The sequence below is a fragment of the Ammodytes marinus genome (genome assembly GCF_949987685.1).
Source record: "Ammodytes marinus genome assembly, chromosome: 19".
NCBI lineage: Eukaryota > Metazoa > Chordata > Actinopteri > Uranoscopiformes > Ammodytidae > Ammodytes > Ammodytes marinus.
In genome coordinates, this window is record NC_137223.1 from 6,140,705 (window position 1) to 6,212,793 (window position 72,089).

Sequence of the window (72,089 nt, forward strand, 5' to 3'; positions counted from 1 at the left end):
TTCCTGTATAAATCAAACTGTGAGGCTACCGTTTTCACTGATTTTGAGGGGTATTTTTAGCCGTTAGCGCACATGTAGCTTCGGATTTAGCATCCAACGTTTGCGCCTATTACACTAACTTAGCTTTCACATTGCAGTTTAATAATGCCTCGTTTTTAACACCACAAAGGGTGGGAAGTTATTACTGTATAAATCAAACTGTGAGGCTACTGTTTTCACTGATTGTGAGGGGTATTTTTAGCCGTTAGCGCGCATGTAGCTTCGGATTTAGCATCCAACGTTTGCGCCTATTGCACTAACTTAGATTTCCCATTGGAGTGTAATAATGACTCGTTTTTAACACCACAAAGGATGGGAAGTTATTCCTGTATAAATCAAACTGTGAGGCTACTGTTTTCATTGGTTTTAATCATGTCAAACTGTTATGTCAAAGTATGGCTTCGCTTCGGCCGGGTGTTTACCGGCCGAAGTCACGCAGTGTCTCTCTAGTATCGCGAGAGCACGGCAGAGACGGTGGGAGAGCCCGTATAAAGAAAGCCCGGCAGAGACGGTGGGAGGGGCTAGCCAGATCGCACCAATATAGGTCATCCGGAGACCAGAGGAACATCAGGGTATAGAGGCTTGCTACAATAAATGATCTGAACGGGTTTTTCAGCAAACATTTAAAAAAATAAGTATTAGGGACTACTTAGACCATATAAAATTGACAGCAATGTGCATAATATGTGAGCTTTAATCTTCTTGCTGACTAGTTTTGAGCAAGCTTGGCTCTAACCCAGTTGGTTTCTAAGCAATAATTCTCTAAAACAAGCACAACAAAACTCGTCAAGAACACTAAATATAAGTATTTCCATGCTTATATTAAGATTTTTAGTTTTCTTGTTTCTAGATATTTTTTTCTTATTTCAAGAAAACTTAACAAGTGGAAAAATCATGATCCACTGGCAGATAATTTGGCTTGAAACAAGTAAATTTCCTCTAAACGTGGCTATATTTTCTTGTTTTTTTAGAGCCAGTTTTTTTTTTGCAGTGCACTTTGCTTTTGACATTTCCACCCCCTCCCCTCCCCTCCTGCAAACCCCACTCCGTTGTGATTGGTTACCTTCCTTCCGGAACACTTTTCAGTGGCGGGAAGCGCGAGCATGGACCTATAAGGGCGCGAGGCAGACGTGAGCAAGGAAGTGACAGCATTACTATCAGGCCCCCAGGATGCTGCCTTCTCCGAGCAGCCAGCATGGACATGTGGCCAACCCATTGGTATTGCATGGTAAGGGGTGGAGCTTATTTTCATGCGGCCCGTAGGCAGATGTCCCTGTCCACACAGCACAAGCAGCGAACAAGATTGTGTCTCTGCACATTTTTTCTGGATATCAATCATAGGCTCATACTTATCTTTAGACCATATACTATTAAAATGTAAGTTTTCTCATTTCAAAACGCCACCTCAAGCGTTTTATTAGCCCAACGGCTTTTAACGGCTTTCAGTTTGTTTTCGCCAGGCTAGATGCTACAGAACGAGACACCCGCCTCCAGTCCGCTACGCTTGCCGCCCTCTTTCTTGATAGGTCCATAATGCCGCTACGTCCATGCTACGTAATGCTTTGGGCCGCATGGAATTTCCGGATTATACTTCCTTGTTGCTTCTCTGCGCCTATGAGCAGCTTTCATAGGAATGAATGGGCGCCATGTTTCAATACGGTGTCCATTTCTTTATATGTCCATGATTACTATACATGGAAACATCCGCGTAGTGACGACACAAAGTTACATGCGATAAGCCGCTTTGAACACGTGACTTCTCGACTGGCTAGAATAGTGTCTAGTGCTCTGCACAGACACCCCAGACGGTCAGCAGGGAATACGTCGAAATGCATGTACGTCATTATTTGATAATCTAGTATGGTTAAACATGACTATAAATCATCACAAAAACGTTTATAGGTCATAAAAGTCAAAAAGCATCATAGGCCCTCTTTAACTTTTTGGTCAACAACCACTTCATCAACAGTGTTGCCACAGTTACTTTGAAAAAGTAATCCGATTACTGATTACAAGTTACTCCTTAAAATAGTAACTTAGTTACTTTACTGATTACTTGATGTTAAACGTAACTAAATTAGATTACAAGTTACTTTAAAAGTTACTGTACAGGTTTTGAAACCCATATATCTCAATTTAAAACATACACATATTAAGAATCATTGAAAATATATAAAATAAAGCTTGTAGGCTAGTAGCCTATAGGCATACTGTTTTCAAAATAATAAAAATTATGGTTTGAAAAATGTAATAAAAAAAAAACCTTTTTCCCCCCCATGAAAATAAATGCATTCCTCCAAAGTGCAAAGACAGTAGCAGTGTCTTTAAATGACAGAAAAAGTAACGCACAGTGACTTTGATGAGTAACTTTAATCTGATTACTGGTTTGGAGATAGTAACGCGTTAGATTACTCGTTACTGAAAAAAGAGGTCCGATGTAACGCGTTACCGGCATCACTGTTCATCAATGACAGAGGGCCACTTCTGTCTGGTGAGAGTCCAGGCTACACACAGGGATGCTATCATGGCTTACTCTTGTTCCGTGCAAAACTGACCGAAAGCCATTTGACTCCGTTCAAATAATGCTTGCAGCCCCTGTACTTTTTTTCTCCGTTCCTCCGAGGCCACACGAAAACTGGCAGCAAATGAGTCGTGGTAGTGCCTCTTCACGTTATATTCCTTAATAACTGAAACACATACATTGCACACTAAACACACTGCTTGTTGCAGATGGCAAAGTTAATAAATATGTTTCAGTCCATTCACATTTGAATTGGCGATTTTCTGCATCAATCTTTCGTTTATTTGGCTGGAAAGAGACATCTTGAAGCTGTTGCTAGCTAAAGAGATTCTCCGTGGCCGCAAGCTTAAAATACAACGTGAGCTTGACTGAGCCAATGGCAGGTGCAGACAGTGCAGGTGTAATCCTGTTGCCGGAACATTCTCTGCGTTTATTGGCTGGCCGTAAACCAGCCTTATGGCATGTTTAAAACAGATTTAATGCATTATTTTTATTTATCATATTACACCGTGTATTACACACTCAAAGCTGATTTGCAGGCAACATTTTCCCTTAAAAAAAACATATACGTATATATATATATATATATATATATATATATATATATATATTAGGGCTGTCAAATTAACGCATTAATTTCGATTAATTAATCACAGAAAAATTAACGCGATTAAAAAGATTAACGCAGATTAATCACACTTCTATATTGCCCTTTGACCCGGTGCAAAAGAGGTGAGGCGATAGCGGAGCTGCACCTGTAGCTTGCTGACACGGCCCGCACGGGATTAAAGAGTAAATAAAGAAGCATAGAGAGGGATGTTTTATGGGAAGCTCCGGGCAAATAAGCATGAAGGTAGGAATACGTCTTATGTTATTTTCCGTAGTGTCTGTGCATTATTGATTAAGTGGGTGCCTAATTAACAATAGGTTCAAAACAGTATCTCTCAATCTTTCTCTGTCTCACTTTTGTTTGCTAGCTGCGATCGTCTCCTTCAAACGGTGACCCGCCCCCTCTCACTCTTCCAAGCATATGCCTGTCTTTTTTCCTCCTGTGTGTGTGTGTGTCAATATTTTTGGCTATGAGAAGGACGGTGAATGAGTCTGGATAGGCTATGCGCACCGCACCTGTGGCAGTGCAGTGCTGTCTGTTGTGGGAGATAGACAGTCATTTAGCCTGCTTGTTATTTTGTGTTTTTTTTCAGCGCTAGTAGTTCATAAATGTATTTAATGTAGTAACCTGGCTGAGAGGAGGAGACAGAAGTTACAAGAGAGAGAGAGAGAGAGACGAACGAACGGTAGCCTATACAGTTGTTTATAAATAGGCATAAAAGTGCCATATAAGTATGTGATTAATTAGATTAATTTTTTTAATCGCTTGACAGCCCTAATTCGGTTTGGAGGCAACCTCTTGCGGGCCAGAAAAAAATTAAGGCGAGCCGGATTCGGCCGCTAGTTGAATAGGCCTGTTGTAAAGGATCTTGACATTGTGTCTGTCAGTCAAATTTTAACTCATTTACCTCTGATCGTTTTCTTTTTGTGCTGTTTTGGACATCAATTTTGCATTATAGTCAATGGCACGATCCTTTTTTTTTTGGTCGTCGGAATGTCGATTGCCGACCTGATTGAATCACTATCTATGGCTTGAATTAATTAATGAAGAAACATGTGAACATATCTATGGAACATATTCATTTCCTGCAGCGCTGTAGGCTATAGTTCAGACAGCCACCCAGACAACGCACACTTCCCACTTTGACTACAGCTATAGAAAAAAAATCAATACAAAAATAGTAATAAAGCAACCCCCGCTCCTACAGTTCCCCCGTCAGCAGCGTATTTCTCTTCTTTGTGACTGAAGTAGCCCATGTTAATATAACGTAGGCCGAGAGGTAGGCCTATAGGCTATACCGGTTATCGGTAGGCCTATTTAACATAGGCTATTGAGGATGCGATTCAATTAAATGTAATCCACGAGGTTAATAAATAACAAAACATATGTTGAGAACGAATTTGCAATATGTTCAATAAAACGTCGGAAACACTTTAAATGAAACGTTCTCCGAAAGGGAAATACATGCCTTAATGACAATAATGTGTTATGACATGTAACATATCTGGGACATGTTTCAACCAAACATAATCCTAGAGGTAAATAAATGGCAAAAAATAGGCTGAGAACAAACGTATGCAATATGTTTATTAAAACGTAATCAATAAGTTTTTCAGCCAAACGTAATTGAGAATCCCGAACAGTTCTGGCTGAGAACGAACGTGTTTGTGATATGTTCATTAAAACGTAATCACGGACAAGATACGTTTGTCATCCAAACGTAATTGAGAATGCCGAATAGTTCTCTGTGAACGTACTTTTGATGAGACAGGGTTGAGATGACACCAGCCTACAAGCCCGGAGCCGCAGAGTAGATGACCCATGCCTATGACCCAGGCCTAGTGATGAGGACCGGAACCACTGACCAACACAAACACACGAACACACACTTCTACTGCACACTTCCACACACAAATCTTTGCCGCATACATACCCGTCGCTATGGGCGGGCCATAGGGGGCCGGGCCCGCCCCCAGATATGATTGTGCCCCCCCACTTGGAGCACAGATCTCTCAAAAAAAATTACTTTCATTTTTATTTTATACTATCATAGTAGCTCATTTTGGGTTGATAAATACTAATGTTGCATTCTTTATCATCAAAACATTTAAAATATAAATAAACAATGGTGTGGTTTTGTTTGATTGATGGGAGTCTATCTACACTGCAACAGCGTATCACGCAGTGCTGTAGTCTACGTGATACGCAGGTATACGCAGTATACCCACTAAGAAAGTTCCAGTATTTCCGTATGCCCACTAAGAAATGCGAAATGACACGTAACAATTTCGATAGTGACAGAACTCAACTGTCATACTTTAATTCATAAATTCAGCCTGTGCGCTGTGTTCCTGTGGAAGTCGCAACGGACTTATAATAGATATGCGGGACCAGGCATTACCCCACAGCCCGTTTCATTGCGGACTGTTGGGTAAAAGAAAGGGCGATGTCCAACCCGAAAATACTGGCAGCACGACGCAACATTCAGCTCAGTACCCCACAGCCCGTTTCATTGCGGACTGTTGGGTAAAAGAAAGGGCGATGTCCAACCCGAAAATACTGGCAGCACGACGCAACATTCAGCTCAGTAGTCCCCTCGGGAGACGCGCACGGTGCTGTCGGAGCACACCAGCGCGCAGGGACTTCTTTTCTCCCAATGAGGAAAAAGTAATATTCTCAGTTTGCCCTAGACGGTCCGGGATCTAGAACAGACTTACTGATTTCTGTGTTTTTCTATTGTAGAGTCACCAGAAAGCGGGAAACAATGTATTTTAATAAAAAAGAAAACCCATACCCCCCCCAATTTAAGTTGGGAATAGAAATCCTAAACTCTTTTTTTTTGTAAAGGCAGGCTAAGGTGTAAAATGTTTTTGCTTTTGCTGCACCTAATGCAGAAACAACAAAATTGTAAACCAACCACGGTGTAAAGGTGAGAACACACCGGGCGCGTTGGGTGTGGTGGGCGCGTTGAAAAATCCTATTTTTGCATAGGGAACCATTGGTTGGGGCGCGAGGATCCGTTGGCCGCGGCAAAGCGTTGCTTTGGGCGCGTTGCCAAAGCGTCACCGCGCCGGCAAAGCGTCAAAAAAAAGATGAAAATATTGAACTTTCAACGCTCCGGCGCGTGACGTTTAGCCGCGTTGGCCAATCAGCGGTGAGCTTGACCCTACGTCACTGGCAGAGAGCCGGAGGACAGAAAAATCTGAGACATAATGGAGGCGCAAATAATCACCGCTGTGTGTGCGAGACCGTGACAACACAGAGGCAAACACCGAGTAGGAAATGTATTTACGGCTGGCTGCCTGGTGCTGTATGAAGCCGCTCGGGGTTACAAGACGTGGGGAAAGTGAACCAGGAGCAAATAATCACCGCTGTGTGTGCGAGACTGTATAAACACCGTGGAGGAAATGCGGCTGGCTGGTGATATGAAGCCGCTCGGGTGGGGAAAGTGAGCCAGGAGAATGGGCTTCCTGGTTAATTCAGTGAATATGTGTGGCTGTGCTTAAGCCGATAAACCAAGTTAGCACCGGTCGGATAGCGTTAGCTAACTCACCCGGCTGTGTGCGGCCACCACCTCCATATAATGAACCCAAACATAACGGCTAAATCCGGGGAACTTTCACAACGAGTACAGCGAAGCACCGGTGTTTATGCCTGCCCTATAGGCTATCTACGCCAGCCACGGTCCCGTCACAGCCAGGTAATGTAGGCTACTTTATTATTATTTATTGCCTTTATTTTCTACTGCCCTGTGCACAATGCTGCTGTAAATGTGTTTGGTATGGTGCTGCCTTGCTGTTTGTGTTCATTTCCGAGTGGCGTGAATCTGCAATGCTGTTTTAAGGCTATTCGTTCCGTTCACTTGCTGTTTATTTGTTTTTTGCCACAATTGTTGGCCGTGTAGAAGTTGTTTTTGTGTGGACATGAACGCTGTTGTGTCGGGTCGGATCTGATCGCAGCCATGGTTGATTAGGGGAATAAATATATCGGGGGAGACTAGCTGCGTAGCTCCGTTCCTCGGACTCCCACAAAACATAGAGCGCAGCGATGGGGATTATCTCAGCCATGGTTGATCAGCAATAGAAAAAGCAGGGGAAAATAAGTTTCGGGCGGGCTCATCTACGTAGGCCATGACGTAGGCGCGTTGCTTTTGGGCGCGTTGGACAATTTTTTGACACAAAATGACCACGCGCCAGATCGGGCGCGTTGGTCGCTTTGGCCCAAAGCGCTAACGCGCCCGGTGTGTTCTCAGCTTAAGCCATATGTTTAATGTACAAATGCTATGCTGCATATTCAAGAAGAGGCTAAGAGGGAATTATCACAGTATACCCACTACAAAAAACTAGACTACACCACTGGTATCACGGCCTTACTGAAAAGAAAGTAAGGCTACGTAATATGTCAATGCAGCCGCTCAACAGTTACTGCGCATTTTTGAAAGTGAAGCTGGATGAGTTTTCGCCGGCTTACTATTTCATTTCTAGTTCATCATAATCGATATTCAGTAATGGTTGAAAAGCCCACCAACAGTCTTCTCTGCCAAATCGGATCGTCAAACTGTTGTCACTTTTCGAGCCGCATAACAGACTACTACAAGCCGAAATTATGGACTTGTTCAGCGCGGTGACACTTTTGATTGCGTGAAGCCACAGTTTTGCACTGTGGGAACACTGCGCTCCTCCAGCCACGACCATCGAGGCTGTGCCGGAGACCGACCCCGGTCCAAGCAAGAGAAGACGCACAATTTACAAGAACCTCCGCGGATTTGCAGTTGAGGAAACAGTTGGTCCGTCACAAAGTGACATAGACGAAAAGACTGAGTTCAAGAGAGTATTTTACAGTGTTATTGATGCTGTGCAAGGAGAGATGGATACGCGTTTTGGAGAGCGCAGTAGCAAGCTCATTGGCGCACTGGCTGCTTTGAACCCGGAGGCCGAAAGATATGTTGATGAGGAGGTTGAGCTCGGAGAAACGCCGCCTCCCGCTGTACTGATAGAAGGGACTGGAGAGAGGAGTGACCCTGTGTCAACATTAAGATGCCTGCCTCCACTCAAAGTAGGCTACCGTTTATTTGTGTGTGTGTGTGTGTGTGTGTGTGTGTGTGTGTGTGTGTGTGTGTGTGTGTGTGTGTGTGTGTGTGTGTGTGTGTGTGTGTGTGTGTGTGTGTAATGGCAATGCATATCCCTCTGTTGACTGCTTTAAAATGTAATGTTTGAGATATGCGTCTGGTGTTAGGCTACACCTAATATGTTGAATAGTCAAGTGTTTTATGGATATTCATAACATTGCTTCTATGTTATGTAGGCCTATTGCTTTAAATTATGAGGACTGATGTTGTAGGCTATAGGCTACCGCTGTTGGTTAGTTTAATTTCAGTTCACATTATTTTGGTCCCATTTTCTAAACCTGTGATTTTTAATTAGTTAATACATTTTCTCAGAGTGCCTGTTTAGGCATACAAAAAAAAGTGTGGAGTGTAATGGCAATAATTGCTGATATATCTCCGGACACAAATGTTAGAATGCTTATATCTGCAATAAGAAACATTGTATTTATCTTGTATACTCCTGTATCCTAGCACCTCCTCTATTGTCTTACATTCAGACACCCCCCCTGCAGCTGTCTCTGAGCCTTCCCCCACCTGTGACTGCCAATTAAAACACACAGTATTCTTCTCATGCTGAACTGACTTGTATAAAGGATGTGACTTGCCATCTTATCTGTGCCATTCTGTTCAGAAAGCCACTGGTGCTTCCTGGATTGGATGGACCTCCATGTTCTCAAGGATCCAAGAACATGAAGCCTCTATTGTTTGAATAAAACTATTTGCTTTAAACACAGTATATCTTCTTTTTCTCACAACAAAGACAAACTGTAATTTGATGTTTTAGCCCCTTTTTCTGGTGTGGAAAAATAGGACTATGGATCAATGAGCAGGACAAAACAACTAAAAAACATGATTCGACGATAAGTGGACTACAGGCAAGATTTGACCAATCAGATCAGAACTATGTAAATTATAAGTCGGTGACACCCCTGGAATGGATTACTTTCATTTGCAGTTACATTGGTATTCCGATCCACTTTCAGCAACTTTTTTTGCCATTCTACCCTCTGGGTCTCACCATGATGATCTCATTTGTTTTCATTAATAGCATTATTTTTTATTATTTGGTTTGTTTAATTATCAGTCCCCATATAATGGAACTGCTGTGGTCATAGAGGAAAAACACAGACATCACATGGCTGTCTCAGGAGAATTTTAGTTTTTTTTTTTATCTTAGTAGCAAAAACAACAAATATGACCAACACAAACATCGTTTACAGCTCCAGGTTAAGACATGTGCACAGTTCACTGCTCCACACCTCATCTCCTACAGTTCAGCTGCCACACATATTCAAACAGGGGTATGGTTAAAAAAAAATCCAATTAACAGAGACACTGTACACACACAGTCGTATCAGAAATATCACCAAGAAAAGGTAATTCAGACAACACGTGAGAAATGATAGCATAGACACTGGACCAAACTTTCCCATGGGTCAGTTCAGCAGAGACATGCAACACCTGACAGTAAAAACAAACTTCATAATTGAATAGAACTTTCTGCACAATGATTTTTCATTTGAATATGTTCATTGATTTATGTATTAAACCACTTTGACCCATATGTTCCCAAGATGGTTTATTACAACCTGCGGGAATCCCTTTGAACACTGGCCAACATATGAAGAGTAAAAGGAAGAATTTAGTTTCCAAAATGTGTCGTCCATTTGGAAAAAAAATATTCGTACAAAAGGAAAGAAGTTCTGTGACTTTTTCAAAAATGTACTGTAAGTAACTTACATGCTTGGTAGAGAATCTTTACTGAACAATTAACTTAAGCTACTTCCCCCATGAGGGAAGGGAAATTCAGGTTTCATACAGCTTGAGTCCTTATGTTGAGGTCGTTGATGCAGTGGTTCTACTATTTTTACGTTTACAATAATCCACAAGGATGCCTCAATTTGATCTGTGCTAAATAGTACACTGCCCACCTCAAAATCACACACTCAAATATCTTGTTGGACCATCTTTAGCTTTGATTACAGGGAAGGAATGTCAGCTAGACAGCAGGCTGACGCCAGCAAAAGAGATAATTCTATTGACAGTGGCTGTGTTCGGAAAGCCATAATAACGTCCTACTCATACTCATTTTGACTTCAATTTGAGTATGTAACGGTTGGGTATGCGAGTTTGGGTATGTGAGAAACTCCCGGATGAGTACTAACTTCCGGGAAGATTTTGGGTATGAATCGATTGCATACTTTTCCTACTCAACCGCCCCACAATGCACTGGGTCAATTCTACCCACGCAGGAAAATTAAATATTTTCGAGCAAGTTGCTAGGCAACGACATTGTTTGGGGTCCGCGATCTGACAACTGTACGTGCAGTCATTCATAAACTCTTACAATAGATAAGAGATGACAATAAATACCTAACAACTTAGAGTTACTAAGTGAAATGAGTGATGTGAGTCTGATATTGGAGAGAGATCAGAACAGATCGCTGTTCCACACACCGCGGCTCGTCCAGCTCAACTCACAGACAGCTGAGTGCTGTCTGATGAGCCGGACAGAGATCGTCGGAGGGATCCTCCGCCTCAAAACATAATTATAAAACAAGAGGTCTAAAACACAGATGATGAACACAGGACTGTAAAAATCTAGTTCAATATCTAACCTGTAGAGGGTGGTTATGCGCTAAACAGCCTCTTAACTGCCTGAATCTTATAAGAAGAAGAAGAAATTCTTCATTGCTCGAGTATACTTCAACTGAAAACGTTTCGACGCACCTCACATACACAATCAATCTTTGAGTAGACAGTATGTAGTATATAGATGGTGAGTATGTAGGATGTAGGACGCTAGTATGGCTTTCCGAACACAGCCAGTATATAAAATGTAATTCACTGTTTGACACTTCTTCTTCGTATTTAAGTAACTTTTTACTCTGAGCGGCGCTGCTGCCCACAAGTGGTTGTTTTGCTTAATGTCCATTCCAACATAAAGGACGCATGTAAGTATGAGGGCAGTGACGGATATAACGTTGTAAACGTACGTCTCTATTTACGCACAGAATTGGAGCATAACTGAGCCTTAACCCAGAACTAGGCCTGGGGGGAATTTTAATTAACATGAATAAACTATTGGTGTATGACGATCTGTTTGTGTTTCTTGCCCTGTTGAGCTTTGCTACACAGATGTGGCAATTTGTAAAGACTTCATCAATGACTTTGGGGAATAAAGTATTAATATTATTGATATATAATGATGGCTACAACAACAAAATAAGACTCAAGTTGTAATAAAACCCAATTGTCCATTAAAAATTTACATTGAGATTTTGTTATAGCATCCGATATCACAATGAACTGGTTTTTGGGGGTTATTGGGTAGTGTCACAAAAAGGGAGTTTGTTCTCAAGAGAATTACTTTGGGATGAATAGCAGTTTAACCAATTAGATTTATTTTTATTATTATAATTGTTTTGCTACTGGACCTTACAAATTTAATGTAAAAAATTCCCTAATCAGGCTTAATTCCCTTTGAGCATCCCACCCATTGCTCCAGTGTCTTCCGCAATAGTTTGGCATCTCTTAAACAATTAATATGTTCACATACAGTATAGCCATAGTTTAGAAGAAGATTGGGTTTTACTATCAATGCAGTCACATACAATTGTATGTAATTAGCATACAGAATTATTCCCCCCCCCCCCCCCCAAATATATACTCTGTATAGAAAGTAAATATATTCACACATAACTTTGTTGGTTCATCTTTTTTTCTGAAAACGTAATAAATCAAAGCATCACATCTAAATAATATACTGCAACATTCAGTCGAACTGCATCAGTAGGTAACTGACATAAGAATGAATTCAGTGTAACCTCTTGTCACGCCTTGCTCTTATGTCAAGGCAGAGAGACCAGTAATGGATCATTAGTGCTTGACCAGCAAAATAAAAAATATAAATGTTTTAATTTCAATACATACTTTAAATGTATACAATATAAATTATTGAGTAAAGAGTCCATGGGCACAACAATACATATTTGTTACGGACAGCACTGTATTGTCATTCTCGAGTCAGCTGATCGGCCACTTCAATTCATCTCTGTACAACGTGTGAGGCAAAAAAAGTCTTATCCTTTTTAAAGTTTGGTATCTTGTCTGTGACTGAAAACCCCTCATCCGGTCCCACTTGAGTCTAAGCGGCGGAGTGAGGGAAGTGGTGAGTGTGCTTCATGCAAAAGGACAAAGGCTCTTTAGACCAAAAACAGGTCTTTTTCTTGGCATAGCTGCAGTGCTAGGCGGTCTATTTGGGCAGTGTTTGACGATCCCTCCATCTTTCCTAGACGGTGCTCTCCATCACCCAGTCGGAGCTGTCTATTGTCCCCTTGCTCCCTCCCATGTCCCCCCCCTCCTCCTCCTCCCACTGCAGCAGCATGCCGTTCACAGACAGGCTCCTCTTAGTCCAGATATTGCTGATCCTGCGCGGCCTGTTGCACGGCTGAGCATTACCTCCCCCTCCTGCCGTTACATCTCCCATGTCGAAGGACTGACTTCTTTTGAGCCTGGACTCCAGAGGCAGCATGAGGATCCGGCTGAGGGTGGAGTCTAGCGTTTGACGGCCCAACAGCGGCTCCCTGTCCGTGCGGGGTTTTCTTGCCCCAGCTGTAGCTCTACCGGAGGCTCTCGCATCGAAGCCCTGCCCAGCTCCCCTTAGATCCAGCGAGTTGAAGGCCCCGAGCAGGTGGTCCAGGTTGGCCCGGGGCTTGGAGCTTATTGGAGCAGACCTCCAGATGTTGGCGAGCGTGCTGTTGGGGCTGTCCGAGCTGCCGCCCACTCCCCCTGCCACCATGGAGCTGCCAGACGAAGAGGAAGAAGAAGAGGTGAGGCTGCTCTGGAGGGAGCTGCACTTAAACTTCACCACCTCGTCCTGCAGAGTCACCTTGGCCTTGACTGTTGTCGTGGATTCGGCCTTAGGTTGAGATTGAGTCAGCGGGGGCATAATAAGAACTCCATTTTGCCCAATGCGACCCCCGTTGGTTTGAGAGTGCGTGTCGCTAACGCTGGTTAGCTTACCCACGGGGGGGTTCACGGCGTCCGTAGCTTTGTAGCGTAGCATGAGGATGACGATGAAGACGAGCAGAGTGGCCACGATGATGCCCCCCACCACCAGGATCATGGTGCCCCCCAGCAGCTGGTTGGGCAGAGAGCGGCACTGGGGGAAGTCCTCCTCTGTGAAGAAGTGGGAGCAGCCCACCACGTTGGTGGCGGTGAGCGTGGTGGCGGTGTCGTCCCAGGCGGCCAGCACACACAGGTCATAGCGCGTCCCGGACACTAGGTTCGTCACCAGGAAAGCTTTGCTGGAGGCCGGGATCATCCTTAACAATAGGAGAGAAGAAACAGTAACGATTAAGAAAACAAATGTTTTAAGTTTAAATCTCCTAATTATGGAGCGACTCAGGTTGGGCTGCACTCTCTGTCCAGGCTCCCTCATTGATAAGCCATGATCTATAACATGGTCCACTATAGTGTCCCTGTTGTATGTGTCTCCGTCTGTTGCCTTCTTTGTCCTCGTCCTCCTGTCGCTCTCTCTCCTCCTCTTCCCCTGACTCTTACTGTCTCAGAAAGGAGCTGAGCTCACCTGGGGTCTATTTGTAGTGCTAAGGTTTAGACTGATTGGTTTTCAATTAGTAACATTTTTTTTCAAGAAGTATGTTGGAGAATTTCAAACAGTGCAAAGCATATATCGTGTTTGTAGGGTTGGTGCTTTGGTTTAGGCATAGTTACAAAAGTTAGAGGTTGTGATGCTGTGGTCATAGCAGTCACTTTTAGTGTTTACAGTATTCGGCAAAAACTGTATTTGTACCAAAATGTGCAGTCTACTGTAAATCACAGCAAACAGGAGCTCATCTCTGACCCTTCTATAGCTAACTGCACAAAAGCCTTTTGAGTTTAGAAATTTGATTGGCAGTGTGTTCTGTGTGATCTCCAAGAGAGAGAATTCCGGAAGAGTGTGCAAGGTATAGAGAATTGTGTGTAATGTTGTGAAAAATGTGTGTTCTGGAATGGGAATATGAGTTTAAGGCAGGAAATGTGTTTGGAGTTCAGCAGAATTGGTTAAGCAGTTGGTAAATTAGTTACAGATTGTGCACATTGTGTCTGATGTTCCAAAAAATGTGTTTAAACAATTGTGAAAAACTGTAAAATCAACTGAAAGTATCCACAAACAAGCTCTTAAAATATTTGACAGAAAATCCCAACAATATCACCACTGTCAAATACTCTCCCATTACAACATACTAAACTTTGAGAATTTCGTCAGGTACTCGAATATCCGTATGGTTCAAAAAATATTAAACAATAGTGCTCCCCTCCCTTGAAAATGTTTGTCAAGCTCTGCTCTGAAACTACCTGTAGAACTACAAGGTCCACCACTAGGGGGGAGTGTAGAGTCCCTCAAAAAAAATCAACATTTGGTCAGTCCTCTTTCTCCTACAGAGCAATAAAATAATGGAACATCATTCCAAATGAGCTAAAAGTGACTGCTATGACCACAGCATCACAACCTCTAACTTTTGTAACCATGCCCTAAACCAAAGCACCAACCCTACCAACACGATTTATGCTTTGCAGTGTGTTTGAAATTCTCCAACACACTTTAACAAAATTTAACTAATTGAATACCAATCAGTCTAAACCTTAGCACTAAAAATAGACCCCAGGTGAGCTCAGCTCCTTTGTGAGACAGTGACCCCGGAATTCCACTGGCTGCGGGTGCGGTGTCCAACGGTTTTGCTCCGTGCGCTCACGTCCGGCAATACCCACCGGCTCCGTTTTCAAAGCAGGCACGGCCAGCTCCGCTGAACAGCTGGAGTCGCGAGAACGAGGAGTTCCCGCGGTAATAAAAGTGACGGGCGATCGCTCTTGATAATATGATTCTCCTATATGGTATTTACACAACAACGAACGCACGGAAGGTTATTATTCCCATCCGAACGAGTAAAAGAACAGTGGACATGCTTGTATGTGTCTCTGTTTTGAGAATGTCACCTGCAGTGAACACCGAGTGTCTTATTTTGAAAATTAACCGGAGGTTTTATTGTTTTGTCGGCGCTTGTGTTCCTGTCTATCTCGATGTGTTCTGTGCTAAATTGATGCGGTGAGCTCAGGCATCCGGCAGAAATAGAAGCACTGCGTATTTCACCGGAGAGCTGGAGCAGCAGCGGAGCAGAGAGACGGCGCAGCGGCCGTGGTGGAAACTCACCCACTGACTGCTCTTAATTCTATTTTTGTTTCTGCCGTGCTGGAGCGGAGAAGGACCGGAGATGCAGCCGGTGGAATTCGGCCTTGAGAGTCAGGGGAAGAGGAGGAGAGAGAGTAACAGGAGTATGAGGACAAAGAAGGCGAAAGACGGAGACACATACAACAGGGACACAATAGTGGACCATGTTATAGATCATGGCCTATCAATGAGGGAGCCTGGACAGAGAGTGCAGCCCAACCTGAGTCGCTCCATAATTTGGAGATTTAGACTGGATATCAAGTGATCATTTCCCTGTTGCTTCTCAAAGGATGACATTGAGTGTGATGTTGATGAGGCGATGTGGCCAGACACAGGAGGCGGTATCTATAAAATTATTCATAATCCAACCACCCATTTCCTTACAACGCTGTTTTTGTTTTACCAGTTCCCTAATTTTACTGTAATTGTTTCTTAGTTTATACTGACACACTGAATTGCTTGAACTGCAGTCCTACCTATTCATTGTGTTAGTTTGAAATGGCAAAATAAACTATTCTGCAACATGTGTGTTAGCATTTGGCAAAAACTATAAAGTATTTGTTGTTACTGTAGGTGAAAGTGTATGAACATGCAAAGGCATAATTCTACTGATAAAGCATTCATATAGTGGTTTGCATTCATATCATAGTGTTTTCTATTCTGCACACCAGTGTTCAATGAGTGCTAGAAATGTCTAGTCATATGATGTATGCGTTTGTCATTTGAAAAGAAAACACCATTTAGTGAAGAGTTAACACTGTTTTGAGGGTAAAGTGTGCTTTTGCAAGAGAAGTGAAGGATTTTGCATTTTGTGTTTGAGTTTTGAGATTTGTGTTTAGGGTTTTGAAAACGTGAGGTAGTCTATCAGGAAATGTGTTTAAGCAATTGTGAAAAACTGTAAAGCCAAGCGACTTCTCCAGAACACTACATTCTGTATATTCAGCGTTGTGCTTAGCCTCTCATTCAGATCCATCTAAGGCATTCCCTACTTTTCTTTCAATAATGAAGATGAACTCGATGGTTGCTGTGAAACTCTTAAAGACAGCTTCCAAAACATTTGGTCAAAGAGAAAATGTATCATCATTAAAGCTTAATACTTTTTTGGCCATTTGGAGGTGAGTTGAACAAGTTGAAAACACATCTTATTTATTGACACAACCAGCAGACACAATATTAGCTTTCACTGAGTTCTTTTTTGGCCACCTGTTAAATAGCACAATAATCACTCTTCCTTTTTCTTTTCTTTCTTTTTTTTACTCTTTAGAACAGTTTAGAGATGTTCTGCCATGTTCACCAGCCTCTTGCTAACTTTTTTTGTGGATTGGTTCTTGGCATGTAGTGTACAGCCGGTTTTAGGGTGGCAGCTTGTTCAAAGGGTTATTTTGTTGACCTATTATCCAGGACAGTCGTTTTATAGTCTTACTACTTTTTAGGGCATGTCAATAACTCCCATAAAAACTGTGGCTACTCTTCAAAATTCCTCAATATGCATGTGTTTACCTGTAGATCAGAACCTCATCATCAGAGCAGTTGTACTGGAGCTGGTACATCTTCACCTTAGGAGCTGACTGACTCACTATCCACTTGACAAGCGCTGACACAGCTGTCACCTCTGAAATAGAAACAGTTCTCTCCGGTAGGCCGTTGGGAACCCCCTTACTGATCCTGGTGGTCCCTGTGATGTCAGATAGGCGTGACTTTGGCGGTGCTGGCTGCCCAGTGCCATTGCTGAGATGGGGAAGCTGGACAATGGACACCTCAACAGAGGCAGTGGACTCACCAGCCACGTTAGCAGCAATGCAGGTGAAGGTGCCATAGTCCTTGGATGTGGTAATATTGATGCATAGGGTTCCGTTGTTGAACACTGTAGTTCGAGAGGAGTTGCCAAGTAACCGATCATCAGGGGAGATCCAGTGGATGGTAGGAGAAGGATCTCCTGTTGCTTCGCACCTAAGACTGGCCGTCTGTCCCTCCAACACCAGCAATCTGTGGGTGTGCTGGGTGATGAGAGGTGGCTGACATACAAACTCCTCGTCCTTCACGTTCCAAAAGTAACGACCCTTCAGGGCAGATGGGGATCCACAAGTCTCCAGGTCGTCATCTCTCTCAAGCCTCCGCAGCCACAGCATTTCACAGTTGCAGTGTAGTGGATTCCCACCTATGCTTAAAGACAGCTGGGGAGCATAGGGTGTAGTGAGGAGCATTGAGTCCTGGGCGCGGGCAAAGATGGGGTCTGGTGGTAGCTTCTGCAACCGATTCGAGGTCAAGTCTAATCTCGCGAGCCTTTCCAAGTCGGTGAAGGTACCCTCTGGAATAAAGTCCAACAGATTGTGGTCCAAACTAAGCTGGTGCAGGTTAACCATCTGTCGGACTGAGTTCCAGGGCAGAGACCTGAGGTTGTTGTAAGAGAGATCCAGATCCTCCAAGGCAGGTGCCAGGTCCTCAAAAGCCTTTTCATGGATGCGTCCCAGTTGGTTGTTGTTAACGATGAAGTGCTGCAGGTTGACCAAGCCTCTCAAATCATCCGGGCCTAGCTCCGTCATGCGGTTGTTGTCTATATGAAGTGAGCGCAGCGTTTCCAAGTCACCAAATGAAAATGGCTGAATGTAGCTGATGGTATTCCTGGAGAGGGTCAGGTCCACCAGGTCAGTCATATTGGCAAAGTCCAGCTGCGTGATGCGGAGAATGTAGTTCCCCCCCAGCCGAAGCTCCACTGTGCCACGGTCAATGTCTGGAGGCACAAAAAGAAGGCCTTTGGAGGGACACAATGTCCCAAGGGACTCGGACAGATTCTGGCATACACAGTACTTGGGACACGCATGAGTGTTCGTCACTATGGATCCCAGGACCAGAAGGCAGCAGATGATATGGTCCATGGTTGAGTCATACAAAGAAAGCTGTGTGAGAAACAAAGAAAAAAAAGACAAATGAAGTTAAGATAATATTCATAAACATTATAATTTTTTTTTTAACTTTTTCATCAATTTAACATATTCCCTCTAAAAAAGTGGAAAGCATGGAAATGCAGAACGCATCAGGCAGAAAAGGCTTTAAAAAAATCAGAGTTGGAGCCAGTCTATGTTGTACCACAAATGATCAAAACTACAACAGACTTATAACATCTGTTAAATGGTATCTATGTTAACGTATGTCTGCCTCATTTGAAATCCCTTTATCTGATTTCAACAGAAAACAAACTTTTTTTAAATCTTTACATGTCTTGTGGCAGACTCACAGGGGGATGTGCCCTGAGAGTTTGAAAAGCCCAAAAGTTAAGCCTGACCACTGTACCTGAGAGTTTAGTACAATGGACAGTTTTGGTAGTGCTTTGGTGGTTAACACAATAAATACAATTTGATTTGGCGAAAAAAGAATATGCTCTTTGTGAGAGCACCACAAGAATTTTAGTAGCATTAAGGATTTTAATTATCTTTAATTATTCACTCTGTTGTATCACAAAAACTTTCAACAAAGGGAGACGGTTTGGGTGGAGTTATGTTATGTTCTTGATCAACATTTCATTCTCCACTTATTTGGACATTATTTGTCACCTGGCAGTCAAGCAATATAATATTGAAGTATAACTGAAGTGGCCGATTCCAATCAGCTAAAATGTGACTTAGGTGCCCTGCTTAAATTAATGGTATGCCCTAATGAGTATAATCTTAGTTTTGCAATGTGGATGCAATAAAATCCAAGTTGTAACAGTAATTTCTGTATAAGAAACCACATATTCAAGGGCAGAAATAATAGATAAGGGAAACATGGGATGTATGATTCATCTGGACATTGACCTCTGTCAAGTAATCTGAATCCCTAACTGCTCCTCACCACCTCTGGAACAAAGCCATAATAATGCTTTGTACCAGTGTGGCTCTTGAAGGCCCAGGAAAAGGCTCTGAGAATATACCAAGCAACTTAAAGGTACTATATAATCATGCTATGTAAACACAGAGATTATAACCATATGTAACCGCATGCAAGCTAAAGCGATGAAGTACAAATGTAATGAATTATGTTGTTACCATGAAATGGTTGATTGATGTATTAATAAATAATATGATTTAAAGTACGTACGATTTAGAGGTACTATGATGTGTTATTATGTTAGAAATATATGTAGAGAGTGCTGTCAGAAGTTGAAGTGATAAAGGAAGCTGCACAGGAAGCTGCCGGGGCGGGGGTGAAAGCAGGTGTTAAGATAGAAGCGAAGTGGAAAGTTAAGAGTGTTGTTGCCATGAGAGAAGGCCAAATATGGCATCTCAGCAAAAGCAGGCGGGGAGAGAGAGAGGGAAAGTAGTAAACTAGTAAAAGTTATTCATCCATAAAATTGTGAGAGATATAAGACAAGGTTTTGCGGAGAAAAAGGGTTAAGCCTCGTCGGACCTCGCGGACGGAAGCAAGCAGACCTCGGATCGACCACCCAGGAGAAGCAAGCTACGGACAAAATAACTTAGTCTCTGAAAATAACTTAGTTCGGGAAGAGACAGAGAAACAGAGCAGCAAAGACATCGCACGACTTAGAGAACTCAACACCCTTCTTCAGCTGAATCACAGAGGACCGACAACAAGAGCGCTTAACCACTTCCACCCAGCTGAAAAGGACAATTCTAGAGAACTATTTGTTTCAACGCTCACACTGTTGGACTGAGTGAATCAAGACCGGACGGCTATGAGGTTTGGAAGGCTGATCCTGACTAGGCTCCCCTCTCCTCGCCTCTTAGGTGAACTTTCTGAGACTTTGGACTAAATTCGGGAGGATCTCCCTGCAGTTCCCAGACAACAGTGAAGGAGAAGTTGCTAGGTACCAAGTGACTCTCCCTCTATCTCTCCACAACCCATCCGGACACCAACATTCCCCGCTTCAGCTCTGTGCATTGAAGGTTAGATATTAGACGATACAGTAGGGACCGTTGTGAGAGTAGCCAGTCAATGTAGGTAATCATTTTTGAATCTGAATTGAGCTGTATGCCTGCCTTTAATAGCAATAAAGCATTTAATCTTCATTTAACACGTCGTTGTGGATCTTGGATCATTATCTTTTCTAAGGTTGTAATGTACTAGGTTAAGTGTGTTCTTACATCTACAAAAGGTTCTTATAGGTTACTTCTAGCCCTTTAAACTAAACATACCCTTATGGCCTGCTGTCCTGGCCATTAAAACCCTAACCTAGCAACCATACCAAGAGCCTGGATCATTTAGAGGAGAGCTGCTGTTAACTGATGCGACTTGTGTGGTAGTAAGACCCGAGGGCTATTCGGTCCTACTGCTGGGCCAGTGTAAGCAGGGTAGACATCAGGACGAAGGCAGTTAGAAAGCTAGGCGTGTCTCCTCGCCACCAGCTTAATTATTCCTAGTTTATCCTTGAACGAGTAATACTCTCAGATGATAGAAATCGGACCCTTTAAACGGAGAGCTGGTACCAGAACCTCCTGTACAGGGGTAACTAAAACTCCGGGATCTATCAACTCTTACACAAAACAGTATACAATGTATTGTCAATGGCATACATCTTGAGTATATTACAGTATGTTCAATAAAGGAGTTCGGCCCGCAGGGACAATGTAACGGCCTCATTTGGCCCAGGTCCTTTCCTCTGGGTGGTTAAGGCTGTGTAATAACTCAAGAACAGAGCATTTAGACCGTAGGCTGTCAGAGTCACGGTTGTAGTTGGAACAGAGGGCCACAGGGTGGGCCAAGGTCAGGGCTGTACAGTGCGACAGTTTTGATCGCATTTGCTACTGAAATTGATGACGTGCGATGATGAATACAAGTCCACTAGCACTAGTGCGACAGCTTGCTAATGAGCAGATGCTGTCTCTTTGAGACACAGAGGAGAGATGCACAACACTGCCTAGGGGGCTCTACATTAACACTCTCCAAATGCGGTCTTAGGCAAGTAAGTTATTGAGTCTACCCTCCACTTTGGCTGGTGAAAGATGTGTGCTCGGGACCTGTGCTTGTGAGGCGACTCCAGCTACACTTCACCAACGGTAATAACCGAAAGGAGACCGCACGCAATTAAGTTATCGCGTGTGCAAACAGAACATTTCCTGTGCGCCTTCACATTAAAAGCCTGTTACTAGCCAAACGTGAGTTGACTTTTATTTTGAAGCCGGTAAGAACAGGAAGTTCGCGCTTCACAGCCCTGCAGAGAGCAGTCAACAGTAGTCTATTTAAACGAAGTTTGGGATAAGCCACTGAAGAACTACTCCCAACACATTCACAACAACCTATTTAATATATCCTAAATTGTACCAATATGTATACTTATTTATTTAATAGGCTATATGTTTTAAAGTTTGGTTTTAATTAACAGAAGGACATTTACCAAAAAAAAATATTATTATTAATATAACAATTATATGTATATACAAAAAATATATAGATATTAATTTCATGGGGAGAAATTATTCTGAATCAGCAAAAAATTGCAATTGGCAGGTTAGATTATTTTGTCTAAATTGCAATCAGTGCACCCCTATTCATTTTTCTACAATTATTACTGCACACACTAGGATATGATATTAATTGAGAATTTCAAATGAGACCAAGATGACAGGTAATTAGAGCGAAATGCAAGGGTTAAGGTTATGCAAGTTTTCGATCATACTTTGTGTGCTACTGAATTTATTTTTGTGCTACTGATTTTTTTTGCTTGCTAGCACTAGTGCTACCACCTAACAAAATAAGCGTACAGCCCTGGCCAAGGTGATATTTTGTACAAGTTAGGATATTTTGTACAAGTTAGGAAGAGAAAGGTAAAGGTAGAGTCAACAAATTTGTAGAATGCTCGTCGTCAAATCACTTTTTGTCAAAATCAGTTAATATCTCCTCACGATCCGCTACCTGTCCGTACTGAGTGTTCGATGGAAAAAAAATCCAATGTTAATACACAGCCTAGGATCTGTGAACGGGCATATTGTTAGCTACAGTTGGACCCCTTTGTTTACCTACCCTTTGTTCACATACCAGTTTACAGAGCCTAGGCTGTGTATTATGTAACACCAGAATTGTTTTCAGTGCACACACAGTATAGGAAGCTGATCATGAGGAGATATTCACTGATTTTGACAAAAAGTGATTTTGACAACAAGCATTCTCCAGAATCGCTGATTCCACCTTTAATCAAATAATTCCAGCCAACTATGCACAATGCAGCACCCCCTTGTTATCCTTGCATTACTGTACAGACACAACTGCAATTTTATATAAATAAATGTTTTCATTGTTATAGCTTATATCAGAGAGTCAATAGCCTAAAATAAAAATTATTCCAAATGAATTCAGCATAGCACTGTGCACATTTGCACATACAGTAAATGCATGCACAGTGGCATTATACAGTTTTATTATTAAGAAGAGAGAAAACATGCAGATAAACAGCATGGAATGTAAACTGATTTTCAATATAAATTACAATGTTTTTTTTTCCTTTCAGGCTCACACCCACACATTCATGTATCAACTTCTATCCAGTGGACATACAGTTTACAATCTCAGATTGCTGCGCACAACAACACTCACATGTCCAAACCCCCAAACAAACACAAATTGAATTTAAGACTTTTTAAGGATCCGCGGACACCCTGCTGTAATCCCTGCCTTTTGTTTACGTAATCTTCTCGACAATAATTTGGCATCTTTAGGGCCTGATTCATAGTAATTTTGTTTTAAATACCTAGCCTTTATCTCTATTTCCTGTTGTAGTATTCTATTAATTTGGGTTCTCACCTCTTTGTCGTTCTATTTTTTTGTCTGTTTTTGTTCCAATTGTTTCAGGTCAGCTAACAGAGAATTGTACTAATTTTTTGTCGCTTGAGCTTGAGTTCCCTCCACAGATCTATTGGATTAAGGTCCGGAGACTGGCTAGGCCACTCCATGACCTTAATGTGCTTCTTCTTGAGCCACTCCTTTGTTGCCTTTGCTGTATTTTTAGGGTCAGTGATGTGCTGGAAGACCCATCCACGACCCATTTTTACGGACCTGGCTGAGAGAAAGAGGTTGTCACCCAGTATTTCATGGTACATGGCCCCATCCATAGTTCCCTCGATGCAGTGAAGTCCACCGATCCCCTTAGAAGAGAAACACCCCCAAAGCATAATGCTTCAACCTCCATGCTTGACTGTGGGGATGGTGTTCTTGGGGTCATAGTCTGAATTCCTCTTCCTCCAAGCATGGCGAGTCACTATGATACCAAATAACTTGATTTTGTTCTAATCTGACCACATCACCTTCTCCCAAGCATTCTCTGAGTCGTTCAGGTGCTCATTGGCAAACTTCAGACGGGCCTGTACATGTGCCTTTTTGAGCAGGGGTACCTTACGGGCACTACAGGATTTCAATCCATTATGGCATAGTGTGTTACCAATGGTTTTCTTGGCGACTGTGGTCCCAGCTGCCTTGGGATCATAAACAAGCTCCTCCCGTGTAGTTCTGGGCTGATCCCTCACCTTTCTCATGATCATTGATACCCCACAAGGTGAGATCTTACATTGAGCCTGAGACCGAGGGAGACTGATGGTCATTTTGTGTTTCTTTAATTTTCAGATAATCGCACCAACAGTTGTTTCCTTCTCACCCAGTTTCTCGCCAATGGTCTTGTAGTCTATCCACAATCTTGTCCCTGATGTCCTGAGACAGTTCTTTGGTCTTGCCGATGATGGAGATGTTGGAGTTTGATTTATTGACTCTGTGGACAGGTGTCTTTTATACAGGTAACCAGTGTTAATTTCGTAGACTAAGACTATGACGAAAAATATTCGTCAACAAACCTTTTTCACTCACGAAAACTAAATAAAAACTAAATAAAAAGGCAGATATGATGACGAAGACTGAGACGAATATAACTGACACTATAGTCTACGAATAGGAACGAGACGAAACTGTTAGGGCGGGACGTGTCATGACTCACGGCTCGGCAGTCTCTCCTTCTCCTATGTGTGTTTTCCCTCGTCTGTCTCCCCTTTTCTTTGTTCCATGTGTCGGCTTCCCTGTTGGCATGTGGGCGTGGTGGCACTCCAGGGCAGGCTGTTCCAGGTGTGGATCGTTGGGCTAATCAGGGCAGGCTGTTTCCAGGTGTGGATCGTTGGGGTAATCAGGGCTCCCTATTTAAACCTGTGGACTCCAGTCATTCAGCGCCAGAGTCTACTACGTACCAGAGCGTTGCCGCTGCTGTTCACTTTTCCTGCTCGCCTGCCTGCGGGTTTCCGGATATCCACTTGCCTCTGATCGCCACGCCATTCAGCCGTCCAGTGTCCTGCCTGCCTGCCTAATACACATTGTTCTAAACTGACTACCTGAGGGGTATACTACGAAGCGAGATTAAGGGCTGAGCGAGGTCTGTTGAGTCTAAAGCCAGAGTTTTCAGTATCACAAAAGGTGGCTCTCTTTCTAACTGGCTAGATCACCGTGGTAACAGAGGCTGCACGGCTAACCTGCTCAGACCAGTTTTTGTTTCAGAGTTTGAGCTTAAATTCGGCTCTTAGAGCGCTGCCCTTTAAGGAAACTACACATTTTGAAATCCCACAGACCTGACTATATTGTCTGAGCGATATATTCTCATAGAGGAAACTCGTTAAATAAGTAAACTTATTGATCAGTAAGTTAATGAATGAAACGAAGCCGTGACATAAGGCTTACAGCAGAGTGAACAGTAACATCGCGCTGTGGCTTTTTGCCACATGCAGTTATTGATGCAGAAAATTTTAAATAGCCTAGACTGTATGCAGCGCTACTCTATGCACCTCAAATGGTTTTACCTGGCGATCTACACACACTGGCTCTTAATAAAGCGTTCTATAAAATCACAGTTTGCAACATTATTTCACTGTGGGCTTCTTTTTCATAGCGATTACAGTTGGAACGTGACAGCTGTCACAGTTCGGACATCGCTGCAGACTCGCAGGTTAAGCTTCTCACAGTAGATTCATATTTGTCCGAAAAATCCAGACTACAGGTTTTTTAATGTAGGCCTATTGGTATTTGTAAGATTCAAATAAAAGGCTAATAGTCTAAATCAAAATTGTATTCATTATGATGTGGCCCAAAACTAAAGTGATTTTCCATAGGCTATTCATTTGGGGACAGTGTCAGACTTAAATTACATTCTTAAGTGTGGGACTATAGGCGTAGTGCTATAAATATAGCAAAGTAGCCTATATATTAGGCTAAATGGTATAGTGTTTAAATCCGAGTTCAACGTTTCATTGTTTTATAATGTCACGTTACGCACTGCGAGAACGATCGGCAAGATAAATAAATAATTTCCATGCTGGCAGCATTCCACTCTCCTTAGCCTATTTGCAGTAAGAGTTTTTTTCGGCTCTCTGATTTCCTCTTGAATGAAGTTGGCGACACACTTTTGTTTTACTCAGCTGCTCACAATCAGTCCGTTTGTGTAAAGTTAGCGGCACAAGATCAGTCCATTTTGTGCGGATGCAGAGTCAAATGACGGCCAAACGCCCCCTCTCATGGGGACGCACACAGAGCCTGAAGCTGAAACCCTCGTTCAACAGAAGAGGTTGATAACTGCCTTCGTGATACCGGTTAGCTCTGAGCGAGGGTATGTGTTATGTTGAACCAGATAAAAAAAAGAGAACCGGGCTCTGTTGAGTTTGCTTTGTAGTATACCCCTCTGGTATCTGTTCTGCTTTTGGGTCCAACCTCGAGCTTTCACAACAGGACGAATGGAGAACAGATCCAATCAGAACTGTGGGACAAGTTGGGAAGAAATCCAATCAGTGCAAAGCAGTGAATGCAACCCTGTGTCGGTGAAGATCGACGGGAGAACTTGCCAGTGTGAGCGGGTGGAGAGAGCCGACGTGCAGAAAAACTCTGCGATTTGATGGACAAAATGATAGTCGGGGATATCCTGCCCGTTAACATTGTCTAGGGGAACGGCTAAGTTCCGCGATCTGTTTGTAGTAGGCTGTGTCTCGAGCTTGAATACACAGAGCCATGTCCCCAAACTGACTGCGCAACTATATAGGAAATGAACTGTGAAACTGCCGCCTCCCTCCGTTAGTTTCTGTTTTCACCCAAGTAAAGGCTGTTACATACTCCGCGAGAAGAAAGAACAAAGTTCTCGGTGACAGAGCTGCGAGAAGAAAATTACGTCATTTTCTTCTCTCAGCTCTTGTTTAGCTGTTCTCGCAGCTTGTTCTCGACACATCACCCGGGCCGAACTTTCTTCTCGCAGCTTGTCCGAGAACTATTGTGTGATTGGTCAGTCTGAAGTCAATGATGAAAGCGAAGTGAAATCAGCTGGCGCTACTGAGTAAATTACCATGGTAACAATGCGCCGCGGTGAGGAATTCGGCAGTTGAGTTCTCGTGAAGTATGTAATGTCAGACCAGAAAGAACTTCTCGCAGCTCTGTCACCGAGAACTTTGTTCTTTCTTCTCGCGGAGTATGTAACAGCCTTAAGTTACAATCAACTCCGACGCATGGACAGCGTTCAATTAAAACCTCTCATTTTATTATCAAAAAGGCTTTGATGCAAAAGAAGTCCGAACACACATAGCGGCAGCAGTGTTGCTTAAATGAAAGCGCAGTTGCTCAATTTTATCAGCACGTAACTGCATGCTGCTGCCCAGGGGTGGCCTTAACGATCTCGGGGCCCGTTTCAAGACCTAGTGTGGGGCCCCCCACTTATTTTTTTTATTTTCTATTTTTTATAAATAATGCTTGTGCATGCTCCCCGCAAAAAGAAAAAAGATTGTGGAATCCAGTTGGTTCATAGACGGATCATGAGATAATGGGCCCCCGGGCAAAGGCTCTTAAAGCCCCCCCTCCGCCCTATCCAGTCAGGTACACTGATTTTATGTGAGATTATTACGAATTAAACAGAATACATGTTTTGTATTACAACCATTAAATCTGTGTCTGTATTGCATATTCAAACCTTAATACTAGTCAATGCAGAAAAACGCTTAGTCGACAAAGTCCGCTGTAGATTTAGTCAACCAAAATCTGCTTATATTTAGTAGACTAAGACTAGACTAAGACTAAATGGTGTGATATTCAAAAGACTAAGACTAAATCTGAATTTGCTGCCAAAATTAACACTGCAGGTAACAAGTTGAGACAGGTGTGTTTTATACAGGAAACTAGTTGAGGTTAGGAGTACTTTTTTAAAGCAGGAGGAGCCAGAATTCTTTATGGTTTTTAGGGAATCAAATAATTTATATATTTTTTTTAATGTGATTTTCTGGATTTTCTTTTTGATATTCTGTCTATCACTGTTAAAATAAACCTAGCTTTAAAATTATTTCTTTGTAAGTGGGCAAACTTACGAAATCGGTGAGGGATCAAATACTTATTTCCTCTACTGTATATCTGTGTAAATATTCTAAATTGCAATACAGAAATCAATTCCTGTTATGTTATAATTTACTGTAAGGATGCAACTCTCACCTGTTTGTTTGGTGAAAAATGTGCATTGCAGATGCAACTTTAGCTCTTTGCAGATTGGGTTGCACCCTCAACCCTGCCTCTCTCAATGAGAGACCATGATTCACAACATGGTTTATCAGTGTAGCCCTGTATTTCATCAGACATTACAGCTATTTGTCTTCTAGGTCTTCCTCCAAGCATTCACACTCTACCTGCTTCTCTTCTTCCCTCCACCAACCTGTCTTCCTTGGTCCATTTCCCCTATACAGTATACTGTATGTATGTTCACTACCAAGTCTAAAACAAGACACCTTCTTACTGTTTCAGTTGAAATTGCAATCTGCAGTTTTTGAAATTCACTAGGCTAAAATCCATTCAGTTTTGAATGTGTGTTTTACAGTTGGGACAGCAGTGTGTCAGAATTTTAACAAAGTGCTGAAAATCCCCAGTGTTGTGCAGGTTGTGCTATGGGGATAAGTGTATAGAGTTTTGAAAACTGTGCTCAAGCAATGAAAAACTAGCTAAAGTTTGGTCCACATGAACTTCTGCCGTGCAGACTGAGGTTAGAGTGTTGTAGCTCCAGATGTGCCCACTAGCAATCGAAAAAACTGTAATGCTTAGACAACAAATGACAATACAGTTTAAATGCTGTGTCACCACCATGGCTGTGCTCCAGCATATTGTCCAGTATCTCTTGTGTTTCCCCCTCCCCTCTGCTTCCACCACTCCCTTCTGTCTCTCCATGTCTGTGTCTGGGGCTGAATCAAAATGTACATCCTCTGGACTATCAGAATGACCCCTTGCAGTTTTCAGTCTTACATACTGTGATGTGTTCACTGTCATTACATAAAGTCTGTGAATGCACAAGACTGCAGAGCTATATAAGCAGTTGATGGACAGGCTACACTGACAAAGGCATTTTTGATGACCTGTATAGGCTATTGTACTTGTTTTACACATTCAAAATAAGATATTAATGAGTATATATATTTATTTGTATGTAATTGAAAAAAACTACAATATCACATCAATCTTGCAATGGCTTGTGGGTAATAAAATCAGTGAAATCTTGTGGAAACTGCAAGCCAGACATGCAGACTCTCTGGAAGTCTCTCTGGAAATGCATGGCTTCCTCTGCACATAGCAAATTTCTTGAGAAAGTTAGTCCAGACTCTTTTGTATTTCAACGACAAATACATACTTTCAGCATCTGATCCTTTCTCTTGAAACCAATATTTGATCAACTTAGTGGTACAGTATAGTGTCCCAAAGTGTTATTAATGTACTTCATATGTTGTTGATTAGTCATTTTGACCCCAACTCCAGCCTATTCGTTAAATTGCATATTACCTGCAGAGTCCTTTTAGAATGTATGTTTAAGACCTAGGGAACAAAAAATAGAGCAGAGCAGCGAATAGAGGAGTGTTAAGTCAATTATTCTGTAAAAGTCAAGGGCGCATTCTGGAGGATAGATGGTGCGGAGGTCAGGGAGTTAGCAAAGTTAAATTTCTCCTGAGAAGTCAAGCAGGACGAGCCAGCCAAGTGCAGGCGCTCTCATACTGTATGTTGAGCAGAGCCAGTGCAGCAGTAATCAGTGAGGGGCCTTCATACCAACACTCATCACAGCTTCTGACAAGCGCTGCCATGACCCCCAAGGCTTTGGCTTTCATGCCCTGACCAAGCCCCAACCTCAGCGATTTTTACCAGCATCCAATAAGGAAGTGACACACATTGTGGTACCTTCCGGTGGCCACTGGGGGTGGTACCAGGACTGAGCCATTTTTCTTTGACTCACTTGTTAAACAGGTCGTTTTCACAGTCTTATTAAACTTATTTACAGCCTGGTCCAAAAAAACATTCTAGTCTGTATGTTTAGGTCATATCTCCATGACAACACTAAGGGGGATGAATTTATTTCTAGCGGGCTAGTTTTTATTCTTTTGGAGGTTAAAATGTATTGGCGCGATCTCTTGAGTGACAGCTCTCTGCCCGTTGTCCCTCACTTTGCCTCGGAGGTATACGTCAGCTCAATGGCCGTATCTCCCTCCCCCCGACGTGACGTCGATTCCCTTTTTCGGGCAAGAGGAGTGAGGCGGAGTAAAAATCTCACAAGATGGCGACGCGCATAAACCAGGATTATTGGATGCGGTGTGAATAACTGAGGTCAGCCCGGATGCTACATCCATTTTAATGTACTATCTATGGCCCTGACAGGCCCAGAGGAGGACAGGGAGAGACCGGCTGCACCATCATTTCACAGCAACACAGGTAGTCCCACACAGATACATAAATATACTGCCCTACAAAGGCAAAAGACCTTAACTCACCAGAGTGTAGAACTGAGAAAAATGAGTTCAAAGTTATTTTGTTGTCCTGCCAAATCAGTTGTAGGTAGATACTTGAAAATTTGGCACGTTATTGTATGAAAAGGAAGTTATTTATCCCCCCAAAATCTAAAATTTTAACTTGACCTTTGACCCTTATTCGGAAGTTACTGTACTCTGTCTTTGTATTATCTGCAAAACAATAATGGGTCATACAAAGGCAAAAGACCTTAACTTCTATTCTATTGACAATTTGGATTTGTATCACACTATATTAACATTTCCTGTGATAACAATGATAGCATTAACTGAGTGTTGTCTTGTTAGGCATAATAGGGGAGAACGGGGTAAGTAGGCACACTTTTTACTCTAGTGAGAATTGCTCATCACCTAAACATCTTTCAATAGTCATTCCTACATTAAATTGAAGCTTAAGGTGTTGGCTTGAAATGTGTACCCCTCACTTTTTCTATCTTATTGTAATAAAGAAGAAATTAATCATCAAAGACACCCTTACACATTGTGACAACCAACCCCATCAAGGGGTCGGTTGTCAAACACTATGGGGTTGTTTGTCACAATGTTATCTTAATGGAAATAATCTTAAAAAGAAGGCAAGAAAGTAGAACTAAATTTGAAAGTTTAATTGCATTGTCAAGTTGACAAATAGGCCTACATATCTTACTGTAGCCTTGGCAGCTGGTCTAGCTTGGGATGCACTGGGTTGTTTTGATTTTGTTGCCCTTTTTTCTTTTGCATGCTAGCTGCCTTTTCCTGCTCTATTCTTTCCTTCTCTGGGGTGTCAGTGAGGATACAGCTTGACAATTTATTTTGTTATTGGGTTCCTTTTCTGGCTGCAGCCTTGAGATAACATGTGACAACCAACCCCCCAAAAAATGTGACGACCAACCCCAACTTGAATTTCTTGCTAGCATCAAGGCCAACAACCATCTGACAACTAATTAACTTGCTAACCACAATCTAAACTATAGTTTACCCTTCACACGTTGTATGGGTAACAAGTGTTTTGTTATAAACCCATTGTGTAAAAGCCTATAAGAAAAATACTGAGGAGCTAAATATTTTCAATTTGACATGAAAAACACAAACAGTCGTCTCACCTCAAATTCAGCAGTCTAACTCCAAGGAAGACTATGTAGGTGACCTCTGATCCCAATTCTGGATATTTACATACCACAATTTCACAGACAGCGCCTTCTGGTTCCGAGATATAACGATTGTGACAACCAACCCGTGTGACAAATTACCCCGTTCTCCCCTACTACACAAATTGAATATTAAAAAAAAAAAAAAAAAAAAAGAATATTATGGCTAAAATTATTCATTTTTGGAGAAAAAAAAATGTATGGTTGTACTTATTTGAGATAAAATAATAAAAGTATCCACCTACATTTCTTACATTTGAAAGGTTGGATGTCAGTAAAATGTATTCTCTTATGCCATTTATAATTTTCTGATAAACGTATAGGAATATGGTTGTGTTTGATGCCATTATGTGCAAGTTTTCTAGAGTCAGTGAAAAAACACTGCGTTTTTGATGGAATAGAAAATGTATGTATATTTTTATTAGAGAGAGAGAGAGAGAGAGTCCGGATTTCAGGGACTTAATTCTTCCCACAACTATTCTAATAGGCTACTCTTTATAATTATGAAAAAACATTTTGTAATACACACTTTCACAAACATATTGGTGTTTGGTTAGGCCCCACTTCATACCCTGAAAATCCAGAGATAGCATGAGCAAATTTGCGTTCTTGTATGAAGACATACTTTTAGACTAGGCTACATAGATGTTTAAAAGTGGTATTCAGCAAGTGCCGTGAGACCAAAATCACTTTATGACAGCTGATCACTTTATGGCACCGCACTGGAAAATATACAAGCCAGCGAATGGACTAATAATACTGATAACTCTTTATGGATTTAGACAATGGATTTTTCTCCTCTGTGGATATTTTTTGCCATGGATTTTGACCAGATTTCAAGAAAAGGTAAGATGCGATCTAGGATCTGCTGGATTGGTTTATCGTTCAGGCTATGTTTTCTCCGAGCCAGGGAGGTGTGTCTTGAGGCATCGCCATCTCGCTCGCGTGGTTTTCAGTCAGTGAGTGGACTGGACTGTCATTGGCAGGCAGATTACTTACTTTATTGAAGTTAATGTGTGTGACAGAAGTAGGTTGACCAGATGTCCCGCTTTGTGCGGGGCAGTCACGCATTTCAATTACTTTTGAGACGTTGTCCCACATTGTTAATTACAGTGAGCCCGCATTTTTAAATGCGTGTTTTATAATCTGGCATTTATCCGATAGCTGTGTGGAGACAGCAGTCTTGCTAGTTGCTACTGGAGCGATGCCGAGCTCAGTGGGCTCTGTGAAGGTGCTGCCCACCTTCCTGTTACTTCAAAATAAAAGCCAACTCACGTTTGTCCATGCTAATGTGATGGCAGTGAAATGCTTTTAATGTGGAAGCGCAGAAGTGCTTCAATTACATGCAATACACAGGCAAATCACCGTAACTCCAGCGCTGTAAACAGTAACTCCACTGTGGTGCTTTGTAAAACCATGGACATATAAAGAAGTAAAACAAAGGCAGAGCGCCGTAACTCAGCCGTAACTTAATCCGAACGTTCCATAGCGACGCGAAAACAAAGCCAAAGGACCGCAACTGATGTTATGGTCTTCTGCCTTGGCTTTCCCTCTGCTTTTGGAAGTTACGGCAAAAACAGCATCTTATTTTGATATGAAAACAATGATAAACACATGATAAAACTGATGGCCAGTGTTCCAAAAATGACAAAAACTCATTTTTGAAAAAAATGAAGTTACGGTCTTTTGCCTTTGCACGGCAGTATAGGTCTCGGTGACCACAATTTTAAAATACCAGTGTGAAAGATTGAAGTAAGAGTTTGAATACCCTGAACACAGCTTTTTACAAAAAATGTTGTACAAACTGAGATTTAATTTCAGTATGAGCAGCATGAGGCGGTATAGAGTCTGAACAGACAGCAGCTGAGTTTGAATAATAAAAGTAAGAGAAGAAGAAAGAGGGCACAACTAAAATATAGAGTCAGACAGCACAGTGCAGCTGCATTCGATGCAAAACAAGTTGGAAACAAATCTGAAAAAGTGGGATCAGCATCAGTGTACCTTGTAAAACTGGATGTCACTACACCTACACAGTAACTAACAGTTACAAGCAGATTTACATGGACACTTAAACTACATACGAAAACCCTCTGTAACGGGAGTTGTATCATATGTTTTTGTCTTTAAATGTTTGATTGTCTGCTGTAGTATTCTAGAGAAAAGAATGTTTAGAAAATAAACTTTGTATTGCTGTCAAAGACTTAATTTATGAAATTGTGAGAACAGTACAGGGGGTCTAACGAAGCATTTAAATCAAAACCTTTATAGATTCAAAAGGCTTCAGATCAAATAAGTGGATCCAAGAACATACTGTAGATAAAGATTTGATACTAGATTAAAATGGAATAAAATAAGGTCTTGTTCAAGATTGATCATCAGTGAAGTTATCATAAGCAATTAAGCTGATTAAATCAAACTAAAGTGAGCCCATTATTGATCCAGTAAAGCTATGCATAGTGATTAACATATGTTTACGATTTCTTCTTTTAACAGCTAAAGTTTATGTTCAAATGCATCAGAACCAACTGTTTCGAATGAATATGCTTGGCATTTTGAATTAATAGCTCAACATGCCTTGGGGAATGGTTGTTTCTGTTACCCAGCCACTATTTTACCCTGTTCTACCATAATGATCAAATGTACCCTCTAGTTTTTTCCACATCCACATCCACTGAACGGGGCAGTTTAAGTTTCACTTGATTAGTGGTATTTCAGGAGCTTTTATCCACACTAATGATGATCGACACACTGCACCTTATGGCATTGTAACAGTCATTAAGCCTTAAGCAGTGCACTAAATATCTGCTATCTGCTTGTATCCAGCTTTTTTAAAATATAGAAGCTATTCTGCTAAAGAGGTTATATGACACTTTTATGTACGTGTATATAGGTGTGTTTTTTTCTGCTGTATGAGGATTTTGGGCTGAGGAGGATTGCGCTCCGATGTGACATTCAGATTCATCACTCGAGATTTAGGTGTAAAATCTTTGTTGAAAAGCATGTTTGCAGGAGAGCAGCTATACAGAAGCCGGATGAGGAGACCATGATTTTTTAATCTAATCTCAAAGACATTGCAGACTAGCTCCAATTAGCATTCTGCCTACTGGGTTTAGCTATAGCTTTAGTAGCTTTGGGGCAAAAATCTGCCTATTGTCTACAGAAAGCTGCTGAGTCGGCAAGATGTTACATTGAGTTTTTTGTACTTCAGCAGATTAATTAGGAATGCAGAGCTTAATGGAGAAAGTTGAAGTGTTAAGGCCAAAAAGGTGTGACATATGAAGAAGAACTGGAGTTAGGGTTGAAGAAGAGACCAGACTAGTGAAGAGCAACAGGTTCTGCAGAGGATACATCTTAAACTTCCATAATACAATTACATCCAAAATACAATTGTACAGGACCATTGTGATAACGTTTCTGGAAGGTGGAAGTGGAAGTCCTGTTCATATCTGCATTGGCAAAGCTACTGTAAATCAGTAGATCATGATGTTCTAAAAAGCATGCTCCTCAACTCAGGACTATCAGAGCAAGCAGTCTCTTGGTTCCAAAACTACCTCAGTGATAGGACCCAGTGCATTAAACATGACGGGCTCTACTCAAACAATTTACCAATCTGCAAAGGTGTCCCCCAGGGTTCTGTATTAGGCCCAATGGTATTCACCATTTACATTAATAATATTGATAAAAACGTGTCGGATGCTGATTTCCATTTTTATGCTGATGACACAGTTATTTATTACTTTGCACCAACTCTTACACAGGCTATTGAAAACTTGCAGAATGCTTTTATTGTCGTCCAAAATAGCCTTCATCAGCTGAAACTTGTTCTAAATGCAGATAAGACCAAACTCGTGTTGTTTACTAATTCTAGAGCTAGAACACAACATGTCCCCTCTGTGGTCACTCTGGAGGGTAGTGTTATACAGGTGGTTACGTCTAATAGATACCTGGGTTTTCTGATTGATGACTCCCTCACCTTTTGGCCTCATGTGCTCTATTTGGTTGAAAAGCTGAGGCTAAAGCTGGGTTTTTATTTTCGAAATAAGATGTGTTTCTCTTTCAATTTAAAAAAGCGACTTGTGGCTGCTACTTTTTTATCTGTTCTGCACTATGGTGATTTGTTGTATATGCATACCTCTGTTCAGTGTCTTAATATGATTGACTCGGCGTACCATTCATCCCTGAGATTCATTACAAACTGTCAGCCATCTCGGATCACAAGAGGGAGAACCATATCATGGACTGGGAAGGGGCAAAGGTCATTGGGACAGAGAGCAACAAGTTCCAACGTTGGATCAGGGAGGCAGTGGAGATCAGGAAACGGGCCCAGGGAACAGTAAACCGGGTGAGGGGGCATACATGCTGTCTCACACCTGGGATGCAGTCTATAGTTGTCTATAACATCAGCTGACACAACACGCGTCACAGTAACATCTGACGCTTCTGAAGAAGACTGCAGGAAGTAGTCAAAACATGTCAAGGTACAAACAAATGAATACTAGTCTGTTTACATGAACATACAAGTTAATTCATCAAGTTAGTTAAATAGAATTTAAAATTTAAATTTGTATTTAATTTTTCTCCTGGTTAAATAAAAGTTAAAAAAAAAAAATACAAGGAGAGTACTTGAGGTGCACTATGCAGTTTCAGGGTAGGTAATTTGTTTGCATTTGCAGAGCCTGCAGTTAGTTTACAAACATATTTTCTCTTCATATAGGGGAAGGTGGGGTGATTTGTGCATTTTGGAAGTTGCAAAACCCCTTGTTTCTAGAAAACCGTGGAAGAAATTGGAAATGTGACCACATATTTAAGAAGAGCCATCCATTTGACTCATCCTGTAAAGAAGGGAGACACAAGGAATAAGATATAAGCACATTTAAGCTCAAAAAACTGTGTTTTGCCTTTCAAAGTAAAATTTCCATGATCAAGGTTTTTTGATTATTGTGTCTGAACAATTATAGACACGTTTGAAAACATTTGACACATGTTTTAGTGCTTTGGTATGCTACACTTTGAGTCTATATAGTTAGCACAATGTCAACCCTAAATTGCTGCATCATGCCTATTATCCAAAATTCTGGGGATGGGGTGATTTGTGCGCAAGGGCCTGGGTGAGTTATAAGTAAGTAAGTAAGTAAAATGTATTTATAAAAGCACATTTATGACAGTTTGCACTGTCCAAAGTGCTGTACATAGTGCATTCAGTAGGTAAACAATGAAGGTAAAATAACAATAACCAAAATAAAAGACGTAAAGCCCATACATCCACATAAACACAGATAGTAGTGCAGAGGTAAGTAAGTAGTGCAGAGGTTAATGGGGAGGAAACACCAGGGTGTACATATGGGTTTTGAGCCTTGATTTAAAGGCAGTAATGTAGGGGGAATCACATTTGTCAGGTGGCAGTTGGTTCCACAAGCACGGAGCAACTAGTGCAAAGTACATTTCTGAGAGTTGTGCCAGTGGCATGGCTGTATACGCTGGTCACCAAAAGAAAGTGATTGTCTACAGTAGCTCAGAAGAGAGTGACATCTCAATTCCACTTAACGACACCACTGATGAGAGTTCAGATGGCCAGAAAGATGATGATGGTGACTTTGTCATTGTGACACAATGACGCACAAATCACCCCACTACGTGGGGTGATTTGTGCGACAAGACAACTTTTTTTCCGAAAGCTATATTTCTTAAACAGTTTATTCCAGATCCAAAGTTTTTATTGCCAGGGATGCACAACATCCTGAAATATATGTACATATTTGAGTTGGAGACTTAACTGTCAAGGCCTCACTTTAAAATCACTTTGAGTAAAAAGTTGCACAAATCACCCCACCTTCCCCTAACTCTTGTATGGATAAAAGTTAAATAAAAGTTAAAAGATAAAAGTTAAATAAAAGTTAAATGAAATGTATTAAATAATTCTATAATCATAAATAAAATAAAAACTATATTTCGTAAAACTAGCATATGCAAAACTGTGGGCCTTGCTGCTGTAAACAACAACAAGGAACTAGAACTGCAAGCAGTTGTGAACGGGGGCCAAGCCTCCCACGCGACTCGGGAACGGGCGTCGTTGTCCGCGGCGCCGGCCCCTCGCTTCACGGAATCCGGGGATGTAAAGTTTTTGAATGTGGGATGTGCGGTTTGGGAGTTATAGACCAAAAGGCAAAAAAATTGCAGAGAAAGATGCTCAAGTGTGTTTTTGGCGCCCCCTTTTGTTTAAGGAAATTTAAGGAAAAAGTAGAACCAACCTGAGAACCATAGGACAAACACACGTGTGAAGTTTGGTGTTAATAGGATGAATCATTTTGGATTTAGGAGCAGTTTGGAACAAGGTAGCTAATGTGCAAATCTTTAAAGCGCTACCGTTTGGTCTTCCAATGGTCGTAGAAAAATTCCTTATCCAGATTTGGCTCGTGGGAGTCGGTAGAGCATAGTGCTTTTGGTTTCGTCCAAATCGGGCAAAAACTGTAGGAGGAGTGTGTTTTGGTGACCCACGCAAATGGGCGTGGCCTATCTCAAAAGATGCAGCTGACTTGTGGGCATCCGTGGATATAAAGTGTTTGACTGTGGGATGTTCGGTGTGGAAATTATAGCCCCAAACCAGTGTTGCCAACTTAGCGATTTTGTCGCTATATTTAGCTACTTTTCAGCCCCCCTGGCGACTTTTTTTTTTCAAAACAGCGACAAGCGACAAATCTAGCTTTTTTTCTGGTGTAATTGGTGACTTTTTCGCCGAAGCAAATATCACTTTTAACTAGTGGTGGGCCGATAACGGCGTTAACGTGCTGCGTTAACGCCAGACTCTTATCGGCGATAAAAAAAATATCGCCGTTAATCTCTTGTTCCTCTTATTTTAGCGCGGATGTATACCTGGCCGAATTGCACTGTAGTGCACGAGTCAGAACGAGTCCGACTTCGCACCTGTGTAGCCAACCACATCAAACGTAACGTGCTGACATGGATGCAGCTAGGAAGCCGCCGGGTTTGCTTCAGGGAAAATGTATTTTTAAGAAGCTTCCCAATGGAAACCTCGACAAGACCAAGGTTGTTTGCACCTTGTGCAATGCGGAATTGGTTTACTGTAGGAGTTCTAACAGTCTGTGCTCTCGGAAGCGGCCGGGGCATGCGTGTGTGCAATGGGAGAGCTTTGTGTGGAGAGAAAAAAAAGAGGCAAGGGAAATCGCCAAAGCCAATGCATAGCCTCGACTCATTAAAGGTTGAAAATCACTGAATTACACAACATGTAGGCTAGCCTATGGCTTAAGGCTATGGAAATCATTATGGAAACAATATTTTTTTTTATCAGTGATAGCTCAGCTGATCTCGTTGCTATAGAGACCACGTCCGTCCGCTTTGTTTGACAACTGACAGAGCTGCCAAGTCTCACCCTTTTGGCCGTGAGACACACATATCAACCAGCTCACACTCTCACACGCTAGCCTACAACTCAAATTTCTCACGCGGAGAAGTTAATCCCCAAAATAACGATTGTTTTGCGGGACTTTTATTTTGACAGTCTTATATTGAAAAGCTAACGGACATGAGTTCCGTGACATCCTCTTTCTGCACGCAAGTTAACTTGATGCATTAGGTGTGCACCTGCACAGGAGATGAGCCCCTGGTCTGATGCGCCACCTGGCTTGAGAAACACGTTCTCAAAGACTTACTTTGAGTCATTATTTAGGGAGCACACACATATTATGATTTAATTCAAATGAGCCATTTTAATCTAGATTAATCTAGATTAATTCCAAAATTAATCTAGATTAATCTAGATTAAAAAAATTAATCTATGCCCACCTCTACTTTTAACGCTTCTCAACGAGCAGCGGGAGCCTCCCGGCCCGTCCCCCGTCACAGAGCACTGACAGACGGCCCGGTCCTCGCGCAGCAGCCCCTCCCAGCTGCGGTCAGAGCAGGAGATACACCTCTCCGCTCGTGTTCTGTTAGCATCACTATTAGCAGTTAGCAGCTTTTCCCACCTCTTCTACAGTGTACGAGTAGTGCAATTCAAAATGTTATGCAGTGCTTTTTTAAACCATGAGCATGTGTGATTACTGCTAGACTTAACATTACCACGTTGGTTGTTTATGCGATTGTCACGTTCATAACACTAGAACCTCATCTATTCAAATATTACTGTAAAAACCCCTGTCTACAAATATGCAAATTAGGCGATGACGTCATCTACAAATATGCAAATTAGGCGATGACGTCATCTGGCGACTTCTAGCGACTTTTTGGACAGCCAATAGCTACTTTCCTTACTGAAGAGTTGGCAACACTGCCCCAAACGCGTTTTCTTTGCTTTTTGTGGTTTTGGCGCCCCCTATTGATGACATTCGCAAAACTACGTTAGATAGAAAGATGCAGCTCAATGTACCAAACAAGTGGATGTCAAGTTTTTGAATGTGCGATGTTCGGTTGGGGAGTTATAGCAAAATCAAATTGTCAACCTCTCCATTGTAAAGACACTTTTTTGAATTTTCCCGCCTAAAGACTTAGAAAATGGCGAAAACAGGAAAAAAAATTGAAAAACTCTTTTTTTGAATAAGTCCGACCCACATAGGATTTTCTTGGCCATATTTTTGCCATAGGCTCAGGTATGCCCCATGATAGTCTCCCTTCAGTTTCAAGAAAATCCCCTTTTTTTAATTTTTTTTAAGGAATTTTCACGAATCTTTAAAGCGCTACCGTTTGGTCTTCCGATGGTCGTAGACAAATTATTTATCCTACTTTTGCTCATAGGAGTCGGTAGAGCATAATGCTTTTGGTTTCGTCCAAATCGGGCGAAAACTGTAGGAGGAGTAGGTTTTGGTGACTGACACAGTCAGCTCTGCAAAACGCGTCCCAGGCCCTTCTCGGGCTTGGCCCCCTAATAAAAGTCCAAACAAAAACAATAGGGTTCCCTGCCCAGCAGGGCTATGGAACCGCATTGCTCTGCAAAACGCGGTCCCAGGCCCTTCTCGGGCTTGGCCCCCTAATAATAGAAAAGAAAAATAGACATAGCATAAACCTACTTTTAAGCATATTAAAGGAGCTGTAAGCAGAATGGTTCTTTTAGCTAACTTCCTGTCGGTTACTGCAGTTAGCAGTCCCCTCGCTCGTCCCTACGTCACCACATTAATGTCTTCGAGCAGCAAGTTATCTAGCATCATCTCAGTTCCATAAGTGTGATAAAACATGATAAAAACCATCAAAACAGACATTGGGAAGGATTTTTACCTGCTCCGCCATTGTAGGCGCATAAACATTCACCCATGTGTCCTCTGGCGTGCACCGGCAGTGAGACCATGAGCGAGACGGGTGTCGGTTTGTAGGGTTCTCTCTTGTGATTGGATAACATTTCGGGATACTACATACAGTTTAATTGCTTATTACATGCAGAGCAGCTGACTAAGAGATCGGCTTTATGAAACGCGCACATCGTGTAAATGATTACTGTATGAATAAAGAGCGATTTAACACTTATATTAATATAAATAAACTGCTTACTTCACCTTTAAGAGAAGCAGATGTTTCTCCCACTGTTTGAATCTATATTGCATATTTACATTTTTGGGAATATTACAGCATATTTTGATGCATCTACTACTAACTGCATCACCAACAACCTGACCCTAAATTAAGATCAATTAATTTATGTTTACAAATATAATGTAAAAATATACATATGGATGCTGACATCCATATTTGCACACATCATTTTGTCTATCAACCTGACAGACACACATAAAGCCAAGCCCAGCCACTTGAACACTGGCTGTTTCTGAGACATAAGCCCTTTGCTTTCAAATGTCCCTTTCTGCTGCAGTGCCAATTCGAGTTCTCCCGCATGGCTGCGTACATTTTTCTAGAAACAGCAATCTCATTTATCAAAAGTGACAGGGCGCTTGTTTTCATAGGAGCCACTCGGGGTCTGGATCAGCTTATTCAGCTAACTAACAGAAAGAACAGAAAGAAAACACACTAGCACTTATACCACAGCCCTGTCACTCTCTTGTTAATAATGCACAGCAAGTTCAACGGTGGCTCAGAATCTGCCCAATTCCCCCTCTCTTCAGGAGGCACTGTTAAAAAGATTCATCATTTCGTTTGGAAGCAAAAAGTGACATCATGAAATTGCTTTTCTTTTGTCTGTTCTAATTAACTTTCTTGCTCAGTGTTGTGTCTCTCTGAGATTACGCTTTGGTGTGACAGCAGTAGTATTGGGCCGCTTTCCTTCCATAGAACAGACACCAGCACTTCAACAAAGACACACAGGCCTAGGGCCTGTTTCAGGTAGCTGGTTTGGAGGCAACCCAGAGTTTGTTTGCTCTGAGTTAGTGGAAACTCTTGGTTTTCCGTTTCAGGAAGCAGGTTCAGCGCAACCAAGAGTCAGTTACTGCGGCAACATACACCATAGGTTTAACCTGCTGGATAGGTGGTTGGATCTACCCTGAGTTGTTACGCTGCAGCTCCGACTGAAGTAAGAGTCACTGTCACAACGCGTCCCTGTACAGTTTAAAGCAAAATCACTCCATAGAAATCTCCATCAGGATGTTTTTATAATTTCCTGATGATTTTACGTTTAATCGATCATTTATCTGATCAGTAGCCTAGTTCTTAGCCCTCGTGTCGTTCATATAGGCGGCCACCTTACACATCGTAAACAGGCTCTACATTCAGATTAATAAACTTATTTGTATTGTATGTATTTCATTCTTCTTTTTAGGAGAGGAGTTTTTAATGTCTGTGCCACTGAACAGATGTCTGTCAGGTTGAAATGTAATTCTGCGGCTGCACGCGATTGATACTGTTCAATTGTGTCATCCCAAAGTCACAGACGAGCCTCGTTAAATAGCCTAATATGAATATAGAAATTACATAATAATTTAAACTGTGATCACTTGAGGACAAGGGATCTGGTAATAAATCAATCAGGCTCTACAATGGAAACTGTCACCTAATGTGTCTGACGTTAATGACTTTCACTCCCCATTTAAAAGAAGCGACAGTCTGTTTACTGCACAGTATGCCTATTATAGCTTGCCTACATAATACAGCGAATATAAAACTCTGTCAGCAATGCTGTTCAGTGCCAGCTTAATACTTTTGCTGCTGCTGATATGTGTAACTTAATTCTTAAAATAGACTATTGCTTCTCATACGGAAGCGATTCTCTTGACAAAAAAATGTTTTCCCCGTTTTTTTCTGAATTGCCGAGGTGATTAGATCAGAGTTATGAGATAATATCCCCGTTAATTATTCTCCATACCGTAAACCCATTCGTTAATATTTCTTACTCTAGTGGGAGGAGCGGAGATTTTTATTTTTTTGAGAAGTGGACAAGTGGGAGGATCAAGCATTTGTTTCTCCTGTTTCCATGGTGAATCATGTTATCAGCGATCCATTGACGATGGCTTTTACGCACGCGCTCAACCCAGAGTGAACACGCTCAGAGTTGATTGACCCAACGCTGATCCACTGTTCTGAAACCGAAAACCCAGAGTTGTTCAGCTACTCAGAGCGCAGGATTAAACCCTGCTACCTGAAACAGGGCTCTGGTCTCCACTAGCTGGCGTTTGGGTGCAAATTCTTCCAGATATAAAGTAACAAGGTGATGCTTAGAATTTGACATTTTAGACATTCTGCTGACAGCCCCACTGAGAAACTTCAGCAAGTACGGCTTTGATATTAGGGGAGAGTGGCCTAAATTGTGCATTTTGGAAGTTGTGCCACCCCTTGTTTCTAGAAAACCGTGGAAGAAATTGGAAATGTGACCACATATTTAAGAAGAGCCATCCATTTGACTCATCCTGTAAAGAAGAGAGACACAAGGAATAAGATATAAGCACATTTAAAAAAAAAATCTATCAGACAGCTTCAGCTAATTCAGAACGCTGCTGCTCGAGTCCTCACTAGGACCAAAAAAGTGGATCACATTACCCCAGTTCTGAGGTCTTTACACAGGCTTCCTGTCACTCAAAGAATTGATTTCAAAATACTGATGTTGGTTTATAAAGCACTAAATGGTTTAGCGCCAAAATACATTACTGATCTGCTGATACGTTATGAACCGTCCAGAGCCCTTAGGTCGTCTGGGACAGGTTTACTTACAGTCCCAAGAGTTAGGACTAAACGAGGAGAAGCAGCTTTTAGTTTTTATGCACCAAATATCTGGAACAAACTCCCAGAACACTTGAGGTCTGCTGCAACCCTCAGTTCTTTTAAATCGAGTCTGAAGACTTTTCTGTTTCCATTTTAACCTGTACTTTTTATTTAATTTAAATGTTTTACTTCTTTTCATTCGCTTTTAACAATAACCAAAATAAAAGACGTAAAGCCCATACATCCACATAAACACAGATAGTAGTGCAGAGGTAAGATAGTTAATGGGGAGGAAACACCAGGGTGTACATATGGGTTTTGAGCCTTGATTTAAAGGCAGAAATGTAGGGAAATCACATTTGTCAGGTGGCAGTTGGTTCCACAAGCACGGAGCAACTAGTGCAAAGTAAATTTCTGAGAGTTGTGCCAGTGGCATGGCTGTATACGCTGGTCACCAAAAGAAAGTGATTGTCTACAGTAGCTCAGAAGAGAGTGACATCTCAATTCCACTTAACGACACCACTGATGAGAGTTCAGATGGCCATAAAGATGATGATGGTGACTTTGTCATTGTGAGCTTTGCAGGTAAAACCATTAGATCTGCTAGGCCTTGTTTAAGAAAATTGGTCCTTCAATCTTTGTCAACTATTTACTTTAAATAAACCTTGAATAAGTGATTGTCTAATGGATTTGTCTTGCATTACAGTTTATGAGATATATAGCAATGGCACAATTTACCCCATGGTATTCTCTCCAACCGCACAACTTACACCACACCGGGGGCAAGTTGTGCATCAAGACAACTTTTTTTCCGAAAGCTATATTTCTTCAACAGTTTATTCCAGATCCAAAGTTTTTATTGCCAGGGATGCACAACACCCTGAAATATATGTACATATTTGAGTTGGAGACTTTACTGTCAAGGCCTTACTTTAAAGTCACTTTGAGTGAAAAGTTGCACAACTTAGGCCACTCTCCCCTACCTTTAATGCCCGTGCGAAAAACTATTGGCATCCACTTTAAAGAAAAAGTAAGTGGACAGTGGACACCCACGCTAAATATTAAGTTTAGGTGTTTCAGCCATACCCATTAGCCTACTAACAGGTACTGAAAATCCAGTACATAGCCATGAAACTGAGAGACAAAAAATATGAATTTAGAATGGGTCATTAATAGCTTAATGACTTTCAAAGTGGCATTGTCAACAGCATAGCAACTTCAGTCAGTTTGTGAAATGTCTGTTAATTAATAATAATAATAATAATTAATCAGACTAGCTCTAACAGAATCACACCAAATCGCCTCATTTTGTATATCATCCTGTACTTTTTTAAGAATCATCCATGACAAAAGAAGATAGTGAGAGTTTCCATTAATACAGTAATAGAAAAACTAAACCCTATTTCTATATTTAATATAATTATAATAACTTGAAAACCACCCAAATATGATGCCTTCACATTGAATGTCAACTCCGTCATTGGCCTGTCGCCACCATCAGACAGGAAATCTGACGGAGTTGACATCTGACGGTGTTGTTATATTTAACGTTTCTTAAACAAAACACATGGAATTTATCTAGTAGCCATTTGGTTTTTCTGTTGTTAGGTGCTAGTATGAACTACTTCAGGAAAATAAAATGATCAAAACATTTAAAATAACTTCTTCAGAAATTGTAAGTCAGTGTTGACATATCATGGTTGTGACGCATGACTTCCAAGATTTGGAATGTAAAATATTCTAAAACTACAACACTTATCAGAGGCTGTCTGACTCTAATGTACTCTGCAGAGGTAGGCTTAATCTAGATCCACCCTCTACACCCTATCCACTATCCCTCAGTTTGCGCGTTCGCGGGGAGGACCCGCCATATTGAGTGCAGTCCCAAACCACCGAGCCTCGAGTGTAAGTGGGTTATAAAGCCCTCGATCACCGAGTCTGCATTGATGGAGGCTTAGCCCTACGTTTGAAACAGGAGTCCGCCAATCAATTATGTCCGGAATGGAAGAGCCAAACCTACAAATGAGAGTTCCATGAAATTTGTTTCCCAAATTATAAATTAAACGTGCTCTTACCTCAAACAGACATTTGATTAGTAGTAGTTGTTATTCTTCTTACCTGCCCAGGGACTACAGGTGGAAAATAGCAGTTTGCTAAAACCTGGTACAATGCATCTCTCATTGCTCTAAACAAGGTTAATGTTTCTTTTGTACATTGTCCCTGTTCAAAAACTGATTTTGACAAAAAGTTATTCTGACGAGTGTTCTCCAGAATCACTGACACCATCTTTGAATGCTTGTATAACTTTTTTTTTCGTATATATGTTACAGAGCCTGAACTTTACGCAGTGCAGCGACAGCAATTCCCACCACCCCACGGAGCATAAAACTAGAATGAGAGCCGACAGGAACTGTTGTCAATCGGTCTCCTGCAGTTCTCTCAGTGCTGTCAGTAAACCAGGAGGAAGAGGGTTGTCTAGATGAAGCTGAGATGAATGCAACCCTCCAGAGAGGACACGGTGTTTTGCGGACCGTGAAACAAGCACATCAGCTGACCCACTTTCCAATGTTTGGTGTTGGTAGTGGAGTTTTTTTTGTTAAGATGCTTTATGGGACGTTCAAGGGGAGTATTCATGCCCCCCCCCCCCCCCCCCTTGCCGCTTACTGTAAAAGAAAAAAGGGGATTAATTGCCTCATAAAAACCTATCGACGGAACACAGGGTAATCTCGAGTGCAATTAAAAGCGCCATGAAATATTACAAAGGGTGAATATTTCTTTCTGCGTCCATTGCCCATACAGTCAATACAAGTCCCATAGTGTGCTTCTTTTTTTCTTGGGGAGGTACTATGGCCTCTCTGAATGCAAATTTGCATCTGTGCAAAAGGGAGAGGCATACATTGTGTGGAGTATACAGTATATACGTATATACGCCATTCCTCTGTAAACACTGTAGATCATTTATGTGCTGGGCTCCACTGTCAAATATAAATCATTGTTGAAATTAAAAGCTGTGTGTGTGTGTGTGTGTGTGTGTGTGTGTGTGTATGTGACACCAGCGGGTATAATTAGCCACGGTATAGCGCTGACTGCACAGGGATTAAATGTCATTGTATTGTTATTGTCAAAGCTCCAATGGTAAGGATAGAGACACAGTGTGGGTCAGGCTCAGTAGTACTAGGCAGGCACAGAGAGGGGAGAGCTGTGGATACATGCAGTGAAGCAGCAAAACAACAGGGAGTGTTTTCTCTCCACATACTCTTACAATACTATTAACCAAATCATTTATTGAAGCAGTGTTATTGTCAGTAGTAAAAGAAAAAGCCACATTTTTTGTTGCACTTTTGGTGACCTCAATCACCATAATCAAGATATTGGCCAAACTACAATTTATATATGGTATACTTTTTGGTCATATTAAAGGAACGTGGAATTTGGTTTGAATTGTTCTTCCGTTCAAATCAGTGTTACCAAAGCAGCCCTGGTGGGGTGGCTAAGTATTTTCATAGCTGACACACAATTTACATTCTACTGCATCGTCTATTTTGTCTATGAAAACACAAACGCTGTCAAAGCCAAAGTGAATACGGCCATATTTGTAATTTAAAATATATATATATAAATCATTGGTAACACTTTATTAGAAGGTGTATTCATAAGACTGTCATTACACTGTCATGAACATTATGAATGGTTATGACTGTTGTCATAAAGTGTCATTCGGTCAATTATGTCATGTTTAATGCAACATTGACATTGTCTGAGATATCTTTGTTATGACAACCTGACATAAGCTGAGACAAAATAACTTGTCGGTGTCTTTGTAATGACAACCTGACATAAGCTAAGACAAAATTATCTTATTGATGTCTTGGTTATGTCTACTTGACATTAACCTATAATATGACCTGTCATAAACATAACGTGTAGGCTTAATTATCAAATGTAAATGAACTATTTCCATTTATGTGGTAAGATTATATTAAACTGTCATATGCTGAACATTTTGACATTGACTGTCATGAGACCTTTATTATACTGTCATGTAGTGATCATAGCAATGCGAGGCTTTATTTAAACGGTTTCCATGCGGTGGTGGGATTGTAACTTTTTCGGCTGTAGACTGAAACTAACAGGGGGAGGCGGCTCACTGGACATATTCTATAGTCGCGCAGTCAGTTTGCCGACATGGCTCTGTGTATTCAGGCTCGAGACATACAAACAGGTCGAGAAGCCTTTCCCCTCAACAGCGCTAACGGGCAGGATATCTCCGGTTATCATTTTAGCTGTCAAACCAGAGTTTTTTTTTTGTTGCACGGCGGCTCACATCGGCGAGGTGTCACTGTGAATGACACCGTTACCAACCGTTGCTGTGTTTCACCGGGTGAATCGCTGCTTCGCTCGCTCAAGGCTTTTGCTGCTTAAAGCATTGCAAGGCGCTGTTTTTCATCCAGTTTGAAAAAATGCTCCCACATTGGACTCTGACATTTTCATGCACGCACCTTACAGTATTGCTCCTGCTGCGCGCTCACGAACAGACGTGGACTCCCATACACGGTTACGTCTCTCTTTACGTCCATTTACTGGTTTACAAGTGTGCAGCTCTTTAAGAAATACATTTCCTTATTGTCATTTAGTTTGCAAATTTTCGGTAATTTTGTTCAGCCTTTTAACTGTTTCCGGCCGAAACCGAAAATGACTTATTTTGCCATTTTCGTCCGAACATTTTTCGGTGGCCGAATATTCTGTGCATCCCTACTAGGAAGGCTTAAGTCATGTCATCTTTCAGCAGGACAGTGTTCCCTCCCCAGGTACATCCTCATACATGTTGTCTTGTGTTGTTGTATTGGGCAGCCTCGGTTGGGCCCTGCGTGTGTTTCTGGCAGTCCTTACCCGCAATGTGCTCTTTCTCTGCCATAGGTTGACTCAGGGGCCCGGCCCGCTGATCACAGCCTCCACTCCTCTCTCACCCCCACACACCAGCAGGAGCACACCACCTGGAGAACATAAGATACACACAAACCTTCAGCTCGGACCACATCTTTCACAGTCAGTAAGCCCTAAGAATAACCCTTCAAAGACACATTCTTAAAGGTGAAGTCAGCAATTTTGTTAAAATCAGTGAATATCTCCTCATGCTCTGCTACCTGTGTAAGTCTGTTGTTATTACACAGCCTAGGCCCTGTAAACTGGCATGTAAACAAAGGGTATGTCAACAAAGGAGGCCTACCATAGTTGGCAACATGGCCTGTTTACAGAGCCTAGCCCGTATTAACACTGGATTTCTTTTCTACGCACTACACTGCATGAGCATTCTAAAAAAATGCACTTTTGGTTTATGGGCGTTCTGCGTTTGAACAACTAAGATTAAATGCAAAAGTGACACCGGTCGCAAACATGTTAGAGGAAGTAGATCTAAATGAGGGTTTAGTGTGTGTTACTGGTTTGTGTGTACGGATGGAGAGCAGAGTGACAGCAAGAATCTAGGTTTACTGTAGGCTACTGACGAAAATTACACAACACATTACTTTAATAAAAATATCTATTCATTTAAATTTTAGGCTATATTTGGCTGCTCCACCTTAAGTCAGTTTCAGTTTCCATCTCCGTGTCAAACAGCTGTTTGGATCAGCTGATAGGCTTGTGACAGCGGGAGTCAGTCTAAAGCCACTGAAGATTACCAAGTAAAAAAAAACAAAATTATAAAATAAAGCTCTATTCCTCCCTCTATCTGTCGATCTATCTTTCTCTCTCCACTGCACACTCAGTCAATACTATCCATGCTTAAAGGAAGTATGATTAAAACCTCATTTAGCACTTTATTTTGTTTTTGAATATTTTAAGATTCTATTTAAAATAGCGATCAGTGACTCAAAAAACGTGACACAATCCGAATATTGAGTTTTGTGATCCATTGCACCCCTAATAGCTAGGAAATCAGTTTGTGAAAGTAATGCCAGGTAAACGTAAAGCAGAAGATGAATCCACACCAAATGCCACAACTACCAAAACAAACACAAGAAAAAATAAGTTAAGAGTGGCAGTCTCACAGCTGCAGCCCTGATTTCAGAAGATCTGCAGAAAAGAGCAAGCCCACACCAGTCACTGAAAAGAAAATAGACAGAAAATTCTTGCAGAGAAAACGTTCATGTTTTTTTTTATTCTCAGGGAGTAGTAAACTTGCCAGTTTTGTGCAGAGGCAATTTTGAGAAAAGCTGTTAAATGTTGAATTTAGAAGATGCATACTGCAGTGTGACTTTTAATGCTACACTCTAAGAGATGCCAGTATGGCATTACTTAGTAGCCACTTAGCGCACGTTTTTCAATAACGAGTAGTCTAACGCGTTGCTATTTCCAAACCAGTAATCAGATTGAAGTTACTCATCAAAGTCACTGCGTAACTATTTCTGTCATTCATTAGTACATTTTTTTACATAACGGCAAATGGCTGCGATTGCGATTTAACGTAAATGTGTTTCTGTAAACGTTCCAACCGCTCCTCTCGTCTTTTTGGTAGTGCCCCTCGGCTCCTCTGAAATGCAGTGTGTGTGTGTATGTTTGCAACGGCATTTCGGCCGAGCCTAAGCTGAACTGTGGCGGAAAACAAACGTCTGCTATATGGGGATATTTAGGATTTGGTTACGGCGACGTTGAACAGATAGAAGTACTGTTTAAAGCTTGGAGAGTTATAGTCGCTATTTGGAGGATTTGGGAGAAAATGGCAGTTGGGATAGAGATTCGAATCCAAATACCTCAACCGCTCCACTTGTTCTCTTTGGTCCCTCCCCTATGGTCCCTCCCTGACATGCTCTACACCAACAAAGTCGTGCCGTCATCAAGTGAATGAACAGTCCCAACAGCCAATAAGAACAGAGAATCTGAGCCTCGCTCTGATTGGTCAAAGCGTACAGCTCATGTTAACTTTGATGTAAAAAATGTTTTCCTGCAAAAGGGGGGCCCTGCAGAAAAAGTCTGGGAACCACTGCGTTAGTAGATCAGCTTGAACTTTTTTTGGGGTTCAAATCTTGTTCGCACATGTTTTTGACAGGTCTGAGATTTATATTAGAGCCACTACGAGTAAGATGGCACGTTGGCGTCCCCTTTGGACAAAAGCGATAGTATTTTTACGACGCCCGCTGTCGCAAAGCTGTTTTCTAGCGCGTGCCAGGCGTGCGAGTGTGAACTGAGAAGGGCGCAATATAGTGCATGTCTGTGTGTTGAAAGTGTGAGGACTCTTTTCGGCTCCGTGAGAGTGGTTTTGACACTGCATCAACTAATGCCAGTCACTGCCACACACACCTGATTGCAATGAGTTGATGCAGCAGTGTCACCTAACTACTCTCTCTCACAGAGCTGAAAGATTACGTGTCCTCACAGAAAGCGAATGAACGAGAGACGGCAGTTAGTATGGATCACGATGAGGTAATGTGTTTATGTTGTTGTAAATAATGACTATTTCAGATAATGGTTATCTGATGATGGTGAACCAAAGCAAACTTTGTGTTAGTACCAACCGCTCATTCATTTAGGAGTAAACACTGCAGTCGAGTTTTGCTCTCGTGAAATTGTATACACGTTGCTTGGCAACGCCCTCGTCCCACCCGTAGCCTATATCACTCTCCCTTTTAGCTTTTCTTCATTGCATTTTAATTTTTTTCTTTGATGGTTCAGCCCCGTTATCAGTCATTATGACGACAAATAACTGTCTCAAACTAGGCTCCCGCTCCCCTTCCCTCACCTGGAGGGATAGGCTTCTCAAATCACGTTGCTGCGCCACACTGAAATCTGCGACCAATATGGATATGTGACCATAGAGCCTGCACGAGCGAACCGAAAATCGGACTGGGTGTGCGTCCAGACCAAAAGCAGTGATACAAACTATTTAAAAACTTCTTTCTTTGCACTGATGGTCTTGTTTGCTGTTAAAGGTCATTTATGATGATCAGAGGAAACATGAGGCTGTTTAAAAGATATTTAAATGTTACTCGTAGCCGCTTTAATATTTTAATCTCATCTAAGGAGGCAGATAAGCAAATTTTCCAGACGGTTGGATAATCTTTCTACCATGTTGGGACCAATAAAGATGGTTTGTCCATTGTGACTTTTATTCTAAAATGTCAGCTCATCACAGAGATAGTCACATCTCTTCATAATCACTGTGACCTGTGACATCACATTCAGAACGGGTAATGACATGCTACACATTTATTTCTGCCCATGCACGGAATACATGAAAAATACTATAACATTTCTTTCATTGACTACATTGGGTCTAAAATCTTTCTCTCACACACACGCACATATCCTTTTTTATAATAACAATTATAAAGTGTGCAGTACTCAACAACCTACAGCTCATTTCTGTGTCCAGCCACTCAACATCTCTGCTTTTAAACACACACATGGAGCTGCTCTGCTTCCCAGCCACAAACATGGTACGTATTATTAATTACGGGCCCTCAATTATTGAGGGCCCGTAATTTATTGTTATCCACCATACTTCTTTTCTTCTTCTTCCATGACATTTTTCTAGCTCCTACTCCTCCCACACCGTTACGCGCAGGAATGCAAACATTTCAAAGAACGTGAAATACCCTACCCCACGGGATTTGCTATTATACAGTTTTTTTGATTTTCCACAAGGGGGCGCTGTTATTAAACCCAGACTGAAAAAAAGTTTAAGAGGCCACGCCCCTCACACCATAATTCCGATTGACTTGAAATTTCTCACACAGGTATATTTTAGGGTGCTCTACAAAAAAGCCTCTGAAAAGTGCAATTTCTCCTTGTGACATTTGTCTAATTCCTGGTGTTTCCCCTAAAATAAGTCAATTATGTGCAAGCAAGCAAACGTAATAAGTCTGTTTTACCATTAAGTTACTAAATTATGCCCCACTTTAAGATTACATGATTGTTGTTAAAAGAGTCATGTAGGTGCTTGTCATGGTTTACCTTTTTGCATAAAAGGAGGGAAGAGGAATTATTATTATTTTCAATTAAATCTTGTGAACCCTGATCTATTCTCACACTTTCAAAATACCTGGAATTTTAAGGTTAGTTCTTTACATTTTTCTCACGGTTTCAAAATAATTGTGTTTTTTGAAATTTCATTATTACCATTTCTCAAGATTTCAAAATATTTTTTGAATTTCATTCATAACCTTAGGGATGTGGTTACATCTCTTTTGTGATTTTAAGGGTTTGGGAAAAAGCCACATGATTGTAATTGTATTTATAATACATTAGGAGTGGGTCCGTACATTTTAGTATATTTTATTTAAGCATAATTAAGCATAGAGGAGAGTGGATTGAGTTGTGCCAGTGGGGAAGTAGTGCCAGCCCTCTTTTCTAGAAAACCATAGAAGAAATTGGAAATGTGACCATGTATTTAAGAAGAGCCATCCATTTGACTCATCCTGTAAAGAAGGGAGAAACATGGAATAAGATATAAGCACATTTAAGCTAAACAAAACTGTGTTTTGCCTTTCAAAGTAAAATTTCCATGATCAAGTTTTTTGATTAATGTGTCTGAACAATTATAGACAAGTTTGAAAACATTTGACACATGTTATAGTGCTTTGGTATTCTACACTTTGTGTCTATATAGTTAGCACAATGGCAACCCTAAACTGCTGCATCATGCTAATTATCCAAAATTCCGGGGTTGGGGTGATTTGTGCCAAAGGGCCTAGGTGAGTTATAAGTAAATAAGTAAGTAAGTAAAATGTATTTATAAAAGCACATTTATAACAGTTTGCACTGTCAAAAGTGCTGTACATAGTGCATTCAGTAGGTAAACAATGAAGGTAAAATAACAATAACAAAAATGAAAGACGTAAAGCCCATACATCCACATATAAACAAAGATAGTAGTGCAGAGGTAAGATAGTTAATGGGGAGGAAAAGCCAGGGTGTACATATGGGTTTTGAGTCTTGATTTAAAGGCAGAAATGGAGGGGGAATCACATTTGTCAGGTGGCAGTTGGTTCCACAAGCACAGAGCAGCTAGTGCAAAGTACATTTCTGAGAGTTGTGCCAGTGGCATGGCTGAATACGCTGGTCACCAAAAAGAAAGTGATCGTCTACAGTAGCTCAGAAGAGACTGACATCCATTCCACTTAACGACACCACTGACAAGAGTTCAGATGGCCAGAAAGATGATGATGGTGACTTTGTCATTGTGAGCTTTGCAGGTAAAACCACTTAGATCTGCTAGGCCTTGTTTAAGAAAATTGACCTTCAATCTTTGTAAAATATTTACTTTATTTACTTTAAATACAACTTAAATAAGTAATTGCCTTATGGATTTGTCTTGCATTACAGTTTATGATATATATATCAATGGCACAATTTACCCCATGGTATTCTTTCCAAAGGCACAACATACACCACAAGTTGTGCCACAAGACAACTTTTTTTCCGAAAGATATATTTCTTAAACAGTTTATTCCAGATCCAAAGTTGCCAGGGATGCACAACATCCTGAAATATATGTACACATTTGAGTTGGAGACATAACTGTCAAGGCCTCACTTTAAAATCAGTTTCAGTAAAAAGTGGCACATCTCACCCCACTCTCCCCTATATTTATTACACTAGTAATCAAAGTATAGTTTTAACTGGTATGTTAAAGTGCAAGAAAGGGCGCTTCAAGTAAGTGCTTTAGAAATACCAATGTACTTCAAACATGCAAGTGTACTTCTTTTTGACCTGGGTTAACTGGTAAATTAAACGTTTGCCGTGTTCGTTTGGCCGAAAATTCTTCTTTCTTGCTAATGAAAGATTTGAGTGCCGTCTTCCAAATCGTTAAGTGTCGAGGCCAAAGCTGTTTCAAACTCAAACAACATATCCGCATCCATCTTTGTTCTTTACTATCACAGCACTGTTGTCATCCGGTTACATCCGCCCCAGAGCCCCATAGATAGGGCTCTGGGGCCTCATTTATAAAGCTTTGCGTGGGATTCACGTGGAAGCTGGCGTACGGAAGAAATGTAGGATGTACGTGCGAACAAAAATATTCGGATTTATAAAACAGTGCGCACTCACGTCCTACGCCTGTTTCCCTTTATAAATCACAATCTACTCTAAATGTGGCGCAGCCTTTGCGGGCTTCACGTACCGCCCATATTTACCCATACATAGTCATCGACACGCCCGAATTAATATCATTTACTGAGTGCATGAAGGCGGTAGTGGCAATCGCCGACTGAAAGGGAAATGGAAAAATAAACTCCACACGGTGTGGATCACTGCGGTCACCCCGAAGTACCCGTTGGAGAAGTGGCGAACAGGGAAAATATAGTTTGGTGGCAGTGTGAGCGTAAAGGCGATAGAGTGCAGCCTGTGGCGATCTCTGTGAACGCTGTGGCCGAAATAAAAAGAAGTGATCCGACATAAAAGTGGACGCAAACAAGTGCATATCCTCACTCACACAACAGTGTTTGTGCCACGAGCGGGGGGCACTGAGACCCCCCATGAGATACAGATTCGGAGAATTCATCCCGGGGCAGTGACGGGCGGCGGAGGGTTAATAATAAACTTCACAGTCCCTTTCAAAACACAATTGCGACGTGCTTAAACACAAAGAAAAACACATAGATAAAACGGACTAAAAGCCGTGAAAAAAATCACAGTAGCCTATGTGATGTACAGTAGGCTTATCATTAGTGTATGAAAAGGTGCACTCCTGTCTGCCTGACTGAGGCATCGAGAACAGCGTCAGTGTAAAAGTAATAGGCTGTATTCCACCTCAATATTATCAGAATTAATTCCACAACATGCAGATAGGTTATTCTTTAATAACTGCAGAGCTTATTCGAACGTTGCTATTTTGTTTTTATTTGCACTCATATGTCTCCGTTTGTAGGCTATTTAAGATCCTAATTCGTTTTGTTTTTGTTGGTATCACTCCATGGAAAAATCCGTGGAGGCATTTGTTCATTAGTTGTAAGAATGGCTTCATCCGTTTTGCAAAGGAACTCCCAATATATGATAGACCTACATGGCTTATAATAGGCCTATCTGGATACATTTTACACAAACACATTCGTTCTCGCACTTCATACATGTGCCGACGGAGTCGCCGTTTCTCCTTTCTCCACTTTCTGTGCGTACGCATGGGTCAGAGTTTGCGTGGAGGACCGCACATCTCCCGTCAAGTTTGGTTTTTATAAATCCCAATATTTGCTTAGAAATTGGCGTGCGCCCTCTTCTGGGCGTACGCAACGTTTATAAATGAGGCCCCTGGCCTGCCCATATCAGATAGAACGATTTCATTGGTAAGTCTGAATTTTCCGACATAGAGCTCCATTGGATGGTGTCCAGACCAACAGGCTGGGCAAATTTAAATTTGCCAGCGGCAGGTCTGGATTTCCAGGCTAACTCAGATCTAGAATACACAACAATACTTATTTGTTGGCCGAGCCAAAGAAGGGAGTTATGCTGGAGGTAAACCAGCGGCACCTCAACCCCTGTTGTGTGGACCTGCGTGTCAAGAAAGCTGATAAGTTGATCGAAGTCATAATATTAGTTCATAAGAGGAAAGAAAAAAACACAAAGGTAACACTCAAAAGCTGTGCAATTACAGACAAAAAGGCCAGGCTATGTGAACTGTGCTTTACTGTCTTTCATTTTTTAAATCTGACATCTTTGGAGGAGAATATTGACTGTAAACTGATTATTTTTAATTTTTACACTTTTCAGTCCCGAATAGTGTTTGTAGATGTTGTGCCTACAGCTAAGCAACAAAGTACAATAGAAACCTATGGGAGGAAATGGGGCCTATGTCCCCTTTTTCAAGCCTTGATTTGAGTGTTTGCAAACTTAAAACTGAGCTTTACCGGTTTTCTTCACACTCGGTCGACAAGTCATCTGCTTGCATGTGTAGTGAATGTGTCCATTCAGTAAGACTTTATTCTAAGGTGATTCACTTGATTCTGACTCTACAGCAGCGTGATGGGGTTCAAAACCGAAGGCCCTCTCAACCAAAGAGGAACCCGGATCCAACCTGCTGCTCCAAGCAACCAAAGAGGAACCAGAAGAACCAGGGAACAAACCAAGCTGGCAACAAGGCCCTCAAGAGGAGAATAACTACTAAGCACGGCTCTACTGAAGATCCAGAAAGAACCAGTTCATCCGAACTGCATCAAGACCAACCCGGCGAAGCAAAACCCCCTTTCATGCCAAAGGATCCAGAACCTCTCACACTGCAACAAACGCCGTACACACAAACTTCTGGTATCGTATGAACCATTGGGCAGTTAGTTTTGCTTAGCAAGAACATATGGCTGAAAAGACTGTTAACTTGGAAATGTATATTTACTGATTTGAACTGTTCATTGTTGTTTTGTAATTGGGTTTACACATTTGATATCAAACGGAAACCTTGGGCCCTGTTCTCACGGTGAAAACGTGACAGTTTTCCCGTTTTTGGTTAAAAAAAAACCCCCGTTCAGACACAATTTATCTGACATCTTCACTCGTACACATGTTTTCAGAGGAAACGGGATGAAATCGCTGTAGTAAGCATGCCAGGCCAGCAGTTGGTGGTACAAGGTAGTAGTAGATAGCTTTTCCGGTACAATTTGATGCATAAAACCTTACTGTAACCGAAAATGAATGCCACTAACGTTCATAAAGTGGTGGGTGTAAGCTTGGGGTTACAAGTATTGTAAATTACAAGCTTTCTGTCCTCTTATTTCACCGCATTGAACTCGTGAAAACAGAAGACATGCTGATAGTGAAGGGGCTTTGTGAGCGGCTACTTTATGTTAGGCTTACTTCAAAATAAAAGTCGACTCACGTTTGTCCAGTGAAATGCTATTAATGTCCAATGAAATGCTTTTACTGTGAAGCCGTAGCCTTAATGCTCCTTTTGTTGAACAGTAACTTAACCGCTGCACGCTGAACTATGGATAGTGTTTTTTTAATGTAGGAGAGCCGTGTCCCTGGCATATAGAAGCTGCACACGTTTATTTGGCTAGAAAAACCGGCAGAGCACAAATCTTTCCCCAGACAAAGTGGCCGGTGGTCTCAATAATTTACTAATCGCTTAGACTAAATTGGCCAGTGTTATATTTGAGCCCTGCACGACACTCCGCTGATCACAGTGATGGTGCCACGGAGACACCGTGCATGTTATGTTGTCTTCTAACTTTATAACTCGCGTGTGGGTATTTTGACAGCAAATGTTATAGACTACGCATACGTGAAGTGGAGCCGTGACGTCAGCGTTACCAGGGGAAATGGTTTCGGTGTTTACAAGAAACCAAAACCGTTGTGTTTTCCAAAAAATCCTCCCTGGGAGGTGATCTCAAAAACTTGCGGTTTCATGCCTGCGTTTGCTGTTTTCATGTACATGATATAGTGCAACTGCGGGAATTTTTCCGCGTTTGCACCGTTTCGTGTTGCCGTGAGAACAGGGCCTTAGTGGAGGCAGAGAGGTCTCCGGCCTCCCCTTTTACCTTTTTCCTGCTCCTCAGTGATCACAGAACATAATGGTTCTTTTAGCCAAAAAGGTCCAACTATCTCATCTTTAAAGATACTAATAGTTGCCTTTAAAGATGAGCTAGTTGGACCTTTTCGGGTTGAAGATGGCCTCAAAATCAACTCCCAAACCTACTGCCAGTTTCTAGAAGATACTTTCTTCAAGCAGTGGCACAGGAAAAAGTCTGCATCTTTCAAGAAGAACATGATTTTTTTGCAGGACAATGCTCCATCACATGCATCGAAGTACTCAACTGCATGGCTAGCCAGTAAAGGCCTTAAGGATGAAAAAATAATGACATGACCCCCTTCCTCACCTGACTTAAACCCTATTGAGAACCTGTGGGCCCTGCTTAAATGGGATATTTACAGTTAAGGAAATCAGTACACCTCTCGGAACAGTGTCTGGGAGGCTGTGGTTGCTGCTGCACAAAAAGTTGATCGTCAACAGATCAAGAAACTGACAGACTCCATGAATGGAAGGCTTGTGACAATTATTGAAAAGAAGGGTGGCTATATTGGTAACGTTTTTTTTTTTTGTATTTGTAAATTTTTAGTCGTTTTATTATTCTCACTTTAACAGATGAAAATAAACAAGTGAGATGGGAAAATTGTCTTTTTTTTATTTAGTTGCATAATATTTCTGCACACTAATAGTTGCCTAATAATAGCAAAACATATATATATTCTCTTAAGAAAGACAAAACCTCACTTTTACTTTCGTAAACATTCAGGTTTAGGTTCATTAACATTTTGGATTGACCGAGAGCACTGTAGTTGTTCAATAATAAAATTAATCCTCAAAAATACAACTTGCCTAATAATTGTGCACACAGTGTAGAATAAGATGTAAAAAACAATAACTAGAGCCAAAACTGAAATCATAAGTGCACTGTCAGCCAACACAATGACAGTCAGCTCCTCTACCAATCATTTGAGCTCTGGGGGGGTTCTCATTTTGACTTTTTTTTGCCCTTATACCGGCATAAAAGCGAAACAACCAGACGGGCATATCCAGACATGTGAGGTGAATTCAGTATAGAGTTGGTGACTTGCAGAGTGCACATCTCCTATTTGCAGTATTCAGGAGATATACAGTGAGCCAAGTTCTGAATCATGTTTTTGGTGAAAATGGCCACCTGATTCTAAAAATAAGAGTTGTCAGGTCTGCCGAAGCACTAAGGGCAGAAAGATAAAAGTATTGTGCTTTACCTGCAAGAAATATTTCTGCAAAGAACACTGATAGTGTTGCTCTTTGCCACACATCTGAACACACAACCAAACATATACACACAGAGACTTTGACTCAGTTTTTTTTTACTAGTTTTGGAACTAGTAATTGATTACGATTGGTTTGATTTGTTGATTGGTTGTTGTTTATTTGACCTTACAAATCTATATTTTGTGTGGTGACTTGTTCTGGTTTTCATTGTGTGTTTGTATAATGCTGGAATAAAAGTTTTTTTGCCGTTTTCTGAAATAAATATATATGGGTCGTAATTGACAACTAACACCATAGATGTTAAAAAGGTCAATAGTATTAATATGAAAAAATAAATAAAACAATTTTAGTTAAGAAATGTGTTCTCAGACCCCTCAGTAATAATTAGGTAACACTACAACCACATATATATTTATATGATTCTCTTGAGGTTCATTTTACAATTTTTTTTTATTGAAATTGAGGCGCATACTGACAAAAAAAAGGTCCAGCCTCCTACACCAAAAATATTAAAAACAATATTTTCATGGATAAGGAAGCCTAACAAGGTAACCAAGAGATGAGAAACAAACTGGATGATATACAATTGTTTTTAGTGTTTTTTACAGCTGATTTCAGACACAGGTCGAAACCGACCCGCTAACACTATGGATGGTAGCAGAAAGTTAACAAAGTGATATTTGTGTCTTGTATTTCACTAATTGCTGGTAAATAAGGTCTATGCTCGAATATTCACTCCTTTATTATTTTAAATTTACATTGTAACCAACTTTGACATTTTCAAGGTAAATCCCTTTAACATTGAGACTGTTTTTCTGATTTGGTACAGACTTCAAAGGGTGGTGCTCCGTAGGTATTAATAAGTCATTTGAATAGCTAGACCAGCGGTTTTCAAACTGTGGGGCGCGCCCCCCTTGGGGGGCGTGGGTTTATGGCAGGGGGGGCGCGGATGAATATGTAAAAAAATAAATAAACTAAAAAAAAAAAAAAAAAAAAAAAATGTTTTTTTTTTTTTTTTTTTTTTAGTTTTAATTTTTTATACTAAGATCACGGCATAGCTGGACACAAGTTCTTCTGCTTCGTTCCCCTCACTGCATTTAAATGCATTCAGTAAATTACAGAGACATAGGTCTCGTTAAAGAAAAAGAGCACCAAGCCCAACCCAGAGGACCCTGCATACATTTTGTTTATTTTAAATTAATATTTTTATGGAAAATCCATGTGTCCTTCTTCAATAGCTTCTAATTCATCAGACCCAGTGTCTCCAAATTATTTGTTCACACAAAATTCCTCATATTTAGCCTCTTAATTGTCCTCTCAAAGTGCACCAGATTCATGCATTTCACTTTAAAAAGGTGAAAAAAAATCTACCGGGGGGGCATACCCCCGGACCCCCCTAGGAGGGTCTGGTTCTCCACTGGCTACTATTCTCCTCCAGCAGGACATTGGAGGCACTAGCGAAAAAACACTGGGTGTGTGAATGACATTTAACTAGTCAATAATTTGGGCAAGTCTGTCTGCCTATCTTTCTCACTCCGATGCACACTCAGTCAGTATTATCCATGCTTAAAGGAAGCAGGATTAAAACACTGGATTAAGATGTTAAGATGTATTAAATGTGTTTAAAAACGCACAAAAATGTTTAGAATGTTTCAAAAACATGTTTAAATTTGTAAAATAATAATTTTTTTTTTGGGGGGGGGGCTCCGCTGAAATTTGTTCTCTGAGGGGGGGCTCACTCTCTCACACTTTGAAAACCCCTGAGCTAGACTAATTTAATTGATCATTAATTTAAAAAAATTCTTAATATTATAATTCCTTGAAATTAGTAATATTCTTGACTTTGACCCCTTATGAATTCCCAACATAGATATTCCCTTAGGCTGCACACAAACCAAGCCCCAACCTCAGCGATTTTTACCAGCATCCAATAAGGAAGTGACCACAACTGTAGTAACCAGGAAGTGCCACTGGGGGCTGTATGCAGAAGACAGCCATCTCTCATTGACTCCAATGTTAAACATGCCGTTTTCACAGCATTATCAGGCCTGGATTAAAAAAACATTCTAGTCTGTATGTTTAGTTCATATCTCCATCACAACTCACAACAAGGGGGGTGAATTTTTTTCTACCAGGCAAGTTTTTATTTTATCGGAGGTTAAAAAGTATTGGCGCGATCTCTTGAGTGACAGCTCTCCGCCCGCTGTCCCTCACTTTGCCTCGGAGGTATACATCAGCTATCTCCCTCCTCCCTACGTGAGGCGGAGTAAAAATCTCACAAAATGGCGACACGCACAAACCAGGATTATTGGATGCCGTGTGAATAACTGAGGTCAGCCCGGATGCTACATCCATATTATTTACTATCTATGGCCGTGTCTGAACTGCCATACTAGCGTCCTACATCCTACATACTCATGCATACTCTCTACTCAAAGATCGATTGTGTATGCGAGCTGCGTCTAAAACGTTCTCAGTTGAAGTATACTCAAGCAATGAAGAATTTCTTCTTCTTCTTATAAGATTCAGGCAGTTTAGACACTGTTAAGCTTATAACCGCCCTCTACAGGTTAGATATTGAACTAGATTTTTACAGTCCTGTGTTCATCATCTGTTTTAGACCTCTTGTTTTATAATAATGATGTTTTGATGCGGAGGATCCCTCCGACGCTCTCTGTCCGGCTCATCAGCACTCAGCTGTCTGTGAGTTGAGCTGGACGAGCCGCGGTGTGTGGAACAGCGATCTGTTCTGATCTCTCTCCACTATCAGACTCACAACACTCATTTCACTTAGTGACTCTAATGTTGTTAGGTATTTATCTTCATCTCTTATCTATTGTAAGAGTGTATGAATGACTGCACGTACAGTTGTCAGATCGCGGAACCCCAAACAATGTTGTTGCCTAGCAACTTGCTCGAAAATATTTCATTTTCCTGGGCGGGTAGAATTGACCCAGTGCATTGTGGGGCGGTTGAGTAGGAAAAGTATACGATCGATTCATACCCAAAATCTTCCCGGAAGTTAGTACTCATCCGGGAATTTCTCACATACCCAAACTCGCATACCCAACCGTCACATACTCAAATTGAAGTCAAAATGAGTATGAGTAGGACGTTAGTATGGCAGTTCAGACACGGCCTAAGACACCAACCCACCAAATGTCATCACCTCAAAACATTTTTTATCAATCATTCTCTTGACTTATCTGCACTACTGTGGCTGCACACTATGAGAATCATGCCTCCCACCACCCCCACTATCCCCTGTGTAAATGATGCCCGTGTTAATCCTCACAAAGAAATCAAATGTTGGGTATCATAACAAATGTATATTTAATTGTATTTTAATTATATAAAGTGGTGGTAAAATGACATGTTTGGCTGAAATAGCAACCTGTCCAGTTAGGATTAATAGAAACAGTGTAGGGAAACTCTCCTGAGATCAGTTCCTATTACACCAGCGTCAATCTAACTCAGGGGTCTCCAAACTTTTTTCACTGAGGGCCACATACAGAAAAATCTACGAAGGGCCGGGCCACTTTGCAAAAATAACACATTTATCAGGACATGCAGCTGCTCTGATGTTTAGTTTCATAGTGTCTTCGTAAATTGTAATCCTTCTTCACGGCAACACTTTTTACACATTTCCCCTCTTGTTTATATGCCAATGATACACCCAGTGTTTTCTGCCTTTGCGTCCAATGTCCAGCAGGGTGAAAATAGTATCCAGCCAAGGTCCCGACCCTCCTAGGGGGGCCCGGGGGTATGCCCCCCCGGGAGATTTTTTAAAGTTTTTAAAGCGAAATGCATGAATCTGGTGCACTTTGAGAGGGAAATTAAGAGGCTAAATCTGAAGAATTTTGTATGAAAAAAAAATGGAGACACTGTGTCAGATGAATTAGAAGCTATTGGAGAAGGACGCATAGATTTTCCATAATAATATTAATTTAAAATAAAATATTATGCAGGGTCCTCTGGGATGGGCTTGTTGCTCATTTTCTTTTATGGGACATATTTCTCTGTAATATAATGAGTGCATTTAAATTATTTAAAAATTAAAAGCGCCATATTACATTATATTTTTAAAATGTGCCACGGGCCAATCAATCAGTGTTTGACACCCCTGCACTAGTGGGTTAACTAAGAAATGCAAAAAAAAATAAATAAAAAAATTCAAAGGGCCATATTACATTATATTTTTAAAATCGGCCGCGGGCCAATAAAAAGCGGGCCGTAGTTTGGGGACCCCTGATCTAACTAATCGATCACGGAAACTCTGAAGCATCACAGAAGTTTAGTAATGACCTTTTTGGTTCTTGCTGTGAAGACAGTAATTCAGCTAATTTACACATTTTACATTTAAGCTATTTAGCACATGTTCCTACGCACAGTTAAATTCAATGCTACATCTAAAATCAAAATCATTAATAATAATAAAAAAATTATAAATCACTTATCAAAACACATCTCTTCTGAATAGCCTTCAGCCAATGATATATAATTAGATGTTTATATATTTACATTACATATCTATAGTACACCTGCTTATATATGCTAATTTTAATGTTTCACTTGCTTTTAATGTACCTATCTTGGTTTTTCTTTATTGTGTTTTGGCTTTATTGCTACACCTGTTAATTTGCTTGTGTACTAATTTAATTGTAAAGTGTCTTTAAGTGACTTAAAAAGCAATATATAAAATAAAGTCCAGTTCTGACTCAAGGAATGTACTGTATTTTATTTGCCAGTGGTGTTAGTTGTGAGGTGCAATCTGGTCCTTTGTACTGTCTTGAGTTCTTGGAATGCCAATTTAACCGTTGGATGCCCTCAGAAAGAATTTGCTACTCATCAGTTTTTTCTCCAGCAGCACTTTAGGCTTGGGAAATAAGAGAGCAGAGAGCAGTATGTAGGCATGGGATGGCTTTTCTAAAGGCTTTAAAGCGTTGTGTGTTTGGTCAATTCACACAGTGTAGAAACAGAACAGTACCACCAGCAGACCTCAATGTCAATATCTGCTAATCTCTGTCTTGGAGAATAAGCCAGTGAGATGCACTGACACGGCAGCCTGATCCCACAAACATGTACAGAATGTAAATAGGATGCAAGCCTCTAGTGCACCTGTCAGAGACCATGTCATTCATCTAACTTTTAACAGCCGAGTGATCAACACCTCCTTATTTTATGGGCAAGTTCCACTAAGAATGGATTGCGCGCACCAAAAGCTCCACGATTTGCAGCTAAATAGTGCCCGCAATTTGTCCCATTTTAGCTAAGTATCCACTAAGGAATTTGGACTGAGTAAGTTTGACAGCTGGGCACAATCTCAAAATGTACCAGTACTTGGAAAACAAAGTTTTTGCCTGCCGTGTCTCGCCTGAACAATTTTAAAATAGTGGTGGTGACCATAGGGACAAAAATCAATCTTTAACTAACTTAAGGTAGAATAAAACAATATCAGTACACAATAATAAACACAGGTATGGTTGGATAATAGCATGAATGTACACACTGTGTTAAACATGCATGAGAGCAGCTGAGCGCCAAATGAGATCAGTTCCTGTGTGGAACATGATCTGAGCCCAGTGTAGCCTACCATGAAGCATAATTATCACACACTTTAAGCTACAGTACATTATGAAAACCTGCCCACTCCAACCTTTGTTATTCTAATATTTTGTGTATATGTGTATGTGTTTTCTCCTACAGTGCTTCCTTACTTCCTAATAAATGCAGATATTTTACTTTATTCAAAATTAATAATGTAATGATGCATCGCAAGAACATTAAAAGTCGAAATATGTGATGATTGAAATCGCTGAGATGAAAAATGATTTGCTATACTCTTTTTAAACAGCAGAGGGCTGTTTAAAAAGTCATAAACTGTGTCTCAATCGAGGGGCCGCATCCTTCTAAGAACGCGGTCTATGCGGTCTATGAAGGCCATAGCCCGTGAAGGCCGAATCGAAGGCCGAACAAGCGTTGTTAAATGAGACGGTCTCCGCAGGTCTCCGTTTACGAGCATGTCCGGTTTGTGTAACAAGCCGTTACCTTGCGTGACGACTCGCCGCTCCTGTGCTGCCTAGCAACCCTGATTGCTGCCAACAAAAACAGCCTTGTCAACGGAGGAAAAAAGAAAAAAAAGTACAAGAAGAAATAAAAGAAAAGATAAGAAAAAAGAAAGGAAGATAAAAGTTAAGAAGATGGAGCAACACGTTGCTGTTTTGTTATCTTTTATTTTATTTTATGCCATCTCTGAAAAAAACTCAATGAATCTTGGGATATGTTGGGCCACGAAGGATACATCTGTTGGACCCTTCAAAACCGTGAAACGAAGGCTGCATTTCTCCGCCGCATATGAAGAAGCCTTACAAATGGGACAAGCCTTTGCGCGCCGCTATGACGCAATCGGTCTTCAAATGCAGCCTTCGCAGGCTGCGGCCCCTTAAATGAGACACAGCCATTGTCTTCCTCAGTGCCACCTCAGTACGTGTTTCCACGTCACACACACAGCTATGCAATATAAAGAAGATACGGAAGGCCATATTGAGATAGAGTATATGCATCTTCCACTTTAAAATCAGAGACGTGGCCGCATTTTGGCAACACACATCGTTACTTTCCTGTGCTATTTAAGACATTGTTGAACAGAAAAAATATATAATCCAGACTGTCTGCTGGGAAAAACCAAGGGAATTTAATGAGTTAGATATCTGTATGTAACTGGCTGTACAAATCAACTTAATTTAATCAAGATATTTATCCTTTTTAACCTTTTTATTTGAAATTTTGAAGGTTTTTTTTTTTTGCCTGTTAAGACCACAAGTGCCTCAAACTCTACTTTCACCAACAAAAAAACGTCATCATTTTAATATCTAGAGCTACCTGCACCAGGGGGGCAACTGTTAATACATTTAGCCTAAATAAATATGGTCACTACACCTAGCTATGTGTTGAGTGGCTTTTCTTTATAAGTCCATGTTTGCATTAGGCTACAGGCTACTACATTATTAAACAGCAAATGCCACAGCGAGCCAGCATACAAAATACAGTCTTAACAGAGCTGCTCAAGGGAGTCTCCAGGGATTTTAGTTGAAAGGAAAATGCCAGTATTCTCTAGCACTAGAGCTAACCGTGATCATCACGGTCTGGCAGTTTTGTGATGTTGCGTAGCCTACACCAGGGGTTTTCAAAGTGTGAGAGAGTGAGCCCCCCCTCAGAGAACAAATTTAAGCTGGGCCCCCACCCCCCCCCCCCAAAAAAAAGTTCGAAATCCCTGTGTGTTTTGCGTTTTTAAACAAATAATTTTTTTTTAACATCTTTATCTAAGTATGTTTTTGTTTTGCTTTTTTAAAATACATTTGAACATCTTAATCCAGTGGTTCCTGCTTCCTTTAAGCATGGATAGTAGTGACTGAGTGTGCAGCGGAGTGAGAAAGATAGGCAGACATACTTTCCCAAATTATTAACTATTGTTAAATGTCCTTCACACACCCAGTTTTTTTTCGCTAGTGGCTCCAATGTCCTACTAGGGGGGTCCGGGGGTATGCCCCCCCCCCCCCCCCCCGGGAGTTTTTTTTTTACCCTTTTAAAGTGAAATGCATGAATCTGGTGCACTTTGAGAGGAAAGTTAAGAGGCTAAATAATTTGGAGACACTGGGTCGGATGAATTAGAAGTTATTGAAGAAAGACACACAAATTTTCCATAAAAATATTAATTTAAAATAAAATATTAAAAATGCGAGCAGTGATGACCAGGCTCTCGCACTCTCGTGCTGGACGCCGTCCCGGCCGGCCGGCCTGGGCGCTCCAGGCGACCCCGTGAGAGGACGCGATGCGGTCTCCTCCCCTCCGAAGTGCGCGGCGCGACGACGCCTGTCGCCGGAAGCGGCCGCGACGCGCTCTATACGTCCTCGGGCCTGGGCTCTCACCGGGCGGGTGAAGTCTGGAGCGCGTGGGACGGCGCGGAGCAAAATGACGGCGACTTCCTGTTTCGTGGGGACGACGCCGAGAAACTACGAAGGCCACGGAGCCGACGGAACCGGCTTCACGTGTTATCGTTGTCTCTGGACCTCCCTGAGCTGCTTTGAGGTTGATTTGATCAGTGTGCTCTGGGCTGGGGGTGGCCGGGGGTGGTGGTGTCGGGGTGCGTGCTCAGGCGTCTGCGTTGGTGCTGTGCTATTGCCTGACTGGACCGTTGGGTGGGGTGGAAATGGGGCATCGGGTGCAGATTGTGTAATTGTTGCACTGGTAGGTGGGCACTGCGATGTTTTTAATCGTTTAGACGCGGGTTGCTTTTGACCACCTCGGGAGAACTGCGGATAGATTGTCCTGGGGCGGTTAGAAGCAATCTATGCAATTTGCGTTTTAACTGTTTTTAAACTGTTTTAATCATTTATCCCTGCCTGGCGGTCCGCTCTGTGGCGTCGCTGTTGGCGTCTGTGTTTCGCTGCCCGGCGTCGGTGCTCCTCCGGCCGGTCCTAGCTCTGGGTGTGCCGATGGCGGCGGCGGATGCGTCGCGCCCTTTGTGCTCTGGGCCTCTGGCCTTGCCTCATGGGCTGGGCATGGCCGGTCCGGCGGGCCTGGGTGGGTTGTACGGGCCGCCCCTCCGGGGGTTTCGGCTGTGGTTGCTCCTCGTGGCAGCGGTGCATTGGCTATTCCCTATTCTATACTGTCTATTCTCTATCTATGGCCCCGGTCCTCCGCGGGACTAGTGCCGCACTGGGGTGTGCTCTCTGGGGGCGGGGGGCTGAGGGCTGGCTCTGGGCCTGGGGGGCTGGCGCCGATTGTGTGTCGGTGGGGAACGGTAGAGTGTAAATCAATTTAAATTAATGTTAATTGTGTTTATATTGTTTAACATTGTTATAGCGTTATTAATAACAGCCTGAGGAGCAGCCTCGGTCTCGGTTTGTCTGGGCCTGAGTACCGGTTGTCCTCCCACTGAAAAATTGTCCTGCCGACGCAAATTGCATAACTGATACAATTTCTCTAACATTTGTTCTCCTCTGTCTATCTTCCATGATTGGCTGAGCGATGCCCCAGGGGTTCTCTCCCTCTGTCTACCAAGCACTCTCCATGCCACTCGACTGACTCCGAGTTCTGTGCGGAATCAGCCGTCCTATGAACGGCTGCTCCCCGCCTGCTATTGCCTCACATCAGCACTGATCCATCAGGATAGTACTCTTTCTACTCGCTTGCTTGTTCAATCTTTAAATTAATTTTTGCTTTGCTCATTGGTTGCCTGTCTGTCCTCTTCCAGTTTTCCCTGGTGGTGACGAGACGGTGTGGATCTGGTCCCCCCTCTGGCAATATCTGAGAATGGATCATCAACGCGGAAGATGTTGCAGTGGTTAAGGATGCCACCTGGAGACGTGGGATGTAATCCCGGCGCTGGAAACCTTAGTTTTCCCTGGTGGAGACGAGACGGTGTGGATCCTCTGGCAGCATCTGAAGTCTTCCTGCATCCACACTATCCACACTATTCGCACTTTACTTTAGTATTACCATGTGAACATCTGGTCAATGATCAAATTCCTTCGTGATTTTCTCTACTTATGACATCTATTGCAGTATGTCCGTCCTAGGAGAGGGATCCCTTACTTTGTCGACTCTCCCTGAGATTTCTTCAAATTTTTTAATCCCGGTAAAGGGTTTTTTACTGGGAGTTTTTTTCTCAGCCGAGCTAAGGGTGTAAGGGCAGGGTGTCATATTGTATCATATTGTATGGAATGTAAAGCCCACTGAGGCAAATGTATATTTGTGATTTTGGGCTATACAAATAAAACTGATTTGATTTGATTTGATTTGTACGAAGTGTGTGAGAGTGTGTAAGATTCATATCAGACACCGCGTAATTTACATTAAAAGGTTTTTGAACTCGCATCCATGAGCGGTCAGTGTGTCAAGCAGCCGGGGAATGTGATTTTAGAACACTATTCTGCTCACTTCATTAAACAACATCTGTTAAGAAAGAAATATGAATAAATATGAGCCATCATGCTGTGCTTTATGTAGGTTACCTTCATATTCATGCTCCATTCCAGATCAAGGTTTCTACTTGCACTTAGGTCTCACTTATATCTGAGACTAAAGTATTGAAAGGATGAATAATATTAAATTGATGAATGTCCGTGTAATGCCACTTGAAAACTTAAATACCTTACTACACTCAGTTAAGAAGGACAGCATGCACCATTAAAACATTTCCACTGTTATGACACTCTAGTGTTTAGCTGTCACTAGTGGTATTAAAAGTTCAGAGGATCAAACTTAGAGTCAAATAAACCTATAATCCTATAAAGTCACAGCACAGTCTCATATCCTGTAGTAATAATATACATTTGTGAGCAGGCAGCACGCTAGGTTTGTGTGTGTGTGTGTGTGTGTGGGAGGCCTTTATGTAGGGGGAGCTTCTCCCAGGACCGTAGCTAATCCATCCTGACAGATAATCACTGCTGCACCAAAATGTTTAATAACCTACTTTCCGTGATTCCACCGTGCAATGGTACACCTGCAGAGCTCATTAGCTTTGTCTTATCAAGATGAAAGATTCAACGGCTTATAATAAGTCAATTAAAAGAGATGAAAGATAATGAGTTTGACGGAAAGGTTTTAATAGGCTTTCTGTAATATGTCTTGTTGAATAGGGGAACTCATTTTGAAAGGGCTCAGCTGCCAATACAAGGGGGGAGATAGAGGTGCACCTTTTTTTTCAGCAAAAGCTTAGGGCAGATTCACACCTGCCTTGTTTGTTTCAATTGAATCCAAGTCGAGTTTGTTTCCACTTTTACTACGGCAATCAGACATATCTGACCAATGACTGAAATTACAGTTTTTTTCGATCGCTAAACCACAGTGGGCACAACTGTAGCTCAATGTGCAAAACTCTAACTACAGTCTGCACTACCAACAGTCACTGGAGCTGAACATTTCACTTCACCTGCAAAACTCAGTGCAGCAAACACTATGAATTGTCCTCACTGAGATAACACACACTGTCACTCAGAACCTGCTCAGAGTATAAACACTAGCATTAAACCCCAATACACAAATTACAAACTTTTAATCTTTACAGTTTGAATAATATGAGTTATTTCACACAAATTACATAATATTTTCTTTGATGAAAGGGTGAAATTCTTTCAAATGAAAATGTTTATTTTATAACATGAAATAGTTTATTTTATAATATACAATTTATTTTAGGAAAACAAAAAGAAATTAATAGATACACATTTTGTATACTTTATTGAAAACATTTCCAAATGTAGTATTTATCTGTGTAAATATTCTAAAATTGTAATACAGAAATCAATTCCTGTAATGTTGTCATTTACTGTAAGGATGCAACTCTAAGCTGTTTGTTTGCTGGAAAATTCGTATTACAGATGCAACTTTAGATTTTTGCAGATTGGGTTGCACTCTCAACCCTGCCTCTCTCAATGAGAGACCATGATTCACAACAGGGTCTATCAGTGTTGCCCTTACTGTATTTCATCAGACATTACAGCCCTATGTCTTCTAGGTCTTCCTCCACACATCCACACTCTCACTGCCACTCTTCTACCTCCAACAACCTGTCTTCCTGGGTCCATTTCCATAAAAAAAAATATTTTTGAGCTTTTCCCTTTATACTGTATATATGTTCACTAACAAGTCTAAACAAGACATCTTAGTTTTTCAGTTGAAATTGCAATCCGCAGTGTTTGAAAGGGATTCATTCTGTTTTGAATGTGTGGTTTATAGTTGTGGCAGCAGTGTGTTAGCATTTGAAAAAAGTGCTGGAAATCCACAGTGTTGTGCAGGCTGTGGTTAAGCCATGAGATAGGTGTGTAGAGTTTTGAAAGTTGTGTATAAGCAATGAAAAACGAGCTAAAATGAGCTACAGTTTGGTCCGAATGAACCGCTGCTCTGCATACTGTTGTTAGAGTTTTGCACTTGTCGTTCCAGTTGTGCCCACTGTGGTTTAGCAATCGTAAAAAACTGTAATATTCTCAAGCCGCTTATGCCGCTGCATTTTGGTTCTATGCAATGACTAATCAACTGATTATTACCAGATGAATTGATAGGTGTGAAAGAGATCCAAATCTGGTGAAAAACAATGTATCATTCTCACATCTGGTCCGTTGGGAAGGAAGCAGATTATCAGGTGTGAAACCATCCTCGGTTTGGTTTAGCAACATTTTAGACTTTATTGTCCCCAAGGGGAAATTCTTCTTCACATCACAAGTACATTTATGGGCCGCATGCCAACAGACAGATGGATAAAAAAACACAACAAAAATAACACGCAGACAGAATATATAAACAGAGTGGGACTGGGGTGTTTTATCTTGGCCTTTTGTTTAGGGCTGCTAAACAGGTACCAGGCTTTTGCAAGCCTTCCTGCACAACAGAGATCTGTACCTGCGTCCAGAGGGCATAGTGGTTAAGTGGCAGTTGGGTGTGTGTGTGTTGTCCTGTGCTGTTGTAGATGCGATGTGTGAGATGGCCTTGAGATTGAGCTCTGGCAGTTTAGGTGTGTAGACCAATTCATTTGGCAGATATGTTTGTGGCACGTGTGAGTTTGACCCCGTTTTTGACAGTGAGCATGTTAAAGAAGGTGGAACAGTAGAGAAGGATGGTCTGGACAATACTTTGATATAACAGCAGGAGGAGATGGGGGGGCCACATAGAGACCTTTAAGTTTACGAATGGCATACAGTCTTTGATGGCTCCTTTTCATATTTTGTCCGTTGTGTGCTAGTCGAAAGTGAGTTTATTGTCTAGTGTTAGTCCCAGGTATTTAAAGCAGTCAACTGTTTCAACTGTGTCTTGTTGATGAGAGTTGGGGGCTGGGGTGATGGGGTACCTATTGTTATTTATTTTGTTTTGGCTACATTGAGATGAAGGAAGTTATAAGTGCA

The 72,089-nt window shown here is 41.5% G+C and overlaps 1 protein-coding gene across 1 annotated transcript; it reads right to left on the reverse strand.

Annotated features, from left to right (window-relative positions):
• Positions 1 to 12,568: 12,568 nt before the first annotated feature.
• lrfn2b (leucine rich repeat and fibronectin type III domain containing 2b) lies at positions 12,569 to 48,432 on the reverse strand (the record flags this gene model as incomplete). Its single annotated transcript, XM_080047801.1, has 3 exons — positions 48,375 to 48,432; positions 17,009 to 18,405; positions 12,569 to 13,604 (listed from the first exon to the last, which is right to left on the reverse strand). The coding sequence occupies exons 2-3, from the start codon at positions 18,382 to 18,384 to the stop codon at positions 12,569 to 12,571; spliced, it is 2,412 nt and encodes an 803-aa protein (XP_079903927.1). The 5' UTR covers positions 18,385 to 18,405; positions 48,375 to 48,432.
• Positions 48,433 to 72,089: the final 23,657 nt, after the last annotated feature.